The sequence below is a fragment of the Pinus tabuliformis genome, chromosome 2_2 (assembly GCF_031772625.1).
Source record: "Pinus tabuliformis cultivar Carrire ecotype Pingquan chromosome 2_2, CPIR1, whole genome shotgun sequence".
In the NCBI taxonomy this organism is placed as follows: Eukaryota; Viridiplantae; Streptophyta; class Pinopsida; order Pinales; family Pinaceae; genus Pinus; species Pinus tabuliformis.
In genome coordinates, this window is record NC_142300.1 from 377,758,249 (window position 1) to 377,830,337 (window position 72,089).

At 35.4% G+C, this 72,089-nt stretch overlaps 2 protein-coding genes across 2 annotated transcripts; both read right to left on the reverse strand.

The window, feature by feature from the left end:
* Positions 1 to 19,807: 19,807 nt before the first annotated feature.
* Positions 19,808 to 20,293, reverse strand: LOC149192818 (uncharacterized). The gene has a single exon (XM_089407127.1). The coding sequence runs from the start codon at positions 20,291 to 20,293 to the stop codon at positions 19,808 to 19,810; it is 486 nt and encodes a 161-aa protein (XP_089263253.1).
* Positions 20,294 to 25,047: 4,754 nt separating this feature from the next.
* On the reverse strand, positions 25,048 to 25,533 carry LOC149192819 (uncharacterized). The gene has a single exon (XM_089407128.1). It carries the CDS (start codon positions 25,531 to 25,533, stop codon positions 25,048 to 25,050), a length of 486 nt encoding a protein of 161 aa, XP_089263254.1.
* Positions 25,534 to 72,089: the final 46,556 nt, after the last annotated feature.

Below are 72,089 nucleotides of genomic sequence, written 5' to 3' on the forward strand. Positions count from 1 at the left end.
GGACAATATTATCCCACATATCATAGATTCCAAGTCGGTCGCTGATATATGGACAACGATCAATAACTTGTACGAGACTCAGAATGCAAATCGTGTTCTGGCACTCAAGGGAAAGTTGTTTGCATTGAAGATGGACGTGAATGAGTCCGTTGTTGGATTCTTGGCCATAGTCAAGGATCTGAGTGACAAACTGGGAGCTATTGGAGAAAAGGTGTCCAACTCACATCTAGTCACACTCACATTGAACAGAATGACTGATGAATATCAGACGTTTATCTCAGGCTTGTCAGTGAGGGAGAAAACCCCTTCATTTGATGAGCTGACAGCGATTCTGCTCCAGGAGGAGGAGCGACGACAAAATCTAAAAACTCAGAGCAATGACCTAGCTCTGATGGCGATGAGGCGACAGTACAGAGGAAAGCAGCACCAGCACCAACATCAGCACCAGCAACCACAACAGTAACAGAAGGGAGCCAACTCTTTTCAAAACAAATCATTCAGAGATATGACTGATAATTATGTTAAGAGATGTTTTTATTGTGGGAAACCTGGTCATTAGATTAAAGAATGCTATAAGAGGCAGGCGGATGAAAGAAGAGGCAAACTGAGGAAACATCAGGGCTGTTTTGTTGGAGAAGAGGAGGACCACAACCATGATCTTTGACTATTCACAGTCGATTGTGCTCTTTCAGCATCAAAGGGAGATGAGGACGACATATGGTATGTCGACTCTGGCGCATCCTCACATATGACCGGTAAGAAGGACTGTTTTGAATTTCCTGAAGAATCTGCATGTGGATCAAAAATTTATCTAGGAGATGACAATGGGTATGAGATCAAAGGATATGGAGATATTCCTGTGAAGCTACCTAGTGGCGGCATTAAACATCTTAAAAATGTATTATATGTTCCAGGAATTAAGAAAAACTTGATCTCTGTCTCAATGATTATAGGCCAGGACATGCAGATGCAATTATTTAAGAATGGTTGTGTCAGTTGCAACAGGAGTACTCGTGGGGAATTTGTACAGATTAGATGCAAAGAGTATGCCACGACAAGCAATGGTTGCAGGTCGAAAAATGAACCAAAAGATAATTTAGACATTTATGCATTTGACTAATAATCATTTTGGACTAAAAAAATCCAATTATATAGGCTTATATGAAAGAAAACTTGCTCTTGGTTTTGATCAGTGATATATCACTCAAATTATATCTACCTATATGTGGTTATTAGGTCTTAAGTACTTATGGTCTAGCTTTTAGTAGTAGCCTGGTCTACTTTCTTAGTGGTATAACTAGCTATATGTCGAAACTAGCCTCTTTGCTCTTATATTCCACTAGTTTTTTCATAGTCTGTATATCCACAAAGAAATGTTATATCACCTGAGAAGCAAATTCTGGAATGTAATTTTTGGAACAGCTATAAACTTTTTTTTAGCCCCCACCCCGCAAAATTAAGTTATAACGTAAAATGCAATACGTCTTATGAAATGGTATAGGAATTCTACGCAGGAGTTTTTTATATTTTGATATTAAATTTGATCCAACTTGTTTGTCAGCATAACTAGGATATTATCACAGATGTTCTGATAGTTACTGCAAAATTTCAAGAGATTTCGTTAAGAATACGGTCCAATTCGCTAAAATGCAGCAGCGAAAGGAACCCTAAATCATATAAGATTTTCAGGAAATCAATGCCCGGATGTTAAAGTGAGATGATGATCAAAGTACAATCATATTATTCTTCTATCAAAAGTTAGATATTATAGCCTGAAAGTGTTCGGGGCCTTTTGTATACACTTGTTATTGACCTTTTAGTGTTGAAGCTACAGAACTAGCCCAGAGTTTGAGATGTTCTTTCATATCCACTCCTCCTGCATTTGAGTTTGGTAGCTCCCAGTTTTGCAAGGGCGATTCTTGAAACTCCAAAATCTTGGCGCTATTTTCATGATCGATTAATCGCTTCAACCCAGGAAGAAGAAGCAGCAATCGCGGGGTCAACTGGTCCTTCCTGAACTCAAAGCCAAGATCCATAAAACCTTTTAACTCTTCCAATTCTGTATCCATTCTGCTCTTGGAACCTCTCTTGTTCTCCTCGTGTGCCAATTCCTTCCCAGCTGAAATGGTCTCCAACTTTGGCAGCGCGTTTGGATAGCAAAGGGGTCGAGTGTTGGGTTGAGCCACGTCCAGGGACATATGATGAGGTGAGGATTTGCGCTGCCTTGTCTCAATAAGCGGAGCATGGGGGGACTGCCCTCCTTTCATTGCAGCTGCTGAAAAATCGGTCATGGTATTGGGATATTGAAACCAGACGAGCCTGTGACACGTGATTGTGTTATTACTGAACTGAGGAATCGTTGTAATGAGCCTTGTGCCACTGTCGGACTATAATACGAATTAATATGGTAAAAAGATGACATCACCGCACGTGTCAGAAATGTAAAACGTGTTTAAACGTGGATTTATGAGTTAGACCTAAAGTTCGTTTTCGTGAGTCGATTCGAACAGCCTTTGACGTTGAGCGACGGATGAAAACCAGAGAGGAATTCGTGATATTTTAAAGTCGATGATAACGTAAAAAAAATGAGCGGTCTTAGAGATGGGCTTAAATATACAATCATGTTTTGTGCGTGCAAAATTAAAGCCTAAAGCTTGGATATGGATGGAGATGTGCGAGGTCGTATAACCTCCACGACGGCTTAATGAGTAATTGAAAGGCATGTCAGTCTTCGTAGAGCGACGTCGCCATTGTTGCGCCTTGTCCTCCAAATCTCTGTGGTCATTCGATCCCAGAGGAGTAGCCTTCTAACCTTACATTCAACATCAATCAGTCAATGAAAAGTACTCATTGAGCCGTTTCAGGTTTTTCCAATTCAACGTGGAGACGTCTCAATAAAGACTGGGGTCAAGTCCACTCGGTAAACCGACCAATCTCAATCACTGTGTAAATTTTAAGAATGGTCTGGTCGTGTTTCGTGGTAACCCAAGCAATTTCAAATACTGTATATGAACTTTATGAATTGTGTGGATGGATAGTTACTATGAAACATATGTGAATTTTGTTTGAAATAGTAGATGTGTAAACTACAGGTTTGGATTTCAAAAAATATATATTATTTTAGTATATTAAACTTGAATAGTTGTAACTCTGGAAAAGCAAAAATATTTAAGATTTCATATGCATGTAAGAGATTTGTGAGTATAAATTTAAACAAAATGCAAGATTATATATATATATATATATATTTGAAAATTTAGAAATTTAATAGATTTAATAAATACTTAAAATTATTGAAAACTATGATTATTATTATTTTTAGTTGTTTATCAATGTGTGGAAAAGGGATAGGTTTGTTTTCTGTAGTTTATTAATTTTTTTTGTTTTTGATAATGGGTGGAGTGGCACTTGAAACAGTGGACAAGTTAAACTTTTGTGTTACATATGTTTGTTTCTGACGTTTTTAACAACTGAAAGTCTAATGGGTGGAGTGTGCAGCCGAAACATTGGAGAGGCTAAATTTCTTACCCGTGTCTCCCAAAAATTTCAACAATATTAACTGCTAAAGTCTACATTCTCTTACATTTAATTACAGTGTCTATATTCTCTAGTATTTGCTACATAGTATCATTTTCTTACATCATTTTATTGACATTTTCTGATTTGGGGTTGTTGATTCACAATTTCAAGTGAGATTAGTGACCAAATCCAACATTTTGTACCTATTACTTTAAATGTTTTTCTTAAATGAGAAAATTCATGATGATAATAGTTTAAGATGTGAATTGATATTCATTATATTGGACTTTAAAAATCACAAAAAAATATTAATATACCCAATTCTTGATTAATTTTAAAGATTTTTCTAAATTCTCAAAACCAGAATAATTCATAATGACAATTAATTAATGATTTGCCCAAAACCAAATAATAAGAGAATTACAACTCAAAGCACAAAATAAAACATAAAAAGTTGAAATATAGAAAAAGACACACACATATATAAATTAAATAATATATTAGGAAAAAAACACTTAGAGAAAAATACAAATAATCTTTAAAAAAAAGCAAAACAAAACAAAACTATTACCAAAGACATAATTAAAAACCAAAACATGAACATCAAATATTTTACTATATTAATAAATACATAAATTAAAAAAAACCAAAAATTTAAATGGGAAACCAAAAATCAAATGTGAAACCAAAGGTTTGGAAAAAAACTCATCCAAAATCCAAATGTAAAACCAAAAGTTCGAGAAAGAATTTACGAAAATAGGTACAATTAACCTAATTTCCTTATATGCTCATTCACAATCATAAAGTAGTTGTGAATGACATATCCACGCAACTCCACATCCCATCCATTATTATTGGGGAAGTGCATATAGTTTTTAATTGAAATCAGATCCATTAGAGTATTATTAATAGTGAATTCCATATAGTTTTTAATTGAAAATCAAGATGGTTGAAATTTTATTTTTAAATTATTTTATTTTTATAAAATTTTGTTTATAATTTTTTTTGTTTGTTAAATTGCTTGTGATTTTTTAAGCTTGACATGTGGTTTTTCAGGGTGTCTATTCTATCAAAGTTATTTGGAGATCGCACTTTACTTGGGCTACATCAGGGTTCACCTCACTAGATTTTTTAGCACATCTCTTCCCCCTAGCACAGGGCACAACTACCCAGGTGAGGTTCGATTCTGAATCACCTTGGTGATGAGGCTCACCCTCAACTATTTGTGCTAGTGTGGCTCACTAAAATTTCGTTTACTAATTTTAAAAGTTAAATTAATTAAAATATCTAAAATTGTTTTTTTTTTAAATTATTGTGAAGGATATTAATTAATTAAATATTTTTATTTAGTGGAAAATTTTAATAATAAATTTTAAAAATAAAGGAAAAGATTTGTTTAAAAAATGTTATTTGATAATTTTTAAAATTTTAAATTTTAAGTGTGATTTGTATTGTAGTTTATATGTTTTAGTTTTTTTTGTTAATTTTTTTATTAAATTTATATATTGATTGTTTCAAGGCTTTTTAGAGCTCCAAATCTATTTATACATTTAAAAATGCATTTCAAGTAATAAAATATAATGATATCGCCAAGAAATGTATCATTCGTTACTAACCAAAAAACTTAAAATGTAGAAAACTTGCATTTGGGTATAAGTTTTGAATTAAATCACTAAATAGCTCATTATTCTCCCCATCCATAATACAAATCCAAAATACACACAAATGAAGATGTTCACACACACAAAAGAATCTCACAGAAAACCAAAATCCTAACAATAACCAATAAAGTCTAAATGTTCTACCTAATGAGCTTTTTCACGAAAATCTAATGATTAAATTCCCCATGAGATCAAAATTTTTTGTTACTCAAATTGTGTTTTTGAATGTATAATTATGTTACATTGCATGTTTTAATGTAAAAATAAATTCATAGCCTTGAAAAACTCATAAAGAACTAGATTACACATATTTAACAACTCAAATATGCAATACATTATAATTTTCTCATCAAGTAGAGTACATGGAAGCTAAGTAACTAAAGAAGGAATTTAGTTATTGCATGTCCTCACGAAGCTTGGATTGGTTCATAAATTAGCTACAAAGTCAAAATGTGGCAATCAAATTGTAATTTACTTGCATATAATTTAGTGTATCACTCCAAAATCACCCCAAAACCAAATACATTGATCTTGATACTCACTATATTTGAGATCTTGTTGTGGATGTTGTTATTTCTTTAGAGTATTGTCCCATTGAGCAATAGTTCATAGGTATCTTCATCAAACCTGTGACAAACGTAAAGTTTGTGAATCTTTGAAAGTTGTTGAGAATGTAGAAAGTTGTCATCAAGGGGGTGTGTTGATGTAATATCATATTCCTCCATAAATGTTCTCTCTTGTTAGTCATCATTAAAGGGGGTGTTGAAATGAGTTACTTTAGAATGTAATAATGTCTAATGTTATGTGAGAATAAGTAGTAATCTTATGTAAAATAGTTAGCCCACATTAATAATGGAGTAAAATACCTTTATTATCATTCAATATATAAATATGTGAAATTAAATTTATCCCACATGTATTAATGAGATGTAATTACTTCCAATTTCTTATTATATAATAGAGTTAGGAGAGACCCATGAAAGAAGCGAACATGAAAATATTATATTTGTAAATGGTAAAGAATTTGTGGAGGTACTCTCAAGTGTAAGCTTGGAGATATTTATATAATTGGATTTTTTTAGTACAATTGTATAGGCTTATATGAAAGAAAACTTGCTTTGGTTTTGATCAGTGATATATCGCTCAAATTATATCTACCTATATATGGTTATTAGTCTTAAGTACTTATCGTATATCACTCAAATTATATCTACCTATATATGGTTATTAGTCTTAAGTACTTATGGTCTAGCTTTTAGTAGTAGCCTGGTCTACTTTCTTAGTGGTATAACTAGCTATATGTCGAAACTAGCCTCTTTGCTCTTATATTCCACTAGCCTCTTTGCTCTTATATTCCACTAGTTTTTTCATAGTCTGTATATCCACAAAGAAATGTTATATCACCTGAGAAGCAAATTCTGGAATGTAATTTTTGGAACAGCTATAAACTTTTTTTTAGCCCCCACCCCCCAAAATTAAATTATAACGTAAAATGCAATACGTCTTATGAAATGGTATAGGAATTCTACGCAGGAGTTTTTTATATTTTGATATTAAATTTGATCCAACTTGTTTGTCAGCATAACTAGGATATTATCACAGATGTTCTGATAATTACTGCAAAATTTCAAGAGATTTCGTAAGAATACGGTCCAAGATTTTCAGGAAATCAATGCCCGGATGTTAAAGTGAGATGATGATCAAAGTACAATCATATTATTCTTCTATCAAAAGTTAGATATCATCGCCTGAAAGTGTTCGGGGCCTTTTGTATACACTTGTTATTGACCTTTTAGTGTTGAAGCTACAGAACGAGCCCAGAGTTTGAGATGTTCTTTCATATCCACTCCTCCTGCATTTGAGTTTGGTAGCTCCCAGTTTTGCAAGGGCGATTCTTGAAACTCCAAAATCTTGGCGCTATTTTCATGATTAATTAATCGCTTCAACCCAGGAAGAAGAAGCAGCAATCGCGGGGTCAACTGGTCCTTCCTGAACTCAAAGCCAAGATCCATAAAACCTTTTAACTCTTCCAATTCTGTATCCATTCTGCTCTTGGAACCTCTCTTGTTCTCCTCGTGTGCCAATTCCTTCCCAGCTGAAATGGTCTCCAACTTTGGCAGCGCGTTTGGATAGCAAAGGGGTCGAGTGTTGGGTTGAGCCACGTCCAGGGACATATGATGAGTTGAAGATTTGCGCTGCCTTCTCTCAGTAAGCGGAGCATGGGGGGACTGCCCTCCTTTCATTGCAACTGCTGAAAAATCGGTCATGGTATTGGGATATTGAAACCAGACGAGCCTGTGACACGTGATTGTGTTATTACTGAACTGAGGAATCGTTGTAATGAGCCTTGTGCCACTGTCGGACTATAATACGAATTATTATGGTAAAAAGATGACATCACCGCACGTGTTAGAAACGTAAAACGTGTTTAAACGTGGATTTATGAGTTAGACCTAAAGTTCGTTTTCGTGAGTCGATTCGAACAGCGTTTGACGTTGAGCGACGGATGAAAACCAGAGAGGAATTTCGTGATATTTTAAAGTCGATGATAACGTAAAAAAAAAGAGTGGTCTTAGAGATGGACTTAAATATACAATCATGTTTTGTGTGTGCAAAATTAAAGCCTAAAGCTTGGATATGGATGGAGATGTGCGAGGTCGTATAACCTCCACGACGGCTTAATGAGTGCTTGAAAGGCATGTCAGTCTTCGTAGAGCGACGTCGCCATTGTTGCGCCTTGTCCTCGAAATCTCTGTGGTCATTCGATCCGGAGGAGTAGCCTTCTAACCTTACATTCAACATCAATCAGTCAATGAAAAATACTCATTGAGCCGTTTCAGGTTTTTCCAGTTCAACGTGGAGACGTCTCAATAAAGACTGGGGTCAAGTCCACTCGGTAAACCGACCAATCTCAATCACTGTAAATTTTAAGAATGGTCTGGTCGTGTGTCGTGGTAAGCCAAGCAATTTCAAATACTGTATGAACTTTATGGATTGTGTGGATGGATAGTTACTATGAAACATATGTGAATTTTGTTTGAAATAGTAGATGGGTAAACTACATGTTTGTATTTCAAAAAATATATATTATTTTAGTATATTAAAATTGAATAGTTGTAACTCTGGAAAAGCAAAAATATTTAAGATTTCATATGCATGTAAGAGATTTGAGAGTATAAATTTAAATAAAATGCAAAATATTATATTATGATAATATATATATATATATATAGATATTTTTGAAAATTTAGAAAATTTAATTGATTTAATAAATATTTAAAATTTTTGAAAACTATGATTATTATTATTTTTAGTTGTTTATCAATGTGTGGAAAAGGGATATGTTTGTTTTCTGTAGTTTATTAACCTTTTTTGTTTTTGATAATTGGTGGAGTGGCACTTGAAATAGTGGACAAGTTAAACTTTTGTTTTACATATGTTTTAACAACTGAAAGTCTAATGGGTGGAGTGTGCAGCGGAAACATTGGAGAGGCTAAACTTCTTACACGTGTCTCCCAAAAATTTCAACAATATTAACTGCTAAAGTCTACATTCTCTTACATTTAATTACAATTTCTATATTCTCTAGTATTTTCTACATAGTATCATTTTCTTACATCATTTTATTGACATTCTCTGATTTGGGGTTGTTGATTGACAATTTTAAGTGAGATTAGTGACCAAATCCAACATTTTGTACCTACTACTTTAAATGTTTTTCTTAAATGAGAAAAATCATGATGATAATAGTTTAAGATGTGCATTGATATTCATTCTATTGGACTTTAAAAATCACAAAAAATATTAATATACCCAATTCTTGATTAATTTTAAAGATTTTTCTAAATTCTCAAAACCCGAATAATTCATAATGACAATTAATTAATGATTTTCCCAAAACAAAGTAATAAGAGAATTACAACTCAAAACACAAAATAAAACATAAAAAGTTGAAGGCAACTCGGAGAGTGGAGCCGAAGCGCGGGAGAGAGCGGCGAATCAGGGAGTTTCCAGTACTCATAGGAGTCATCCACCTGCCAGTTTCTAACCTTCGCTATCACATGAGCTTACCACTTGTGAGGATTAGCTTTATCTAGTCAACCAGCTGATTGGATGCCGTTTCGGTGGGAACCAATCTCTTTCTTGGGATTCCCTTCGCCACCTTTCAGCCTTCGATACCGTGCCAGCTTCAAATGCATGGTTTCCTTCCCCTGTTTCCGGCCACGTATCACCTTCGTGCATGATAGTGCTGGAGTGGCACTTTCGGAACCTTAGCGGCTCTCCTTGAGGACGCCTGGCAAGTCATTTTGTTCTATCAAAAATCCTATATATAGCCTGCAAAGTGATTGTCCTCCGTTTTTTCCAGACTCGGGCCTTGTGGTCACAGCGTCTCTCTGTCTTTAACTCTCAACGAGAGATTGTCTTCCGTGTCTTTCAGACCTGGGCCTTGTGGCCGCGACGTCTCTCTGTTTTTAACTGTCAACGAGAGAACTCCTGTTTTTTTCTTCTCCCTTCGTTCTATCTGATGGAGTTATCGCTTCTGCGCATGGACGCTCTCTCTCGCTGCTTTCGGTGAAGCTCTACAGGTCAGCTCTTATCTCTCCTCTCTGCTGTTTGTTTTTGTTATCAGATGGTAGTTTTTGTCATTTCAGTAAAAGCTGAAGCATATCAATCTAGTCCCATGATAGGAACCTAATAATAGCTCTGATAAATGATAATGGTCTGTATCTCCTAGCTTTCTTAAACATGCTGAAGTCACTATTGGTTAAGATTAAGAATTCTATAGTTATTTATAGTCCATGCACAGACTTTCGTATCAGAATTGGTAAATGGTGGTGCATTTTCCAGCTATATTGTTGCTGTATTGACTGTCAGGACCATTCTACTGCTTAGATTAGTATTTGTCTTACTCTGGTTTTTGGATGATTCAAAGCTTTCCTGTTCTGGGATGGTTGCCGGAATTGTTAATTTGCGTTGCTGCCTCTTTTTTTTCCCAACGAACTGTAGGGGGGTTTTTTTCAAATTTCTCTGGAGAGTAATTTGGCTCTATTCAAACCCGTTCTGTCCCCTGTACCCATCTGTACCCTATTTCCATCCGTTACAGCTTCTACAATCCTCTTCATTCAATTCTAGTCTTCGAATGGCGGCGGAGAACTGCCCTCTCCTGTCTTCTCAATAGGAGTTTCAAGAATGATGGTCTTATCGTTTTAAATTTTCCTCTTCTGGAGTCTTCTATCCTCCGGATCCCGAGAGCCTCTTTCTGCAGAATTCATAAATATTCTTATCTTGTTGCGTCCTTATGTCAGGATAGAATCTACGGATTGGATCCTTCCTGAGCTGTCCTCTCTCATCTTTTTCTCTAGGAGTTTCTTCATCTGGGGATTTTGTTCTGAAAAGGATCTACGGATCGGTTCTCTCCAGTACTTGTCGCTTTCTTTTTATAGTCTCTAGGCATCCGCAGGCTTTATTGGGTCCTATCTCCCTCCAAAATGGCGGATGGATCTGACTCATTCGCCACACGGGCTCTCATTCAGGCCTCTATCCAAGTTGAGGAGGCTCGGATAAAATCATCAAATTGTACAGGCTGGCAAGCCACGGTGGAAGATATGATAATCAATCCTGCCTGGCAAGATTCAAATCCTCCTTGTCCTACGGAGCACACTTCGGGAGTTTTGAAAAAAGGAAAGGTATATGCCAGAGAGGATGGGCTTCCCAACCTCTCCTTCAACAAGACAAAAAACCCTGTCAAAACAGTACCTCCTCCGAAGGCCATTTCTTTGGATTGTGCCATTCTTGCTGAACGTATTAATAGTTTGAAAACTCTAGCTCTGGTTGGGAAATGGCATTTCCCTGAAATGGGTGATGTGGACATGAGGAAGTGGCTGACTGATAAATGGTCCCCCCTGATTGGATATACTCCTGTCATCTCCCGTCTGATGAAGGAATGGTACTCTTTCCATTTTTTAAAAGCTTCTGATTTAGAAACTATTCTTCATAATCCCTGGGTTTTTGGTAGAAGCTTTTTATCCCTCTCCCGATGGTATATTGGTTTTGACCCTTTAAAGAATACTCCATCGAACAGCCTGATCTGGGTAAAACTTCCGAACTTGCCTCTGGAACTGTGGTCGGAAGAATCTCTCTCTCAGATTGGGAATTCGATTGGCAAGTTTGTTTATGTAGACCCCTGGTGCAGAGGTGAGAAAGATAAGCGTATTGCGTGGGTCCTCATAGAGAAGCCGTACAAAGGAGGTTATCCTGACCATATCGAGATAGCATGGGGCGGCTTCAAAATCCATCAAAGGTTAGATTTTTGGGGAATACCTTTTAGGTGTTCCTTGTGTCATAAAACGGGACACCTGATTAAAAACTGCAGTCATCGTCTCTCCCGAAGGAACAAGAGATTTTCTATGAAGCAAGATAGGAGGTCTGAACCCGAGCGCTCCTCGGATTCGTTTGGTTTTCTGGAGATCTCGCAAAAGAATAATCAGAAGCATTTGGCCCCCGGCCAATTATTGTCTCAGAATCCGCCTAATCACGGCCCTCATATCGAACCGGATCCTTGCTGCTCTCTTCAAGATTCTCTAGGCCGACCTGATACTTTCACTTCGCCTCCTTTTGTATGCTCTCCTATTCCTGAGCCCCAGGAGGAATTTCCGGTTCCCTCTCCTCCTGCTATGAATCAAAGGGATCTCGTGGTCGGTTCTCTTCCTATTCAGATCTCCTCCTCATCCCCGACTCCAGTCAAATCTCTTTCTTCTGATCCAAAAGGAAAAGATCCTATTCTCATGTCTACTCCGGTTAACTCGCCTTCTGAGTCCCCGGTCAATAGATTCGACAGCGATATTGACTTTTTCCTTCATCAAAAATCTCTGGGACTTGAGCCTCTGACCATTCATAAACCTTCCAGTCCGTCCTATCCTGTCATTAGTCCCAAATCTGCAAAGAATATTACTGTCAGGAAGAAACATAAGGGTGGTAGCCGCCATTTTAGAGGGCGATCAATGGTCTCTGAGCATGGTGTGAGGAATTTATCTTTAGTGGAAGTTCCAGTACTGGATTCATCAGAGTTTCAGCCTCTTAGAGCATGTGTGGCTGGCGAGTCATCCAAATGACATTCCTCGCCTCAATGAATATCAGGGGACTGGGCGCATCTCCAAAATTCAATGCGCTCAAAGAAATTTTCTTTTCAGCTCATCCTAAAATCATTTTTATACAGGAAACCATGCACCCCAGCTATGTGTCTATAGCTTTCTTTAGGAGAATGTTCCCTTCGTGGTTTATGGTTGCCACTGAAGCAAATGGTCAGTCGGGTGGTCTTGTGGTCCTATGGGACCCTGTTTGGATTAAGGCAAAAGCTTTCAAATGTTGTGCAGGAATATTAATTTCGGCTTCTATTAGGGGCCAGGCCATAGTTCTCAATATGCTAAATGTCTATGCTCCATATAAGAACAGACTCTCTTTTTGGGAAAGGCTCTTTGCCTCGCATATTCTTGAGATCGAATCGTTGATGATAGCAGGTGACTTAAATCTGACTCTCAGTTCTGATGAATGCTGGGGAAATTGCAGGAAAATAGACCCTCTGGCTGACAGGCTCAGGAAGGAACTACTGAATAGGAATCTGGTGGACATACTGCCCAATAAAATGAAGCCTACTTGGGATAACAGCAGGACTGGGGAGGCCTATATTGCAAAGAGAATCGATAGATTCATCATCCACTCAAGCATCATTGGGAAATTGGGAATGCCAGTATCGTCCATTGGGAATGACTACACTTCTGATCACAGACCCATCTTCCTTGAATGGCGGGGTATAGATGTTAGACTCGGCTACTCATTTAAATTCAACAGGATCCATTTAGATGACCCATCTTTTAATGAAATCATCACAAGCAAATGGAAGGAACTCTTGGAATCAGAGATGGCTCCATTCATGACATTTCGTGAAAAGATGGGAGATCTGAGGAGGGTGGCAAAGGATTGGCAAATCCAAAAGAAAAAGGACAAACAAGAGTTAAATAATATCCAAAAGGAACTGGATTCCCTTGTAGATACAGCAGATCCGAATAGCCTGTCTCTAGATATAAAATGCAGAATAAGAAATCTAGAAAAAAGGAAACAATCGATTCTGTTAAAGGAGGAGGCTACATGGAGACTTAAGAGTAGAGCCACCTGGCTCAAAGAGGGGGACAGGAATACGAGGTTTTTTCACAAATATGCAAATGCTAGAAGAGAGAAAAATTCTATATGGAGGATCAGAGATGACATGGGAAATGTTCTCCAATCTCAGAATGAAATCTCGGCGGAGGCATCGAGATTTTTCCAGAATCAATACAGACGAAGGGAAGTAACCTTTCAAGATGCTCTATGGGGCATTGAACTGGTTCCGCAAATGTTTGATGACCCGGCAAATGACAATTTCATCAAGCCGATCTCTGAAGAAGAACTCCTGAGAGCCATCAAAGCTTTCAAAAAGGATAAAAGCCCTGGGCCAGATGGATGGCCAATCGAATTCTTCTCTCACTTCTTCGACCTTTTCAAAGCGGACCTGCTGCGGATGGTGGATGCATCACGGATGGCGGGAAGCATCCATAGTGCTATCTCTTCCACCTTTATTGCTTTAATTCCTAAAAAGGAAAGCTCTGATTCCTTCCATGATTTCAGGCCTATCTCGCTCTGCAATATCATGTTCAAAATTATCTCAAAAATTATTGCGGAAAGGATGAAGCCCATTCTAAATTCTTTCATCTCCAGAGACCAACATGCGTTCTTAAAGGGCTGCATCATCTTGGATGTTGTTGCCATGACCCAGGAAACTCTGTTCACAATGCTGTCAAAAAATTTGGATGCGGCCATTCTCAAGATTGATCTGCAAAAAGCCTATGATTGTGTAGACTGGGGCTTCTTAAGAATTCTGCTGGCCAAAATAGGATTGAAATCTCAGAGCATCAATTGGGTGATGTCTTGCGTTGAAAATGTCAGTTACTCAGTCATTGTAAATGGAATTCCTACACCATTCTTTCAAGCGGAGAGAGGTCTTCGACAGGGATGCCCCCTCTCTCCTCTGCTCTTCATCCTGGTAATGAACTCTCTTAGCCTGCAGATAAATAAAGCGATTGAGGACAAGAAATGCCGCCCGGTTAAGATATGCAAGGACATTTCCCTCTCTCACAATCTCTTTGTAGATGATGTCCTCATCTTTGCTATGCTTTGTAGGGCTTCTTGGGCATGCCTAAATGATATCCTTGTAAAATTTCAGAAAGCAACTGGTCTGTTTATCAACAAGGAAAAATCATCTTTGTTTCATAATGACTCTAACATGGAAATTGTTCATTGGATCTCTGAGATGATGGGCATTGCTCACTTTTCGATCAAGGATGGGATTAAATATTTGGGGTTCAACCTAAAGGCAAAAGGAAATTTCAAGAAGGATTGGCTATGGTTATTGGACCGTTTTTATAAAAAGATCTCAGGCTGGGAGTTCAAATTTCTTTCTTTAGCTGGCAGATTCATTTTAGTACAGGCTGTTCTATCTCAACTAGCAGTTTATTGGGCTCACATCTTCTTTCTCCCTGCTAGTATTATTAACCGAATGAACAATTTGGCAGCCAATTTCCTCTGGGGTGGTCAAGTTTTTCAGAGCAAATTCCACTTAGTCAAGATGGCCTCAATATCAAAACCAAGGAAGCTGGGGGGTTGGGGTCTTTTAGACATGCGCTCTTTCGGGAAAGCTCTTCTCTGCAAATCTCTCTATAGAGGTATTTTTGGCGAGGGGCCATGGAGCAAGGTCATAAGGGCGAAATATTTAAAAGGCAGAAGCTTAGAGTTCTGGTACAGAAGGCGCTCCATTGGCATTAGAAAGGGATCGACTATCTGGCAAAGCCTCAGGAAAGTCCATCCTTTCTTCATGAAAAATCTTCGATGGACTTTATGCTCGGGATCTAGTATGCTTATCGGTTTTGACTCTATTTCAAATGGTCTGGACTTCTCTTTCCCTTCTCCGCTGATATGCTTTCTTCATAGACAGGGATGCTTCACATGGGATAAACTGATCAAATCCTGGTCAGGCCCAATCCCTGTCTGGAAGGATGGGGAGGATCTGCTTTTGCCTCAATCGCTGATCCCTCTCTAGTTCTCTGTAAAAGAGAGACTAAATAGCTTGGGGATTTTTCGAACAGGTACAATGGATGCCTTGGTATGGTCTCTTCCTAAAGCAAAACTGCCAGTTCGCGTAAAGGATATATATGCTGCGATGATCTCGGTTCGTGCTGGGAGTCCTGATCTGCTCTTCCCTCCATGCCTTTGGGAGGCGGCATGCCCGCTAAAAATGATTTTATTTTCTTGGCTAGTTTATGGGAACAAGAATCTCACATGGGAGGTTCTTCAAAGAAAAAGCTGGCAGGGTCCCAGCAGATGTGCAATGTGCCACAATGCAAAGGAAACAAACATGCATATGTTTTTTCAATGCGCCTCGTCCCTCCATATCTGGTATGAACTTTCATTAGTTTTTGGTTTTCCTTACCTTATCTTTCCTTCTGTACAGGATGGTTATAAGTGGTGGAGTGGGCAATGTCTATCCTGGAGATCATTGTTCATCATTGCTGTTTGGTTCTTATGGAAATGGAGAAATGCTCAAATTTTTCAAGAATCAAAGGAACCCCTTCATGCAACTCTTCAGCGTATTATGGCATGCCATGACTCTTTTCATCAGGTCGACTCTCAGCCAAAAAAAGCTTGCAAAAAGGAGCTGGGAATCTTTTCCTATCAGACCCCTGCCGCGTTTTTTGATGGAGCTGAACGCAACCATTGTTGTGGCTGTGGGGTTGTCATTGTTATAAATGACAGCCTTCACTATTCTTTATCTTGGCAGGGTGGTTTTGGCTCGAATTCTATGGCGGAGGCTAGGGCTCTCTCGGGGCTGCTTGCTTTCTGTGTCTTCTTGGGTATACAGTCTATATCGATCTTTGGAGACTCAAAGTCGCTCATTGATCATGTTAATGGTTTGGGTCTTATTAACTGTCCACATCTCCTTGGATGGTTAAGTCGCATCAGTTTCTATAGCAACTTAATTAACCGGATATCGTTTCAGCATATTCCTCGTTCTTGGAATGCCCAGGCTGATATCCTCTCAAAGGATGGTCTCAGCATGCAACCTGGTCTGTGCTCATTATCAGTCATGATGGATGGTTGCTCTTTCCACATCCAGGATTTCAGCTTAAACGGAATATGACTCTCATCCATGCAAGGGTTGTTGATTCTCTATGAGTGGTGTATCATCAGCCAATCTTTTTCTGTTTTTGCTTCTATTATGATAGAATGGTTATCGTATCATCTTGGGTTAATACAGATGTATATGTTCCTGTCATAAGTTTTGGTAGATCCTCGATATCTTGCCTTTATTTAGTTGCATCTGGGCTCCTCTTGCCCCCAAATCTTGTTATGTAATGCAGACCATTATATTTTCTTAATATAAATCTATGATGGTTTTTTCTCTAAAAAAAATAAATTAAATAATATATTACGAAAAGAACACTTACAGAAAAATACGAAAAATCTTAAAAAAAAAACAAAAAAACAAAAACAAAACAAAACTATTACCCAAGACATAATTAAAAACCAAAACATGAACATCAAATATTTTACTATATTAGTAAATAAATAAATTTAAAAAAACCAAAAATTTAAATGGGAAACCAAAAATCAAATGTGAAACCAAATGTTTGAAAAAAAACTCACCCAAAATCCAAATGTAAAACCAAAAGTTCGAGAAAGAATTTACGAAAATAGATACAATTAACCTAATTTCCTTATATGATCATTCACAATCATAAAGTAGTTGTGAATGACATATCCACGCAACTTCACATCCCATCCATTATTGGTGGGGAAGTGCATATACTTTTTAATTGAAATCAGATCCATTAGAGTATTAATCATAAAGTAGTTGTGAATGACATATCCACGCAACTTCACATCCCATCCATTATTGGTGGGGAAGTGCATATAGTTTTTAATTGAAATCAGATCCATTAGAGTATTATTAATAGTGAAGTCCATATAGTTTTTAATTGAAAATCAAGATGGTTGAAATTTTATTTTTAAATTATTTTATTTTTATAAAATTTTGTTTATAATTTTTTTTGTTTGTCAAATTGTTTGTGATTTTTTAAGATTGACATGTGGTTTTTCAGGGTGTCTATTCCATCAAAGTTATTTGGAGATCGTGCTTTACCTGGGCAACATCAGGGTTCACCTCACTAGATTTTTTAGCGCATCTCTTCCCCCTAGCACAGGGCACAACTACCCGGGTGAGGTTCGATTCTAAATCACCTTGGTGATGAGGCTCACCCTCAACTGTTTGTGCTAGTGTGGCTCACTAAAATTTCGTTTATAAATTTTAAAAGTTAAATTAATTAAAATATCTAAAATTGGTTTTTTTTTTTTTAAATTATTGTGAAGGATATTAATTAAATAAATATTTTTATTTAGTGGAAAATTTTAATAATAAATTTTAAAAATAAAGGAAAAGTTTTGTTTAAAAAATGTTATTTGATAATTTTTAAAATTTTAAATTCTAAGTGTGAGTTGTATTGTAGTTTATATGTTTTAGTTTTTTTTGTTAATTTTTTATTAAATTTATATATTGATTGTTTCAAGGCTTTTTAGAGCTCCAAATCTATTTAGACATTTAAAAATGCATTTCAAGTAATAAAATATAATGATATCGCCAAGAAATATATCATTAGTTACTAACCAAAAAACTTAAAATGTAGAAAACTTGCATTTGGGTATAAGTTTTGAATTAAATCACTAAATAGCTCATTATTCTCCCCATCCATAATACAAATCCAAAATACACACAAATGAAGATGTTCACACACACAAAAGAATCTGACAGAAAACCAAAATCCTAACAATAACCAATAAAGTCTAAATGTTCTACCTTATGAGATTTTTCACGAAAATCTAATAATTAAATTCCCGATGAGATCACAATTTTTTGTTACTGAAATTGTGTTTTTGAATGTATAATTATGTTACATTGCATATTTTAATGTAAAAATAAATTCATAGCCTTGAAAAACTCATAAAGAACTAGATTACACATATTTAACAGCTCAAATATGCAATACATTATAATTTTCTCATAAGTAGAGTACATGGAAGCTAAGTAACTAAAGAAGGAATTTAGTTATTGCATGTTCTTACCAAGCTTGGATTGGTTCATAAATTAGCTACAAAGTCAAAATGTGGCAATCAAATTGTAATTTACTTGCATATAATTTAGTGTATCACTCCAAAACCAAATACATTGATCTTGATACTCACTATATTTGAGATCTTGTTGTGGATGTTGTTATTTCATTAGATTATTGTCCCATTGAGCAATAGTTCATAGGTATCTTCATCAAACCCGTGACAAACGTAAAGTTTGTGAATCTTTGAAAGTTGTTGAGAATGTGGAAAGTTTTCATCAAGGGGGTGTGTTGATGTAGTATCATATTCCTCCATAAATGTTCTCTCTTTTTAGTCATCATTAAAGGGGGTGTTGAAATGAGTTACTTTAGAAGGTAATAATGTCTAATGTTACGTGAGAATAAGTAGTAATCTTATGTAAAATAGTTAGCCCACATTAATAATGGAGTAAAATACCTTTGTTATCATTCAATATATATATGTGAAATTACATTTATCCCACATGTATTAATGAGATGTAATTACTTCAAATTTCTTGTTATATAATAGAGTTAGGAGAGACCCATGAAAGAAGCGAACATGAAAATATTATATTTGTAAATGGTAAAGAATTTGTGGAGGTACTCGCAAGTGTAAGCTTGGAGATTTTTATATAATTGGATTTTTTTAGTCCAATTATATAGGCTTATATGAAAGAAAACTTGCTCTTGGTTTTGATCAGTGATATATCGCTCAAATTATATCTACCTATATATGGTTATTAGTCTTAAATACTTATGGTCTAGCTTTTAGTAGTAGCCTGGTCTACTTTCTTAGTGGTATAACTAGCTACCTATATATGGTTATTAGTCTTAAATACTTATGGTCTAGCTTTTAGTAGTAGCCTGGTCTACTTTCTTAGTGGTATAACTAGCTATATGTCGAAACTAGCCTCTTTGCTCTTATATTCCACTAGTTTTTTCATAGTCTGTATATCCACAAAGTCTGTATATCCACAAAGAAATGTTATATCACCTGAGAAGCAAATTCTGGAATGTAATTTTTGGAACAGCTATAAACTTTTTTTAGCCCCCACCCCCCAAAATTAAATTATAACGTAAAATGCAATACGTCTTATGAAATGGTATAGGAATTCTACGCAGGAGTTTTTTATATTTTGATATTAAATTTGATCCAACTTGTTTGTCAGCATAACTAGGATATTATCACAGATGTTCTGATAATTACTGCAAAATTTCAAGAGATTTCGTTAAGAATACGTTCCAATTCGCTAAAATGCAGCAGCGAAAGGAACCCTAAAACATATAAGATTTTCAGGAAATCAATGCCCGGATGTTAAAGTGAGATGATGATCAAAGTACAATCATATTATTCTTCTATCAAAATTTAGATATCATCGCCTCAAAGTGTTCGGGGCCTTTTGTATACACTTGTTATTGACCTTTTAGTGTTGAAGCTACAGAACGAGCCCAGAGTTTGAGATGTTCTTTCATATCCACTCCTCCTGCATTTGAGTTTGGTAGCTCCCAGTTTTGCAAGGGCGATTCTTGAAACTCCAAAATCTTGGCGCTATTTTCATGATTGATTAATCGGTTCAACCCAGGAAGAAGAAGCTGCAATCGCGGGGTCAACTGGTCCTTCCTGAACTCAAAGCCAAGATCCATAAAACCTTTTAACTCTTCGAATTCTGTATCCATTCTGCTCTTGGAACCTCTCTTGTTCTCCTCGTGTGCCAATTCCTTCCCAGCTGAAATGGTCTCCAACTTTGGCAGCGCGTTTGGATAGCAAAGGGGTCGAGTGTTGGGTTGAGCCACGTCCAGGGACATATGATGAGGTGAGGATTTGCGCTGCCTTCTCTCAATAAGCGGAGCATGGGGGGACTGCCCTCCTTTCATTGCAGCTGCTGAAAAATCGGTCATGGTATTGGGATATTGAAACCAGACGAGCCTGTGACACGTGATTGTGTTATTACTGAACTGAGGAATCGTTGTAATGAGCCTTATGCCACTGTCGGACTATAATACGAATTAATATGGTAAAAAGATGACATCACCGCACGTGTTAGAAACGTAAAACGTGTTTAAACGTGGATTTATGAGTTAGACCTAAAGTTCGTTTTCCTGAGTCGATTCGAACAGCGTATGACGTTGAGCGACGGATGAAAACCAGAGAGGAATTTCGTGATATTTTAAAGTCGATGATAACGTAAAAAAAATGAGTGGTCTTAGAGATGGACTTAAATATACAATCATGTTTTGTGTGTGCAAAATTAAAGCCTAAAGCTTGGATATGGATGGAGATGTGCGAGGTCGTATAACCTCCACGACGGCTTAATGAGTAATTGAAAGGCATGTCAGTCTTCGTAGAGCGACGTCGCCATTGTTGCGCCTTGTCCTCGAAATCTCTGTGGTCATTCGATCCCGGAGGAGTAGCCTTCTAACCTTACATTCAACATCAATCGGTCAATGAAAAATACTCATTGAGCCGTTTCAGGTTTTTCCAATTCAACGTCGAGACGTCTCAATAAAGACTCGGGTCAAGTCCACTCGGTAAACCGACCAATCTCAATAACTGCGTAAATTTTAAGAATGGTCTGGTCGTGTGTCTTGGTAATCCAAGCAATTTCGAATACTGTATGAACTTTATGAATTGTGTGGATGGATAGTTACTATGAAACATATGTGAATTTTGTTTGAAATAGTAGATGTGTAAACTACAGGTTTGGATTTAAAAAAATATATATTATTTTAGTATATTAAAATTGAATAGTTGTAACTCTGGAAAAAGCAAAAATATTTAAGATTTCATATGCATGTAAGTTTTGTGAGTATAAATTTAAATAAAATGCAAGATAATTTATTTATATATATATATATATATATATATATTTTTGAAAATTTGGAAAATTTAATAGATTTAATAAATATTTAAAATTATTGAAAATTATGATTATTACTAATTTTAGATGTTTATCAATGTGTGGAAAAGGGATATGTTTGTTTTCTGTAGTTTATTAATTTTTTTTGTTTTTGATAATGGGTGGAGTGGCACTTGAAACAGTGGACAAGTTAAACTTTTGTGTTACATATGTTTGTTTCTGACGTTTTTAACAACTGAAAGTCTAATGGGTGGAGTGTGCAGCCGAAACATTGTAGAGGCTAAACTTCTTACACGTGTCTCCCAAAAATTTCAACAATATTAACTGCTAAAGTCTACATTCTCTTACATTTAATTACAATGTCTATATTCTCTAGTATTTGCTACATAGTATCATTTTCTTACATCATTTTATTGACATTTTCTGATTTTGGGTTGTTGATTGACAATTTTAAGTGAGATTAGTGACCAAATCCAACATTTTGTACCTACTACTTTAAATGTTTTTCTTAAATGAGAAAATTCATGATGATAATAGTTTAAGATGTGCAGTGATATTCATTCTATTGGACTTTAGAAATCACAAAAAATATTAATATACCCAATTCTTGATTAATTTTAAAGATTTTTCTAAATTCTCAAAATCCGAATAATTCATAATGACAATTAATTAATGATTTGCCCAAAACCAAGTAATAAGAGAATTACAACTCAAAACACAAAATAAAAGATTAAAAGTTGAAATGTAGAAAAAACACACACATATATAAATTAAATAATATATTACAAAAAAACAATTACAAAAAAATACAAAAAATCTTAAAAAAAAAACAAAACAAAACAAAATTATTACCCAAGACATAATTAAAAACCAAAACATGAACATCAAATATTTTATTATATTAATAAATAAATAAATTTAAAAAAACCAAAAATTTAAATAGGAAACCAAAAATCAAATTTGAAACCAAATGTTTGAAAAAAAACTCACCCAAAATCCAAATGTAAAACCAAAAGTTAGAGAAAGAATTTACGAAAAAAGATACAATTAACCTAATTTCCTTATATGCTCATTCACAATCATAAAGTAGTTGTGAATGACATATCCACGCAACTTCACATCCCATCCATTATTAGTGGGGAAGTGCATATAGTTTTTAATTGAAATCGCATCCATTAGAGTATTATTAATAGTGAAGTCCATATAGTTTTTAATTGAAAATCAAGATGGTTGAAATTTTATTTTTATAAAATTTTATTTATAATTTTTTTGTTTGTCAAATTGTTTGTGATTTTTTAAGATTGACATGTGGTTTTTTTAGGGTGTTTATTTCATCAAAGTTATTTGGAGATCGCACTTTATCTGGGCTACATCAGGGTTCACCTGACTAGATTTTTTAGCGCATCTCTTCCCCCTAGCACAGGGCACAACTACCCGGGTGAGGTTCGATTCTGAATCACCTTAGTGATGAGGCTCACCCTCAACTGTTTGTGCTAGTGTGGCTCACTAAAATTTCGTTTATTAATTTTAAAAGTTAAATTAATTAAAATATCTAAAATTGGTTTTTTTTTTAAATTATTGTGAAGGATATTAATTAGTTAAATATTTTTATTTAGTGGAAAATTTTAATAATAAATTTTAAAAATAAAAGAAAAGTTTTGTTTAAAAAATGTTATTTGATAATTTTTAAAATTTTAAGTGTGAGTTGTATTGTAGTTTATATGTTTTAGTTTTTTTGTTAATTTTTTATTAAATTTATATATTGATTGTTTCAAGGCTTTTTAGAGCTCCAAATCTATTTATACATTTAAAAATGCATTTCTAAGTAATAAAATATAATGATATCGCCAAGAAATGTATCATTCGTTACTAACCAAAAAACTTAAAATGTAGAAAACTTGCATTTGGGTATAAGTTTTGAATTAAATCACTAAATAGCTCGTTATTCTCCCCATCCATAATACAAATCCAAAATACACACAAATGAAGATGTTCACACACACACAAAAGAATCTGACAGAAAACCAAAATCCTAACGATAACCAATAAAGTCTAAATGTTCTACCTTATGAGCTTTTTCACGAAAATCTAATGATTAAATTCCCGATGAGATCACAAATTTTTGTTACTCAAATTGTGTTTTTGAATGTATAATTATGTTAGATTGCATGTTTTAATGTAAAAATAAATTCATAGCCTTGAAAAACTCATAAAGAACTAGATTACACATATTTAACAGCTCAAATATGCAATACATTATAATTTTCTCATCAAGTAGAGTACATGGAAGCTAAGTAACTAAAGAAGAAATTTAATTATTACCTGTTCTTACCAAGCTTGGATTGGTTCATAAATTAGCTACAAAGTCAAAATGTGGCAATCAAATTGTAATTTACTTGCATATAATTTAGTGTATCACTCCAAAACCAAATACATTGATCTTGATACTCACTATATTTGAGATCTTGTTGTGGATGTTGTTATTTCTTTAGAGTATTGTTCCATTGAGCAATAGTTCATAGGTATCTTCACCAAACATGTGACAAACGTAAAGTTTGTGAATCTTTAAAAGTTGTTGAGAATGTGGAAACTTGTCATCAAGGGGATGTGTTGATGTAATATCATATTCGTCCATAAATCTTCTCTCTTGTTAGTCATCATTAAAGGGGTGTTGAAATGAGTTACTTTAGAAGGTAATAATGTCTAATGTTATGTGAGAATAAGTTGTAATCTTATGTAAAATAGTTAACGCACATTAATAATGGAGTAAAATACCTTTGTTATCATTCAATATATAAATATGTGAAACTACATTTATCCCACATGTATTAATGAGATGTAATTACTTCAAATTTCTTGTTGTAAATGGTAAAGAATTTGTGGAGGTACTCTCAAGTGTAAGCTTGGAGATTTTTATATAATTGGATTTTTTTAGTCCAATTATATAGGCTTATATGAAAGAAAACTTGCTCTTGGTTTTGATAGTGATATATCGCTCAAATTATATCTACCTATATATACCTATATATGGTTATTAATCTTGGTTTTGATCAGTGATATATCGCTCAAATTATATCTACCTATATATACCTATATATGGTATATATGGTTATTAGTCTTAAGTACTTATGTTCTAGCTTTTAGTAATAGCCTGGTCTACTTTCTTAGTGGTATAACTAGCTATATATATCTACCTATATATGGTTATTAGTCTTAAGTACTTATGTTCTAGCTTTTAGTAATAGCCTGGTCTACTTTCTTAGTGGTATAACTAGCTATATGTCGAAACTAGCCTCTTTGCTCTTATATTCCACTAGTTTTTTCATAGTCTGTATATCCACAAAGAAATGTTATATCACCTGAGAAGCAAATTCTGGAATGTAATCTTTGGAACAGCTATAAACTTTTTTTTAGCCCCCAGCCCCCAAAATTAAATTATAATGTAAAATTCAATACGTCTTATGAAATGGTATAAGAATTCTACGCAAGAGTTTTTTATATTTTGATATTAAATTTGATCCAACAAGTGATCCAACAAGTTTGTTTGTCAGCATAACTAGGATATTATCACAGATGTTCTGATAATTACTGCAAAATTTCAAGAGATTTCGTTAAGAATACGGTCCAATTCGATAAAATGCAGCAGCGAAAGGTACCCTAAAAGATATAAGATTTTCAGGAAATCAATGCCTGGATGTTAAAGTGAGATGATGATCAAAGTACAATCATATTATTCTTCTATCAAAAGTTAGATATCATCGCCTGAAATTGTTCGGGGCCTTTTGTATACACTTGTTATTGACCTTTTAGTGTTGAAGCTAAAGAACGAGCCCAGAGTTTGAGATGTTCTTTCATATCCACTCCTCCTGCATTTGAGTTTGGTAGCTCCCAGTTTTGCAAGGACGATTCTTGAAACTCCAAAATCTTGGAGCTATTTTCATGATCGATTAATCGCTTCAACCCAGGAAGAAGAAGCAGCAATCGCGGGGTCAACTGGTCCTTCCTGAACTCAAAGCCAAGATCCATAAAACCTTTTAACTCTTCCAATTCTGTATCCATTCTGCTCTTGGAACCTCTCTTGTTCTCCTCGTGTGCCAATTCCTTCCCAGCTGAAATGGTCTCCAACTTTGGCAGCGCGTTTGGATAGCAAAGGGGTCGAGTGTTGGGTTGAGCCACGTCCAGGGACATATGATGTGGTGAGGATTTGCGCTGCCTTCTCTCAATAAGCGGAGCATGGGGGGACTGCCCTCCTTTCATTGCAGCTGCTGAAAAATCGGTCATGGTATTGGGATATTGAAACCAGACGAGCCTGTGACACGTGATTGTGTTATTACTGAACTGAGGAATCGTTGTAATGAGCCTTGTGCCACTGTCGGACTATAATACGAATTAATATGGTAAAAAGATGACATCACCGCACGTGTTAGAAACGTAAAACGTGTTTAAACGTGGATTTATGAGTTAGACCTAAAGTTCGTTTTCCTGAGTCGATTCGAACAGCGTATGACGTTGAGCGACGGATGAAAACCAGAGAGGAATTTCGTGATATTTTAAAGTCGATGATAACGTAAAAAAAATGAGCGGTCTTAGAGATGGACTTAAATATACAATCATGTTTTGTGTGTGCAAAATTAAAGCCTAAAGCTTGGATATGGATGGAGATGTGCGAGGTCGTATAACCTCCACGACGGCTTAATGAGTAATTGAAAGGCATGTCAGTCTTCGTAGAGCGACTTCGCCATTGTTGCGCCTTGTCCTCGAAATCTCTGTGGTCATTCGATCCAGTGGAGTAGCCTTCTAACCTTACATTCAACATCAATCAGTCAATGAAAAATACTCATTGAGCCGTTGCAGGTTTTTCCAATTCAACGTGGAGACGTCTCAATAAAGACTGGGGTCAAGTCCACTCGGTAAACCGACCAATCTCAATCACTGTGTAAATTTTAAGAATGGTCTGGTCGTGTGTCGTGGTAAGCCAAGCAATTTCAAATACTGTATGAACTTTATGAATTGTGTGGATGGATAGTTACTATGAAACATATGTGAATTTTGTTTGAAATAGTAGATGTGTAAACTACAGGTTTGGATTTAAAAAAATATATATTATTTTAGTATATTAAAATTGAATAGTAACTCTGGAAAAGCAAAAATATTTAAGATTTCATATCCATGTAAGAGATTTGTGAGTATAAATTTAAATAAAATGGAAGATAATATATATATATATATATATATATATATTTATTTATTTGAAAATTTAGAAAATTTAATAGATTTAATAAATATTTAAAATTATTGAAAATTATGATTATTATTATTTTTAGTTGTTTATCAATGTGTGGAAAAGGGATACGTTTGTTTTCTGTAGTTTATCAACTTTTTTTGTTTTTGATAATGGGTGGAGTGACACTTGAAATAGTGGACAAGTTAAAATTTTGTGTTACATATGTTTGTTTATGACGTTTTTAACAACTGAAAGTCTAATGGGTGGAGTGTGCAGCCGAAACATTTACACGTGTCTCCCAAAAATTTCAACAATATTAACTGCTAAAGTCTACATTCTCTTACATTTAATTACAATGTCTATATTCTCTAGTATTTGCTACATAGTATCATTTTCTTACATCATTTTATTGACATTTTCTGATTTGGGGTTGTTGATTGACAATTTTAAGTAAGATTAGTGACCAAATCCAACATTTTGTACCTACTACTTTAAATGTTTTTCTTAAATGAGAAAATTCATGATGATAATAGTTTAAGATGTGCATTGATATTCATTCTATTGGACTTTAGAAATCACAAAAAATATTAATATACCCAATTCTTGATTAATTTTAAAGATTTTTCTAAATTCTCAAAACCCGAATAATTCATAATGACAATTAATTAATGATTTGCCCAAAACAAAGTAATAAGAGAATTACAACTCAAAACACAAAATAAAACATAAAAAGTTGAAATGTAGAAAAAACACACACATACATAAATTAAATAATATATTACGAAAAAAACACTTACAGAAAAATAAAAAAAATCTTAAAAAAAAAAAAAAAAAACAAAACAAAACTATTACCGAAGACATAATTAAAAACCAAAAAATGAACATCAAATATTTTACTATATTAATAAATAAATAAATTTAAAAAAACAAAAAATTTATATGGGAAACCAAAAATCAAATGTGAAACCAAATGTTTGAAAAAAAACTCACCCAAAATCCAAATGTAAAACCAAAAGTTCGAGAAAGAATTTACGAAAATAGATACAATTAACCTAATTTCCTTATATGCTCATTCACAATCATAAAGTAGTTGTGAATGACATATCCACACAACTTCACATCCCAAATTCCAAATGTAAAACCAAAAGTTCGAGAAAGAATTTACGAAAATAGATACAATTAACCTAATTTCCTTATATGCTCATTCACAATCATAAAGTAGTTGTGAATGACATATCCACACAACTTCACATCCTATCCATTATTAGTAGGGAAGTGCATATAGTTTTTAATTGAAATCACATCCATTAGAGTATTATTAATAGTGAATTCCATATAGTTTTTAATTAAAAATCAAGATGGTTGAAATTTTATTTTTAAATTATTTTATTTTTATAAAATTTTGTTTATAATTTTTTTGTTTGTCAAATTGTTTGTGATTTTTAAAGATTCACATGTGGTTTTTCAGGGTGTCTATTCCATCAAAGTTATTTGGAGATCGTACTTTATCTGGGCTACATCAGGGTTCACCTGACTAGATTTTTTAGCGCATCTCTTCCCCCTAGCACACAGCACAACTACCTGTGGGCACAACTACCTGTGTGAGGTTCGATTCTGAATCACCTTGGTGATGAGGCTCATCCTCAACTGTTTGTGCTAGTGTGGCTCACTAAAATTTCGTTTATTAATTTTAAAAGTTAAATTAATTAAAATATCTAAAATTGGTTTTTTTTTAAATTATTGTGAAGGATATTAATTAATTAAATATTTTTATTTAGTGGAAATTTTAATAATAAATTTTAAAAATAAAGGAAAAGTTTTGTTTAAAAATGTTATTTGATAATTTTTAAAATTTTAAATTTTAAGTGTGAGTTGTATTTTAGTTTATATGTTTTAGTTTTTTTGTTAATTTTTTATTAAATTTATATATTGATTGTTTCAAGGCTTTTTAGAGCTCCAAATCTATTTATACATTTAAAAATGTATTTCAAGTAATAAAATATAATGATATCGCCAAGAAATGTATCATTCGTTACTAACCAAAAAACTTAAAATGTAGAAAACTTTCATTCGGGTATAAGTTTTGAATTAAATCACTAAATAGCTCATTATTCTCCCCATCCCTAATACAAATCCAAAATACACACAAATGAAGATGTTCACATACACAAAATAATCTGACAGAAAACCAAAATCCTAACAATAACCAATAAAGTCTAAATGTTCTACCTTATGAGCTTTTTCACGAAAATCTAATGATTAAATTCCCGATGAGATCACAATTTTTTGTTACTCAAATTGTGTTTTTGAATGTATAATTATGTTACATTGCATGTTTTAATGTAAAAATAAATTCATAGCCTTGAAAAACTCATAAAGAACTAGATTACACATATTTAACAGCTCAAATATGCAATACATTATAATTTTCTCATCAAGTAGAGTACATGGAAGCTAAGTAACTAAAGAAGAAATTTAGTTATTGCATGTTCTTACCAAGCTTGGATTGGTTCATAAATTAGCTACAAAGTCAAAATGTGGCAATCAAATTGTAATTTACTTGCATATAATTTAGTGTATCACTCCAAAACCAAATACATTGATCTTGATACTCACTATATTTGAGATCTTGTTGTGGATGTTGTTATTTCTTTAGAGTATTGTTCCATTGAGAAATAGTTCATAGGTATCTTCACCAAACATATGACAAACGTAAAGTTTGTGAATCTTTCAAAGTTGTTGAGAATGTGGAAACTTGTCATCAAGGGGATGTGTTGATGTAATATCATATTCCTCCATGAATCTTCTCTCTTGTTAGTCATCATTAAAGGGGGTGTTGAAATGAGTTACTTTAGAAGGTAATAATGTCTAATGTTATGTGAGAATAAGTCGTAATCTTATGTAAAATAGTTAGCCCACATTAATAATGGAGTAAAATACCTTTGTTATCATTCAATATATAAATATGTGAAATTACATTTATCCCACATGTATTAATGAGATGTAATTACTTCAAATTTCTTGTTATATAATAGAGTTAGGAGAGACCCATGAAAGAAGCGAACATGAAAGTATTATATTTGTAAATGGTAAAGAATTTGTGGAGGTACTCTCAAGTGTAAGCTTGGAGATTTTTATATAATAATAGACATAACCTTCCCATGGATGTTTCCCCACATTAGGATTTTACCACATGTATCTGGTATACTCTTTTTTATCTTGTCTCTTTCTTACTTTGAATAAATATTGTTGTTATATGGATAAAATGATAATCTATTAAGGTTATTGTGTTTAACATTGTTGTATGTTTATTCTTGTGTATCAATATTCTACCAGAACTCATCTTGAACCCATGTTACCTCTTCTAGTAGTACATTCTTCGACTTGATGAGGTATTCAATAATTGATCAATTTATTATAGTTTCTTATTCTTCTTTTCAATGATTGTTTCTAGTTCAAATATGACTTTCTCTTCTTCATTAATCTAAATTAAATGGTTTGAAAAAGGATATCATATCTAATTACCTTCTTTAAGAAAGGAACACAAAAGACTAGATCTACATGTGAATATGAAGGCAACTCAAATTTTAAATCCTTACTTCCAATCCTATACAACACCTTACAAGGACCATAGTAATTGGAAAATAGTGTATTTTCCATCCTTTTTCCCCTGATGGACATGTGTTTATATAATTATAACATCAATAATACCCAATCCCCACTTCAAATTTCCTTTTGTTGTGATTTTTATTTACTTTTTTCAACTTTCTATTAATTTGTGATGTAATCACATTTTCCTTCGATAAATTGAGAACCTATTTTTGTCACTGTATGTGTCCCTTCATTGGATAAAACTTCACTTTCCCTCTCAAGGGTGATGTGATGGAAGGAGGATATCCATAAAGTTCCATAAATGGGAAACAAAATTATGAGATATGGAAGGACATGTTATACCACCATTATACCAATGAAAAACACTTGATCTTTGTGTTTTCTTATCATATGCAGAGCAATGAAAGTACCCTTCCAAACATTTATTCACAAGCTCAATTTGCCTATCAAATTAGGGATGATAAGAGGATATATTAGTCAATTGACTACCCAAATATGAAAATAATTTAGTCCCAAAATAGTCAGGAAAATGGTTCTCTAACACTTACAATAATCATGAGGATTCCATGTAGCTTTTGAACTATTTCCATTAAATTTGTGGCAATTATACTTTCTTTAAAAGGATGATAATGTGAGAAAAACAAGAATACCTTGTGAGTTGATCCATTACTATTGTTATGACATTAGTTCCTTTGGAAATAAGTAGACCTATAATAAAATCCATTGAAAAATCTTCCCAACAATGACTTAATATAGCTAATGGTTGCAGGATCCCTATATTTTGATTAACTCTCATATTTTATTGGCAGATCAAACCTTCAACAACAAAAAATTTGAACATCATCTTTGAGACATTCCCAAAAAACTCCTTCTTGATCATGTGGTAAGTTTATAAGAACCATGAATCTCCTCCAATAGAAGAAGTGTGCAATTCTAGAAGGACCTTTTGTTTGAGTTGAGAATTATTACTAAGTATAAGCAATCTTGATACCACAATAAATCATTATTCGACATAAATTTATCTAATGCACTTGGGTCCTATTGTACTGTTAAATGGTGTTGAATACCTTCTAATGTTTCTTCCATTATATACTTGATTCTTCCACCCATTTCAGTTATGGAAATAAAAGTGAATCCTCTATGTCTTTCTCTTTCCTTGAAAGTGCATCTGCCACAATATTTTATTTTCGTTTTTGTTAATAATTTCAAAGAAGTAAACCTAGAGTCTCTATAATCCATTTTTGTTATTTTTTGAATATAATTGTTTTTCCAAGAACTACTTAAAACTATCATGATTATATTTTACTTTAATGTTTCTTCCTATTAGGTAAGACATAAATTTCTTAATGTCATGTATTATGGCGATTTTTTTTTCATAAATGGGTTCATGTAAGTTATTTCCCATAATTTGATTGATTTAAAAGGACATGTGTCTTCCTTCTTGAATTAAAGTTTCACCAATTCCATTTCCTAAGGCATCACACTCGACGATAAAGGCTTTTATGAAGTTGAGTGGCTAGGAAAAGAGTTGTACACATAGAATCCTTAATTTTTTTTAAATACTTGGTTGCTTATTTAGTCTAAGACAATGTCAAATTATTTAAAAACACTATTAGAATTACTCCTATTTTACTATAATTCTTGACAAATTTGTGGTAATAGTTTGTCAGTATGAAAAGTCCTCTAAGATTATTCAAGTTTTTAGGAATTTCCCATTCTATCACAGGTTTAATTTTGTCAGGGTCCACTTTGAAACCTTCTTGAGATATAATATAATCAAAATATCCATCTCTTGAACTCCAAAGGCACATGTTGTACATGCCCTTCCCAATATTTGTTATAGATTAATATATCATTAAAAAAATACTAGCACAACTTTTCTAAGGATTTGAAAATAGAATTTGTCAAACTTTTAAATGTTGAAGGTGCATTAGTAAGGAAATGTGGCATCATAAAAAACTCATAATGACCTTCATATGTTATAATGGTTGTTTTGGAATGGATTCTTTCCTCATTCTAATTTAATGAAACTGAGAGAAAATTACTCCTTGTGATTCATCAATGATATGAATAGGAAACTTATCTTTGATGGGCATTTACTTGAAATGTCTATAATGTGAACACATACACCATGAACCTTTCTTCATTTGAACCATCGTTGTTGGTGCAGAGAAAGCACTTTGGTAAGCTTAAATAATTCTAACGTCTAATATTTCTTGAATCATATCCTTAATCTCATTTTTTTATGCATATGGGTTCTTGTAAGGCCCAATGTTAGGTGATACACTTACTAGTTTCAAACGAATAGCACAACCATGTCCTCAAGTGGGTGGAATACCTTTAGGCATTTCTTCAGTGCCTTTTAATTTTTTTCATAACCTTTTAGATACTCATTAGAGTAGAGGATCTAGACATTTGAACATCTAATGAGAATAAATGTGCAATTACATCATGGTTTTCCTTTTTGAGTAATTTTGTCATGGTTTTTTTTTTTCATGTAACCAAGCACCTTACCCTCAAGATCATAGCGAAGGGTAAGATATTCTTAGGTCTTAAGGCCGTATAGAAACTAGGGTTGAATAAATTACAGCAATATACTCACTATGAGATCAACATGTCACTTATAGGAACTAATTTAGGGTGGGGCGGATAATAATTGTTACTCCCAATCACACAAGATAAACTCAATTAACTAGTAATTATATCATGCTAGTACTATAGCTTATCACTTTAAATGGTTTCCCTTGGGTACCTATATGTTTAATTTTCTTTCCTTATGATGAAAATCTAATGAAAACATCCTAAAAATTAGGATCCATTGTTCCCAGTGATTGCAACCATTGGACCCCTAATACAACACCAATACAACCCATTTGGACATAAATCATGGGACTATCCAATAAATACATCCCCATAGTGAGCCTAATACTATGGTAAATCCATGAAAAATTTGTGGTACCTCCATATACAATCACTATTTGATACTTAGGTCCTATAAATATAAATCAATTAATAAGTTTTGGAATTTTTTAGTTAATGAAGTTAAGGGCCCCACTAGAATTAATCAACATTGTTACCATTTTTCTGATATATCTTTCTATATTGAGGATTTTGAATAGTACTAATGGTAGTTGATACATGACATGGTGTTGTTGGAGTAGCCTTTTCTAGCTCTAGATCTTATAATGGTTCCAATTCTTGATGTTCTTCTTTTTCATAGTGTTGGAAATAGCAACAAGAAATGCTAAAAATAGAAATCCTATAAATAGCATTGTTATAGATAGCATTTCAGGATATATTCCAATTTTAATTTGTCCTTGAGTTAAAACTGAGAATTAAAATTCGAATTTAATCTCACCAGCTGTTTGAAAAATAATTAATTAATTCATCTTGAGTTAATTAGTTGGAGAAATTCAAACATGAAGTCTTTGTGAAGACATGCAACAATTATCCCTTTGATTGAGGAAGTTATCCCTTAATTAAGGAGATAAAGATGAGTTGTATTTGAGTTGTAATTATTTACTCAGTTCGCTGAGTTAAGTCCAGTTAGATTAATTCCAAACAGTTTATGGAACTGATTGTGAGTTCAGTCAGTTGATGCATGCATGCGTGAAACTAGTGTACTCTAGATAACTAAATATTCTCTCATAAATAACTCATGCATGTCAGTTCAGACAAAGACCCAGTTGAGATTAAAGGCAGGGATAGTGTACTAATAGTTGCAAGAATTTTCCTATAAGAAAATCTCTTGCATGCAGAAGGAATTCATTCCTTGAGATTTGCATAGTTTTATAGTGTGTTGGAGCAGTGTACGAGATCAATGTCACACAAGGTTACAACTGGAGCACCCAGGGAAAACTGCACAAGGAAATAGGAGGCTTGGAGGGCAGAGGGAAAGGCATATGTGTTCTCTATTCTGTCTATGAGCGACAATGTGGGATTGTACTGAGAGTTGAGAGCTGTGAGAACTAAAGCTGTGTGTAATCCTGAGATATTTCCACTTGTATGATAATACAAATAGCGGGATTTTTAGCTAAGGCTTTCCCCAGATTATTCTTCTGTGTTTCATGTGTGATTGAATCTTCTTCTCGATTATATGTGTTCTGTTTGATCTTGCTCAAAATCGATTAAGCTTTAGCAAGTTTGATTGTAGAAGTAGATTAATTCTTTTTCTTTAGTACATTGCATAATCAGTTTAATCTAGAGTGAGAATTTCTACACATAGTATATGTAGAATAATTTCTTGTTGCCATATATATTTCCCCTACCATATTTGTTATCACATTTGAAACATAGTCCATTTTCTCTTCTTTCATCCATTTTTTGAGGTTCAAATATTTTCAATTGAGTGAGGGTAGGAGAGATAAAATGGTGCTCTTTGTGGTTGATAGTGACCACACTTTTTGTAGCCATATTTATCCTTTCCACTTTCCTTACAATACTAAAAGCATTCTCTAAGGACTTCGGTTTAAAGAGATACAGTTCATGTTGAATGTTCACATTTAAATTTCCCATAAAGGGATAAAAAATTATCCTCTAACATGTTCTTTACCCTAATACTAATATTTTGGAATTGTTGAACGTGCAATGTAAGTGGATCTCTTTGTTAAATATTTATCACTTGAATAAATAATTTTTTTCTCTTGATATCCTTGTAATGTGTTATCAATTTATTCATAAAAAAGGACCAACATATAATTAAGTCATTTTATCATTCACAAAATAGTTAGTACCGAACAAATTGATCAAGCTCTAAATACAAGGTTGCAAGAATTACCTTTTGTTAATTTGGCACTTGGTATAGATAAAAATATGCTTCATCTAGAATATCCATGTTATAGGATATTCACCATAAAATATCCTCATATCAATCCTAGGAATTAAGTATCTCATTGGTGTCAAGAGGAACCCTTAATGTTGTGGTCTAGAGGTGATGAATAATCATTGTTTTGGTACCTAATCTTTATTTCTTCCAAATTTTCATGATTTCCTTACACCCTGATATCTCAATTAGGAATTCACTTGATCTAGATTGTTAGATAAAAAAATGAAAGGAAGGAAGAAGAATGGAAATGCGCACATAAAAGTATTGCAAAAGCACAAAATACAATGAAACCCGAATTCTATTAATGAAAGAAATAGGAAAATTTTATAAAATGCATATGAATACAAACTAGCTAGAATGGTGGTAGCCTATCTATGAAGAGGTAAGTGTCGACTATGCTCATTCACAAGATGTGATTAAAAGAAAGGAAAATTTTAGGAGCTAAATTTCAGCCATGGGCTAATTTTCCATTTTTTCCAAAAAAAAAAATATAGATTCACCAATTTCCATTTTTTTCTAAAAATTATTTGCCCAAATCTATAAGATAAAATTATTTTACTTTAAAAATCACCAAAATTTTATTCAAACTATATAAAATGCTTAGAAATTTGAATACGTTTTACAAAAGAATAACCAAACATTTTATAGTTGGCATTTCAAGACTTAATTAGGTTTACCAAGGTTTCTACACTTTAAAATAAGTATGGATCCTTATATTTTTCCTTAATTAGAAGAGTTTTAAATTATCCTTTTATCATAAAGTACTAAACCACAAGAGGAAATATCCCTATCCCTGGATGAAGCACCAAAAGGATTATGAACCCTGTGGTGGTTAGTTGATATGTCAACTTCTTAGGGGTAAAAGTTTTGATCTCTATTGGGGGACACAATAGCTTTTAAATATCTAAATGATCTAAATATGATTATTTATAATCCTAGAAAATCCATAGAAACACCAAGGCACCAAATAGCCAAAAAACATTATATAAGCCTCAAAATAGCTTAGGAAATTTAGAACTTGAAAAATTACCAACATGGAGAAACATGTTGAGTTAGTGGAAGAGGTGGATGGCCACTGTTGTCCACCTAGATCAATCCTCTCCCCTGGAGAAGAAATTATCCCCATTGCATTAATTCCCCCCATGATATGGGGAATTTTTTGTTGAATTTGACTCCTAGTGAGCTACTTTCCTTAGTGAAGAATTTGTCCTACTTTGAAATCCCAATAGAGTTGTATGTTTTATTAGCAATTTCCCTTCAACTTGTTTTCCATGATAGTATTTATTATTTCCTATTTTATATATATAGGATTGATTTCTATAGGGGAAAATTCTTGTCCACCTCCAATGTTTCTAATATAGGTGGAAGATATAGTTGAAGCAAAGGCACATTAAATATTATATGCAAGCCAAAGAAAGGGGGAATACTCAATTCAACAACATTTTTATCCATGACCCTTGTAGTAGTGTGAGGAATGTTACCACCCAAATTGTCCATGTGTGAAAAAATACCCAATCCATGATGCATAATCTGATAGGAAACTTTAGGAAGGTCACCCATTATATTTCCTTAGCAACCTATCTTCTCGCTTTAGGTCAATTGTCCTTTGACTCAAGGGACATTCCCTTATACAATCACTAAGGATTGCGTTGGAGGTGTTAGACCCCCCAACATTCAAGGGATCTCCCCAGTATGAATTGCTAATTAGTCCTCACACCGTTTGGTGTAGGAGTCTCATCTAGTATGAATGTCTGATTTCCAAATCCTTAAATATTTTCCTTGGCTCTAGCTGTCAGCACAAGAGAGGGATGCAATGGTGTCTTTGAAAAGAAAAGGGTTGTGCCTTGTGAGTGTTCAGTTGCAACTGTCTCAAGGTTCTTCTACTGCAAAGGGGGTAGAAAAAGTTAGCCTCTAAGTGAGAGGTAATAGTACCACCAAAGAAGAGACATACATGAACTACAAGGATCCGTCTAACACCTAGCAGAATAGTCCATAGCGGATGTGATGATTGTTACAACTAATAAACGAAGGAAGATATGTCTAGTATCCCACAGAATAGTCCATAAGGATGGGACAAAAATAACAAGCATGAAAACACATTATGAATAAAATAAGCACTAAAATAATTGAAATAGTTCAACTATATTAGCACATGTGAAAGAAAACGTGAAATACAAACGTCCATAGAATAGTCTTTCAAACATTCATAGTCCATGCACGAATAATATGTTGGCCTTAAGGGCTTATGTTATTAAGTAAAACTTCCAAGACACGTGTTTACAATTAACATTACTAGCCCCAATAATGTGACATTGGAGTCACTACTTTCTCCTCAAAGAAATAGGTGATCTCTCTAGTGCCTTGTGGAAGGAGCCAAGGTTAAAAGTCATTTCCTCATACAATGAGGGTGTATATATAACAAAGGGTGACTCTTTGACTACCCTCATGACTATTTTAATTCTTATGAATTTTCAACTTACATGACTCTTTACATCCCATTTGTGTCCTTTGGACTTCCAATTTACAATATATTTGAATACAATATACATGGTCGACAATAGTGATGTGGCATATGACCACTCGTGACATGACATGACATGACACTGCTGATATGGTCTACTTGGTGATGTAGAAATGTCAAAGTCATTTTTGTTTTTGAGTGTTGGATGTCTTCTTGGATATGCTTTCTCTTGACCTTTTCATGGCTTGATGATGTGGAGTCTTCAATGATGTTTAGTCTTGGATGGCAGTTGAATTTTTTTTCCCTTTTCTTTCTCTTGATTGATCCACTTGTGATTTCAACTACAAGAGAGTCTTTAGGAATGCTTCCCTCCTTCTTCTCCCTATTCATCATCTCTCCATTTCATGATAGTGTACCTGTTCCTGCAATTTACTCATGACGGGACGACATCAATCTAGAAAACCCCTAGTCTAAGATGATACATTCTTATCCATCAACTGAGGCCGGGACAAGAGAAAAATTGGGGAGAGGGGCTTAGTGACTGCGTATTGTGTAGTTCCATCAGGCAGGGCGGAGATCTTATACTCCAAGACTAGGCAATTCACAGCTCAGAGAGGCTTGAAGGACAGAACTGTGCAGTTTCTAGAGGCAGTGGGGTCTAACTGAGGGAAAGGACACTTGGAGAAACATCTACGTAGTTTTGGATGTCAAGTGAAGTTTGGATTCTTCACATTGCACAGTTCCAACAAATAATGGAAAAGCTTGAGGGTTGGAGATGTGAAGTGTGCGGTTCAAGGTAGACTGGGAGATACAACTACGGAATTCTGGGGGTCAATATTGGGATCTGGGTATAGGAATTACACAGAGAAGTAAGCCCTAGGGACAGGGATTGTGCATTATGTAGATCCAAGAAGCAATTTCACATATTAGAGAATTGAGACTGCACAATGTGCAATTTAGTTGGGGCCCAGTGAAGCTAAGTTGGTTGGTGAGGAGGATTCTCTGAAAATGGCTAAGTGTGGGATGGGCAATGAACTATGATGAACCTTGACTGTGATCACACACTTAGCATATTTTCATGACATAAAAAAATAGATCTTTAGAATACATGGACAAAGCATTTCCCTCCACGTGAGTACCTCATGACAAGATACGACAAGTACGACACTTAATATAGGCTTTAGAACAACAATGATGACACTTTTGCAACAGTTCTAAATAATTTGTGTATGGATGCAACATATGTTTACATGGCTAGGAAAACTCATATACACAAATATTGACCTTCAAAACCATTAGAAGAGGCTCACCAACATTGCATGAAAACCAAACATGCGAAAATATGACAGTTAACCAAACATGCAAAAGGGACAAAAGAACTGCAAGAACACTCATGAAATGATCTCTAGTGTTTGAAACAACAATGAAAAGACCAAGTAAGGCTCAAAAATTGAGTGCAAGCCAAAAGTTTGGAGGGCGTTGCAATAGCTACAACACTTGGCGACACATTGGTTGAACTCCAACTTCTCTATCTTGGTTAATTTATTTTGTGCAGGGCCTTGGTTCTTCAGGGAGTATTGATTCATCATGCAGATTAATTTGGCATTCCCACTTACCCCACGAAAATACATGGTCCCATATATACCTTCTCAGTTAAACACAACATAAGATTCAACATGATCATAATGTTCCGAGTTGGGAAGTGTAATGTAATTCGCAAGCTTAGGATTTTCAGAGTATAATTTTTCATCTATGGTGTTACTCCACTACTAGAAGGCCTGGACAATACCCCGATGGAGTTTCTTTCTTCACCTCTCTATGTAGGAAGCATTTCTCTTCTTTCGCCTTTATTTATTTATTTAAAAATAATTGTGCATTGGCACTTATTCATTTTGGGGAAGAAGAGGGATCTCAACTTATTGAGAGCAGAAGAGGTTGTTCCTTCAGATAAGCATATAGAGACCTGTGATTTAGGTTTGCTCCTTTATATATTTCTGCTTCTTTGTTTCTACTAGTTAGATAAGCTTGAAGACACCAAATCATAAAAACCTTGTATTAGGATGAGGTTTCTGGACTAGACATGGGTTCATGGTTGGACCAAAACTCTCCTTACGGATGGATTGTATTTTCCATTGAAACTTCATTAGCCAAAATATGTAACCAACATAAGGAAGATGGAAAAAAGGCTATCTAAATGTTGAAGTGTCATAAGAATATTTATAGTTTGGCCACACACATACTTAGAAGTGGTGATATATACATGCACAACACTTATTCACATAATGAAAACCAAAATAAAATTCAAACAAACAAACAAGCAACAAAAGAAAATATTATGTACAGAGTGTAGGTCGCAACCCCAAATTTTCATTGAAAATATTGTTTCAAGTCTTGGCCATTGACAAGGAGATATTCAATCTTCCCGTCAAGTGATTGAAGATGATAAGTGTGATGGCCAACCTCTCTGTGCACCATGAATGTCCCAATCCATAGGGGATAAAACTTAGTGTGTTTGCCTTTGTCCTCGCGGGCTTTATCCCACTTTAAGACTAAGTCACCCACACTAAAGTTATTTTTCCTTGCATACTTCTTATCGAACCACATCTTGATACGACTCTAGTGAAGTGATATTTTTTCTTTAGCTTTCAACCTTCCTTCCTATAGCTTATGAAGAGTGTCCATCCTACGCCAAACTAACAAACATGGCTTGCCTTGGGACTCTTGTGATAGTTGGAGAGTAGGAAAGTAGATGTTTGGTGGGAGGATGGCTTCTTTTCCATACAAAAAGAAGTAAGGGGAGGTGTTTAGGGATAGTTTTGGTATGACTCAGTCAACCCATTAGGAATTCACCAAAGTAGAGTGCTAGTTTGGTTATTCAAATAATATGGTATTTTTTATAATGTGGATAAGGTTCTTGTTCATGGATTTAGCAAGACCATTTCCCTGTGGATAATAATTAGCTGAATGTTTCAATATGATACCATTTTCCAATCCAAAATCATACAATCTTAATGATGAAAATTATGTTGCGTTGTCAAAAACAAGTGAAGCAGGAACATCGAACCTGGAAATGATGTTCTTTTGGAGAAATATGATGACTTCCTAATCATTCACCTGTTTGAGTGGAATGGATTCTGTCTACCAAGTGAAGTAATTTGTAGCATTGAATATGTAGTGGTGTTGCTTCGACGAGTGCAAGAAAATATCCCCAATAATTTCCAAGCCCCACTACTGAAAATGTTCTTCCACTGCAATGGGCTGCAATAGGGCAACTAACTTCTTGTTTCTGTCGGCACACCTTTGATAGTCTGGACACTTATGGGTATAAGCATGAGCATCTTTGAATAATGTATGCTAGTAAAAGTTGACCCACATAACCTTATGCTATGTAGTGTTTCCTGCAAAGTGCCCGCTAGCTGGTCTGCCATGGAGATCACGCAATACCTTTTCTAAATGATGTGCCTCCAAAAACCTAAGCAATACTCCATTGTGGTGCTTTCTGAACAACACCCCATGCACCAACTGATACAATAATTCTTTAAGTCTGAGTGCCCTCTTATACCATAAAGAAAAGTGGGAGGGAAATGTCTCATGCTCAAAGGAATTATGCACATTTGTGTACTAAGATTTTTTGTTTGTAGTAGGGGAGGCTTGCTCAACGTTATACATCTCAATTTCTTGATCCCATCCTGAAAGCTCTTCTTATTCCTCCTTCACATTTATTACTTTTGCTGCTAGTTGGAAAAGACCATGGCCCTTGATTATGTGAACTGGCTTGATTTCTATATCATACTCTTGGAACCCTGTCATCCATTTCTCTCTCCTTTCACCCATCTATTGTTGGACAAGCAGTGATCTAACTGCTGGGTGTGAGATGAAGATAACACAATTGTTCTTCAATAGATAGGGATTAAAATTTTTTACCACCTTGTATACTTCATAAGATTGTTTTTCAATGGTGGGGTAGTTAAGCTCTATCCCTTACAGACTTGCACTCATGAAGGAGATAGACCACTCATTTTTCAATTCATCCTTTTCAGTGAGTACAACAGCAAGAGAGGTATCCGAATAAAATTTGTAGAGTAAGAAATCTTTATCGAAGTCAGGTTGTACAATGCAGGTGCTTTTGTTATAGCCTTCTTAATACATGAAAACGTGCCCTTTTCCCTTTTATCCCATTTGTAGACTACGTCTTTCTTCACCATCTCCTGTATTGGTTTGACAATTTGGGTATACTTGGAGATGAACCTGTAGAGGAAATTTATCTTCCCCAAGAAAGACTACATGGCTTTCTTATTAATTGGGAAGGGAATCTGCATGATTTTCCTGACCTTATCTGGGTCTACCTTAATCCCACTCTTAGCTATGATGTGGCCCAAGAGATTACCCTCGGACATTGTGAAGATACTTTTCTTAGGATTTAAGGATATCCTATACTTTCCACATCACTCAAAAATATTCTTTAAGTGGTGTATGTGGCCTGACCTGTATTTGGATACCACTACGCTTTGCCCAATGAGTCCATAGAAAGTGATTTCCAAAGCATGTTTAAATTTTGCACCAATGTTGATTAGCCCAAATAGCATTCGTCTGAATACAAACATGCCCCACTTAGTTTTGAACATGGTCTTAAGTCTATGAGGCTCTGCAACCCGAACCTGGTTATATCCAGAATAGCCATCTAATAGAGAAAACATTTCAGACCTTGATATTGTTTGCAATATTTGTTCCATGGATGACACAGGGTAGTTTTATTTGTCCACCATGCTGTTGAGATTTCGGAAATCTACACACAAGTGGATTTCCTTGGACTTCTTTCTTACTGAGACCAAACTTGACACCCACATTGAGTGTTGCACTATATATATGATCCGGGCATCCAATTGGACGTACTTTCCTTAGCTTCAGTTTGAATTCCTTGGCCCCTTCCTTAATCTATATCACATGCTAGATGATTCGTGTGTCATATGTCTTGAGTTCATCATACCTCCAAGTGAAGACATCACGGTACTACTTGAATAAGTGGATAAAGGGGTGTTTCTCTTGTGGTGTGTAACAAGAACCGAGATTGACATATTTTGGATCCTTATCTATTCCCAAGTTAATTTACTTGTGAGATAATGTGGAAATGTGGGTTTGGCATTAACAGGTCCCTGTAAGTGATTTTGTAGGTCATACAACTTTTCTAATGATACCAAATCCTTGGGGATGAGGTTTCCTTTACTTACACTAGTTGCATGCTACAATTCTTTTCTGTGCTCATCCTCATTGATTGTTGTGTTGTTAAATACGTTAGTGTTTACCATGAAGCACAATATCCATTGGTCATCACAAAAAAAGTGGAAATTAGTGATATTATCAACGATGGAAGGCTTATAAATAATTTCAATAGAAAAACAGTCCCTCAATGGTGATATCCTAACAACAGCATTTGCTAATGTATCTGAAACTTTGCTATGCATTCTTGGGCCATAAATGATATTAAAATCTCGAAAATGTGAAATGAGATGCCATACCTCTTGTTGATAACGTTTAAGGTGAGGTGACACACAATGTATAGTGTTACATACTTATCGCACCATAATTTTTGAGTCACCTACCACTTTTAGGATGGCAACATTAAGTTTAATGGCATTTTGTAAGGCCAAGAGGAGTGCCTCGTACTCTACAATGTTGTTCATGCACTCAAATTCCAAGCGACTAGAGATCAAATGCTTTCTCTACAGTGGGTCCACTAAAATGCAATAAGGGATTGGTAACTACATTAGTACTACTACAACTAGTACTAACTGTACATAGTTCATTATCGCCAGTTAGACAAGGAAGGAGACCCAACTGTGTATCTAGTGAAGCTTGGGATGGTTGTATAAGATAACACCCCAGTTGAGTTTCAAGGAAGCAATTGTCAAAAATTAATTCTATGAAAGCCATTGCTTCATTATGCTCATTCAAGGGAGTGAAAATGTGTTTCATATATCTCTATGATTTTACCCAGGTCTGATTATTTCTATCCTAGTACGAAAGCCATAAGTGTGAACAATCTATGAAAAAATACCCTTATAGCTTGCTAGACCAAAGTATTCTCAACAACACTTTGTATGCTTCCGGAATGTCCACAATCACTATGTTAATACATTGGTGGAATCGTCCATCAGATGACACGCAAATGATGACATCTTTGAGTTCACCAATTTCCTGGACATGTGTCCTATCCAGCTAAATAATCTGTGCATATTTTTTGTCCCATTTAAAATTGATTTTCTTGGCAACAGATAATGGAATTACATTCAGCAATGGACCATAATCAAGCAAGAAATTGTGTACATTGAAATTGAGGATTTCTAAATTTAGCAAGGAAGGTGGGCAAAGTGTATTCACATCCATCATAAGTACATTGAGTACAAATTTGAGAGAACCATGAGACTTACAAGATCCATTTTCTGAATAGGTAGTGTTACCTATAGAGGTCTGCCTACGTGCTCATAGAAGGATGTCACACTGGCTCGTGATCTTTGTTAATTTAAACATTGAGATATTTGCATGAACCTTCTTTGTATCATCAATTATGTTATAGTCTACTATGGGAAGACTAGCCAAGGTGCTCGGGGATGTAACTTGGTTCGTGGTTTCCGGAGTCATGGTTTTGTCCTTACTACTAATGAAAACACTTTTCGTTGAGACGACTTTCCCATACTTGCTCTGAGTGTCTTGTGTTGAGATGGTCGGTGGGTTGATTTTCCTTAACATATTTTCTTTGAATTTGTTCTTCGGAAACATAATTGTTGTGTCCATCCCTTGGCTTCTCAGGTTGTAACGTTGTTCTTCTTATGAGCTGAACCGTCACTTGGAGGTTGCTTATTGGCAGTACTCTTTTGGGCTGTGAGTATACAGTTAAACATGTTGAATGCATGGCCAACACTTGGAGTTTCATCAACTATAGTAGCTTCTTCCTTTTATTCTGTAGGCTCAATATGCTCTTTAGTCATTATCGAATCAACCAGTTGCATAGAAACCATGCTCATGGTTTGATTCCATTGTGGGCACGTTTTCTCTAAATGTTGTTCTTGTTGAAATGCACAATATTGATTTATACCCAACTTCTCAATGTTCAATACAACATTAGAGCTCTGTGAAGACTTTGCTAGTTGGTTTCTGCTACTGTTATAAGCTATAGTCCTTCTAAACATGTTCAATCTAGGAGGCCTACTGCTCACTGTCATCTTGCTTCAACTCTATTGGAGCTTTTCCATTTCATTGGATAGAGATTTGACAAGACAAGTCAAGCTTTCAAGATATTATGGTTCTTTCTCTTTAGCCCTGCTCATAGAGCCCTAAGACCTCTTACCAATGGAGTCTTTTGTTGGTTCGTCATATGAGATGACTCTTATAGCACACAATTCCTTCTCAACAGTGATAGCCTCTTCATAATTCTTTTCAATGTTTATTTCATTATTCTCTTTACAAATTGTGCAATTCTTGTTGGCAAGGGATAGGTGTAATAATATTTATTGATGGAGTCATGAGGTTTCATGTTTTCGGAAATTTTTTTAGGATGTGATTAAACCTCTGGTTGAAATCTTTCACTTTCTCCTTTTGTTCCATCTTAATATTACCAGACTCTTTCAATAACATGGAGGGGGTCTTATCATTGGAAAATATTTCAAGGAAGATCTTCTTAGACCCCCTCTAATTGTGAATGGAGTTTGGAGGAAGGTTGTGAACCATAGAACTACTCTACCATCAAAGGTACATGGGAAAAGTCTACATGCAACATCATCATAATGTACCTCAAGTGTTTTCAGATGCAGGTAAAAGTTGTCGAGATGGTCTTCATCCTTCACTGCCTTATCAGGGTCATACTTCGTTAAGAGCTTCTTTGAATTCCTTGGCATCTTGTGTAGAACACCCGAGAGTGTGAGTGGTGTTGGGTTGTGTTATATTCTTTCCACGACTAGCCCACGTAGTTAACCGAGGGGTTAGTGGGGGGGAGGGGGGGTAGAGCCCGCCCCCCCTTCGTTGTGCCAATTTGGTAGCAGGGGGGTCACAGGGGGTTTGAGGGTTGCAAGTAACCTCCCTCTATGGCGTCCGGGGCAACACCCCAGAAAATTTTGTTTTTTGGACCCCATATTAGCTTGGGCAGACCTACCTATGGTTCTGTGCATGTTTTTTGCACATGGTTTTGGACGCGATGGTTTTTAGTCAATGGTATTGGATGCTTCGGCATGTATAAATATGTAATGTAACATTGAAAGGAACATAATGAAAAATCAAGCTGGTAGTCCCAGTTTTGGGATCCAGGGGAAAATCTCTATGTATATGTGTTTTATGTGTTATGCTCTCGCAATGTTTATTTTCTGTGTTTTAGAATTTGTATGCAGGTAATTTATGTATAGGGTTAAAACCTACATTTGGTTTTCAGAGCTATTTTGGCTTCAAGGGGACACCTTTGTTACTGAGGGGTTTCACTCGGGCTTGTTGTAGACCCTTTTTAGTGGGAGATCTACAAGATCGATTATGGTGGTGAAAGAAGATAGCGAGCAGTGGAAAGATAGAGATCGAAAAATTTAATGGTCAAAGTTTTGAGTTGTGGAAACTCAAGATGGAGGATCTGTTGGTGGATAAAGATAAGTGGATCAGGGTAGATCCAGGTACTAAACCAATGGGAGTGTCCGATGAAGAATGGAAGAAGTTGGATCGAAAGGCAAAGAGCACAATACGATTATGTGTCTCAGATTCAGTATTGTTGAATGTATCAGGGGAACCTATAGTGAAGGATTTGTGGGACAAGTTAGGGACTTTGTACCAATCTAAGTCTTTGGTGAATAAACTGTTCCTGTGGAAAAAGTTGTATAACCTGAGGATGAAATATAGAGACTTGGTGACAGAGCATCTGAACACATTTAATACTGTGGTAATTTAGTTACTATCTGTTGATATTAAAATTTCAAATGAAGATAAGTGCATCAGCTTGTTGTGTTCTCTATCAGATTCGTGAGATAGTCTGGTTATTGCAATAAGTAGCAATACAACTGCCTTGCAGTTTGATGAAATAGTCTCATCCTTGCTGATAGAGGAGATGAGATGGAAAAATGTCGAGAGCCAGAATGGTGATGCCTTGTCTATACGAGGACGGTCCCAGAACAGAAACAAAAATAATTCATCAAGTGGGAGATCTAAATCTCCATGAAAACTTGTAAAGGTGGTGTGCTGGAAATACGGAAAGGAAGGGCACTACTGTTATGAAACCAGCTCACAAAAAGATAGAAAAGATAGATCAACGCCTTAGAAATAAGCCTCTTCGAGGGGGAAACCTCCTTTATATTACACAAATGATCAATTCTTGGATGATACAAATGACAAGACTTCCTTTCTGTATATAGGAGTCTAAGGGGTCATAATATGATCAGAGCCGACATAATAATAATAATGTAAGGGCACAATAATAACAATAGTGGGCTTTTATGGGGCACAATAATAACAATATGGGAACTACATGGGCACAACAATATAATAAGGGGGTTGTACTAATAACAATAAGAGGTTACAATAGTAGTATAAGGACCTAACATGCCCCTCTCCTTCAAAAAGTGTTGTCCTCAACTCTTGAGTAGTTCTTGATTCTTCTATATAAAATTCTTGTCCTCCCATGTGGAATTTTCAGCGGGTAAGTTCTTCCACTTGATGAGATACTCTAAAATTGATCGATTTCGTAGCTATCAGGTTCTTGTTTTTGTGACTGCTCCAGGTTCCAATATGATTTTTCCTTCCTCGTCAAGTTCTGGCAATATTGGTTGAACTCTTATCTTCTGCAACTTTTGAATGAGTGGCCACACTTCTTCATCCTTCTTCCATTCATCCTTGCCTCGTTTACCCAATCTTGTTGGATAATAGAAATAGTACAAAACAATGCTTCCACATCCTCATCCTTTCTTAAGAGTGCATCTGCAACAACATTTTGCTTCCCCTTTTTGTAAATGATTTCAAAGTCATAACCCAACATATTTGTGACCCATTTTTTCTATTCTTCTAAAGGTAATATTTGTTCTAAAAAGTATTTCAGACTATCATGATCCATTTTTACCTTGAAGTGTCTTCCCATTAGGTAAGGTCGCTATTTCTTAAGTGCGTGTAGTATTGTCAGCATTTCCTTCTCATAAATAGCTTTCTTGAGGGACATTAGTTTGTATGGATGTAACCATAAAAATACCCAATCACCTACATCAAAACTTCTTTCATTGTGATTTTGATCTGCCTGTTGTTTCATTCGATTCTGCACCAAAGTGGCGTCATCCTTTAAAAGTTTGAGAACTTGTTGTTGATGCTCGATGTGATCTTTCACTGCTTGAATCTTTTTCTTCTTGATATGTCCTTCTATCTTGAGAGTTTGAGGAGTGGTAATTTCTTCTAGTGCATTGCAAGATATGGTCAGATTCATTTCTTGATGCTCTATGTGATCTTTCACTTCTTGAACATTTTTCTTCTTGATATGTCCTTCTATCTTGATAGTTTGAGGAGTGGCAATTCCGGCCATTGCATTACAACATATGGTCAGATTCATTTCTTCTTTCTTGATGTGGTCTTTCACTTCTTGAACTTTTTTCTTCTTGATATGTCCTTCTATCTTAAGAGTTTGAGGAGTAGTAATTCATTCCAATGCTTTACAAGATATGGTCGGATTCATTTCTTCTTTCTCTGGGGTTGGTTCCTTGTGTATATACTCTTCTTTTGATGTTTCTTGATCCTTTTCTTCCTCCTCTCTACAATCAATATAAAATAATTTCTTCTCACCACACTTATGACCTTTAATGTATTTCTTATCACAATTGTAACAAAGTCCTTTTTCTCTTTTTCTTCCAATTGTTATGGTGTAACCCTTATAGGTTGTGGAAGGGTAGGAGAAACAACACTTCCATCTTTATAGTTGTGAGGGGTAGACTTCCTTGTTACCATAATTTTGCTTTCCACTTTGTAACAAAGCCCTTTTTCTCTTTTTTCTTCCAATTGTTGTGGTGTTGCTCTAAAGAAGGTGTTGCTCTCTATATCCTCATAATGTGCTATCATTTCCTCCGTGAAAACTGACCACATAACAAGTTGTTTACAAGAACAAAGCCCTTTATACCATAAAAATTAATCTGGTTATAAATATGAAGATGCAATACATACCCTTTGTAACAGTGGTACACCATGTAGATCAAAATATTTCTCCATCTGTAGTATCCAATTTACCGGATCCTTGCCATCAAAGTTCCTCATATTTCCTTTCCTTGATTTAGGAGCTTGATCTTGAAACGACTGTACCTCTGTAATTTCAAATCTCCAACTTCTGAAATTTCTTCTTGCTATAGCTCTCTGTGTCATCTTTCCAATGCCACAAGTTTGATCAAGATTGGATTCTCCAAGGAAGAGCTATGCCAAATCTCCCACGGTTATCTACTTATAGACTTGTTCAGTAGAGCTAACCTGTATGATGTGCCGCAGGTCACTCTTTCAACCTTACGTTCTAAAAAGGGTACCGAAACAACTACAGTCCATCCTATTTCTGCAACTTCTTATGAAATTTCAATCTAATGCTCAAAACAAAAGTTATGACGATTTTCCCTAGGTCACCTATTTGGAATGTAATTCAGGAGTCTGTAAAAATGCCAACTTCCTCAGATCATATCTCAGCAAATATATAAAGACAAGCTCTGAAATACAGACCCAAAGTTTAGAACGATTTTGGACCAAATGGGTTTTTTTTAGCTTTTGAAACATTGCAGAAAAAATGTTATAGCAAAACTGCCACGCTGACCTATTTGGAGCATCGAAACCCTAGAATCCAAAGCTCTGACACCAAATGTTATGAAACCAACTCACAAAAAGATAGAAAAGATAGATCAATGCCTTAGAAATAAACCTCTTCGAGGGGGCAACCTCCTTTACATTACACAAATGAACAATTCTGTGATGATACAAATGAAAAGACTTCCTTTCTATATATAGGAGTCTAAGGGGTCATAATATAATCAAAGCCGACATAACAATAATAATGTAAGGGAATAATAATAACAACAATGGGCTTCTATGGGGCACAATAATAACAATATGGGGACTACATGGGCACAACAATATAATAAGGGGGTTGTACTAATAACAATAAGGGGTTACACTAGTAGTATAGGGACCTAACAACTACAAAAGGGACTGTAAATCTAAATCTCCTGATAAAGGAAAGGGATCCGATGATGCTCCTTTTGAAGAGGCGAAAACCACCTCAGATGAAGGTCGGGACTTGGCTTCTTCAAGTACACATGTAGATCACGAGGCATGGTTGATTGACTCAGGTGCATCCTTTCACTTCACTACCCATAGAGAGTGGTTCTGCGAGTATGAGAAATACGATGATGGTGTGTCTTCTTAGGGGATGATAGGAAGGCTAGAATCGTTGGTCGCGGAAAAGAAAAGTTGAAGTTGCAACGTGGAAGGGTTAGAACACTTCTCGGCGTTTTGCATATTCCTACATTGACCAGAAATCTCATTTCTGTAAGCAAGCTGGATGATGTAGGTGTAAAAAAAGTGTTTGAGAAGGATAACTGCAAGATCGTTCGGGGGGGCACTGGTATTTATGCCGGGAGTTCGGATTGGAACTCTGTACAAGCTACAAGGTAGCACTGTTATTGATGGGTGCAACAGTTCTATGGTTCCTAAAAGTGGAGCAGAAAATCTAGTGATCTCTGGAGAGGAGACCATGCTGTGGCATCAAAGGCTTGGACATATTGGAGAGAAGGTCCTTCAAACACTTCATGGTAAAGGTATGGTAGATGGTATGAGTAATAGCTCTCTCAATTTTTATTTCTGTGAAAATTGTGTATATGGGAAGTAGAATCGGGTGAGTTTCCCCTCTGGTTGTAAGAGGGTAAAACATATATTAGAACTTGTGCACAGTGATGTGTTTGGAACTGTGAAAGTTCCATCACTGGGTAAGTATACATACTATGTATCATTTATAGATGACTTCTCAAGGAATACATGGATATATTTTCTTAAGAAGAAATCTGAAGTCTTTGACAGGTTTAAATAATTTAAGGCTCTAGTGGAAAACCAGACCGAGAAGAAGATAAAGGTGTTGAGGACAGATAACGGTGGAGAGTTTTGCAACAAGGAATTTGAAGAATTCTGTAAGAAGTGTGGTATAGCACAACAGAAGACTACTCCATACATGCCTGAGAAAAATGGATTTGCAGAAAGAATGAACAAGATATTGATGGAAAGGGAAAGAAGTATGCTCAGTGGTGCCAAGTTAGGATAGGAATTCTGGGCAGAGGCAATGGAGACAGCATGTTACCTGGTCAACAGATCACCTTCATCAGCGTTGGAGGATAAGACTCCACAAGAGGTATGGAATGGTAAGAAACCCTCTCTTTCACATCTGAAGTTATTTGGATGGGATGCAAATGTACATGTTCCAAAGGAGAAAAGAACCAAGTTGGATAGTAAATCTAAAAAGTGCATCTTTATTGGGCATAAGGATGGTTTAAAGGGTTATAAGTTTTGGAACCCAGTAACAAGGAAGGTTGTGTACAGCTGAGATGTGGTGTTTAGAGAGGTGAAATATGTTATTAAACATGAAGTCCAATGAAAGGAACCTGATAAGATAGACATTGAGCTGAAGGAGGAAGAATCAGACTCTACAGCAGAGGAGGAATCAGAAGATGAAGAGCCACAAACTGTAGGTGTGAGAAGATCAGTTCGAGAAAGAAGGTAGCCGGAAAGGTATAGTCCACAGGGAAAATTTTAGGGGCTAATATTTACAAGTGGGCTAGTTTTCTATGTTTTTTACAAAAAATGATTAGCCAATTTCCATTTTTCCTAAAAATGATTCGCCCTAATTTTATATCATGAAATTATTTTACTGTAAAAATAGCCAAAGTTTTATAGAGACTATATAAAATCATTAGAAATTTGAATATTTTTACAAACGTATCGCTAAACATTTTATAGTTTACATGTTAGGGACTAGTAAGATTCACCAAGGTTTCTAAACTTTAAGATAAATCTCAATCCTCAAAATTTTCCCCGATAGTCCATCCGCTTTCTGTTCGAATTTTTCTTTATCTGTTACTGATAATGATCCCAGAACTATGAAGGAAGTAGTATATTCAGAGGATGGAAAACTCTAGAAAGAGGCCATGGTTGATGAAATGGCATCTTTGCACAAAAATGAGACTTGGGATCTGGTGGAGTTGTTGGCTGGAGGGAATCCCATTGTCAGAAAATGGGTGTTCAAAAAAAATATATATGCAGAAGGAAAGGTGGAGAAATACAAAGCTCAGTTGGTAGCAAAAGGTTATTCTCAGGTGTTGGGAGTTGATTTTGGTGATATTTTTTCTCCTGTTGCCAAGGTAGCTTCTATTATATTACTTTTATCTGTTGTTGCTGCTTTTGATTTTGAGGTAGAACAGATGGATGTGAAGAAAACATTTCTTCATGGGAATCTGGAAGAGGAGATCTACATGAAGCAACTTGAAGGTTTTGTGGTGAAGGATAAGAAAGAAATGGTATGAAAGTTAAAGAAGTCTCTGCATGGGTTAAAACAGTCACCAAGGATGTGGTATCATAAATTTGATACATTTATAGGGGGACTTGGCTTCACCACAAGCAAAGCAGATCACTGTGTGTATTTTAAATTAATTGGTGACCGTGTTATTTATCTGGTCTTGTATGTGGATGATATGTTGCTGGTTGGAAATCAAAAAGAAATTATCCACGATTTGAAGATCCAATTGTCCTCCAAATTCTACGTGAAAGGTCTTGGTGCCGCAAACTATATTTTGGGCATGGAAATTAAAAGAGAGCAGGCAAAGGGGCAGCTCTGGTTAAACCAGAGGAAGTATGTCGAGACAATACTGCAGAGGTTTAATATGTAGGATAGTAAATCGGTGAAGGTTCCTATTCCTGTAGGTGTGAGGTTATCTACTGAACAATGCCCCAAGACACAAGAAGAGGAAGAGGACATATCCCGTGTTCCATATGCAAGTGCAGTCACTAGCCTGATGTATGCAATGGTTTGTATTAGACCAGACATTGCACATACAGTGGGAGTATTGAGCAGGTTTATGTCAAAACTAGGAAAGGAGCATTGGACAACAGTGAAGCGAGTTTTCAAGTATTTGCGTGGCACTAGTGATTATGGTTTGTGCTACCAAGGAAGACCAGGATTGGACAGGGTGTTGGATATTCATGGCTTTGTTGATGTAGCCTAGGCTGGAGATCTAGATCAGAAAAGATCTACAAGTGGGTATGTGTTTAACCTATTTGGATGTGCAGTCAGTTGGATGAGTAAGAAACAATTTGTAGTGGCACTATCAACTACAAAGGTAGAATACATGGTAGCCACTCATGTAAGAAAGGAAGCAGTTTGGTTGCAGAGATTGTGTTCAAGTATGGGGTTAGTAAAGAGAGCTATAAGGATAGACTGTGACAGCCAAAGTGAAATTTTCTTGGCAAAGAACCTTGCATTTCATTCAAAGACAAAGCACATTGATGTTCAGTATCACTTTTTGAGTGATATGATAGAAGACAAAAATGTGTTGCTGTTTAAGGTGGACACTTTGAAGAATACTGTAGATGCATTGAAAAAATCTGTGAGCTCTGAGAAGTTCGCTTGGTGTAGAGAAACAATGGGTGTTGTAGGGCTGGATAAATGACTAAGCTCTCTTGTGGCCCCCTATGGAAAGAAAACAACAAGTGGGAGAATGTTGGGTTGTGTTATATTCTTTCTGTGACTAGCCCACGTAGTTAACCATGGGTTTTAGAGGGGGGGGGGGGCAGAGCCCCCCCTTCATTGTGCCGATTGCTTAGCGAGGGGGACATAGGGGGTTTGAGGGGTGCAGGTGTTACACAGTAATTTGTCACTATCCTCATCTCAGTCCTTCTGTTGTGTCATGTATCAAGTAAACATGTTAATATCTTCCCACTCATGTAACAAGATTAAACAAATGCTCTCTGATGCTGAAATTTGACCCTTATTCCCTAAGTTTTTGCCTTGTCATGAGTAAGCCATTAATATATGCGATGATCCCTTATTATAAATAGTCTCATCGCGACACCGTCATAGGTGTACACCTGTTTCCCGCGCCGGTCAAATTTTAGGGCCTGATGAGAGGCTCCCAACTATTTATCGTGACGATTAGTCTGCATGCATTGCCTCCTTGTGATGTCGTCATTGAGACTTAGTTCATACCTAGAGATGATCTAGATTTGGCAAATTTGTTCAAACAGTCAGCCTTTTGGATGTCTCTAGAGCTGGTTGTTGGGTCAGTTTGGGTCACTTTTCCTCCTCTGGGATGGTGGTTCCACCTCTGGTGCAACCTCCCTTTAGGATAAGTTCCCTCTCCCTCATTTCATGGAGACTGCTTCTCCTATAAAACCACTCACCTTTCCTATGATCTGCTAGTTCTTTTAGTTGGATAGTGTTGCTAGTTCTTTTGAGTTTTGTAGATAGCTTTGGTGTGAGTGTGACAAGTGTGGGATTGCTAGTAGTTTGATAAGAGGTTTTGGAATGCCTTAACCTTGTATTAGAGCTTTTGAGTGAGAGAGAGATATAGTCCATTTGGGAGACCCATTCTTGAGAGTGAATGCTTGAAGAAACATACTGGTTGGACCCTCCAAGAAGGCTTGCGACGTCAAGACTTGGTTGTAAGATTTTCTCTTGATTCATTTGAATACAGTCAATGATGATTTCCTATATCTTGTGTGCAATTTACTTGATAGCTTATGATTTCTTGAATTTATAAGTAAATAGATCATTATTGTTCTCAGTTACGTGCTCTGTTGTTTTCTTGTGGTGTTTCAGGTTGATTTCTCATTGAGGAGAAAGAAGGGGAAGCTAGAGTAGCGCAACGGAACTTCATCAACCACCAATCTGAGGTAGGCCTCCAACGATGACTATTTAATGGAATCAATTGTTTTTTTGTCTTTGTTGTGACTAGACACACTCTAGGGCTAGAGGGGTTGCCTTTGTCCGCAGAGGGAACACTTTCCTACTTCACAGTAGGTAACCCCCCTCTATGGGGTCAGGGGCAATGCCCCAGTAAATTTTGTTTTTTGGACCCTATATTAGGTTGGGCGGACCTACCTATGGTTTTGTGCATGTTTTTTGCACATGGTTTTGGACTCGATGGTTTTCGGTCCATGGTTTTGGATGCGATGGTTTTCAATCCATAGTATTGGATGCTTTGGCATGTATAAATATATATTCTAACATTGGAAGGAACATAATGAAAAATCAGGCTGGTAGTCCCGGTTTTGGGATCCAGGGGAAAATCTCTGTGTATATGTGTTTTATGTATTATGCTCTTGCATTGTTTATTTTCTGTGTTTTAGAATTCATATGCAAGTAATTTCTGTACGGGGTTAAAACCTAGAAGTAGACCCTAAGTTATCTAGTCTAGATTTTGGTCTTCTATGTCTTATTCTTCACTGTCCCCCTCTTCCTTACTAGAATCTGATGACTCTTCTTCCTCTTCTTCTTCTCCTCCAGTCCCATCGAAAGTTGTGTCTGAAGTAGAATATTGTTTCCGTCACCACCGTGAAAGAGTGGAGGCTCTTATTTTTTTTCATAGAGTCTACTAATTCTTAAAGAGTGGAAAAAAACAAGCCTTCAAGAGTCTGAACTACTATCCCCATGGAAATGGATCATGTTCTTCTTTTGAGAATATTGAAGATTGATTACTCATGGGATCAATCAAACAACATTTGTAAATTGATGGTGTTGGACCCGCCAACATTCAGAGGATCTACCAGATATGAAGGCTTGGTTACCAAATCCTTAAATATTTGCCTTGGCTCTAGCTGTTAGCAAGAGAGGGGGATGCAATGGTGTCTTTGAAAAGCAAGGGGGTGTTCCTAGTGAATGTTCAGTTTCAATTGTGTCAAGGTTATTCTACTGCAAATGGGGGAGAAAAAGTGAGCCTCTAAATGAGAGGTAATAGTGCCACCCAAGAAGAGGCGCACATGAACCAAAAGGATCCATCTAACATCCAGTGGAATAGTCCACAACAGATGCGATGGTTGTTACAACCAATATCTAGTATCCTACAGAATAGTCCACAAGGATGGGAAAATAATAAAAACCATTACAACACATTCTCAATAAGATAAGCACTAAAATAACTGAAATATTTCAACTATCTTAGTACATGTGAAAGAAAACACGAAATAAAAACGTCCACAGAATATTCCTACAAACATTCATAGTTGATGCATGAAGAACATGATGGCCTTAAAGGCATCTATTATTAAGTAAAAGTTCCAAGACACATGTTTACAATGTACGTCACTAGCCCCAATAGTGGGACATTGGAGCCACTCCTTGTTCCTCAAATAACTAATTGATCTCTCTAATGCCTTGCGGGAGGAGCCAAGGTGAAAATTCCTTTGCTTATACAATGAGGGAGTATATATAAGCAAGGGAGACCCTTTAACTACCCTCATGAATTTGTGACTTCCTATGAATTTTCAACTTACATGACTCTTTACATCCCATGTGTGTCCTTTTGACTTCCACTTTACAATACGTTTGAATACAATATACATGTTCCACAATAGTGATGTGGAATATAATCACTCATGACATGACATGGCATGACACTACTGACATGGATTCCTTGGTGATGTGGCAATGCCAAGTCACTGTTGCTACTGAGTGCTAGATGTCTTCTTGGATATTCTTTCTCTTCACCTCTACATGGCTTGGTTATGAGGAGTCTTCAATGATCTTTAGTCTTGGATAGAAGTTGCAAAATTGTGTCACATTTCTTTCTTTTGATTGATCCACTTGTTAGTTAAGCTACAAGAGATTATTTAGGGATGCGTCCCTCCTTCTTATCCTTCTTCATCATCTCACCATGACATGATAGTGTACTTTTCCTTGCAATTCATTCATGACAGGACGACATCAATCTAAAAATCCCCTAGGCTAAGATGATACATTATTATCCATCAACTTAGGCCAAGACAATTGACATACTACGGATAGGGGCTCAGTGACTGCACATTGTGTAGTTCCAACTATCAGGGGGAGAGCTTAGGCTCTGGGACTACATAATTTGCACCTCAGAGAGGCTTGAAGGATAGAATTGCATAGTTTTTGGAGGTAGTGGGGTTTGGCTGAGGGGTATGACACTAAGAGAACCATCTGCATAGTTTTGGATGCGAAGGGAGGTTGAGCTTCTATGCATTGAGTAGTTCCAACAGACAAGGGAAAATCTTGAGGGTTGAATATGTGAAGTGCGTAGTTCAAAGCAGACTAGGAGATACAACTACACAGTTATGGGCGTCAAGATGGGGAGCTGGGCACAAGAATTTCACATAGAAACAACCCCTGGGAATAGAGATTGCGCATTACGTATTTCCAAGTAACAAGGTCACAACTTGGAGGGATGATATTACACAGTGCATAGTTTAGTTGGGGCCTAGTGAAGCTAAGTTTCACTGTTGAGAGGTTTCTCTGAAAATGGCTAAGTGTGGGGTGGGTGATGAAGTCTGATGAACCTTGACTGTGATCACACACTTAGCATACTTTACTGAAACGACAACATAGATCATCATAACACATGAATAAATTATTTCCCTCTGTGTGACTCCCTCAAGACAAGATACAACAAGTGCGACACTTAAGATAAGCTTTAGGATGATCGTGATGCAACTTGTGTGACAGTGCTGAAGACATTATGTACATATGTGACAGATGCTTACATTGCTGGGAAAACTCATATACACAAATATCGACCTTCAAAACCATCATAATAGGCTCAGTAACATTGCATGACAGCCAAACATGCCAAAAGACAACAACTAACCAAACATGAAAAACGGACGAAAGAACTGCAAGAACACTCATGAAATGAGCTCTAACATTTGCAACACCAATGAAAATTACAAGGAAGGATCCGAAATTGAGTGCAAGGCAAAATTTTGGAGGGTGTTGCAGCAACTACAACAGATTTATCAAAAGAGCACAAGGTGAAGTTAATGGTAGCCTTAGTGACACCGTTTTTGGGATATTTTTTTAAAAATAGGGAAAAAGGGTGACAAAGGGATATGAATATTAGTACCAATATCCTTCCATGGCTATGTAGTCCAGATGAATCAAGTGGAAGATGAGATCAAGAAGAAAACTCTCTTAAGTTAATTATCTGGTGTTTATGGAATAGGGGAAGAGGTTAGAACCGAATAGATAAATTATGCCACCACTTGATCAAGGATAAATCATGAGATCATGGCCCCACTAGGAAAAATACCTCCAAGGGGAAATCCTTTAACAAAAAAATAAAATATGGCATGAAATAGGATCAAAACCATTATAAAGGAAATTTGGAGTATGGCCTATAAAGAAGGATTAAATTTACACAAACCAGCAAAGAAGAGCATGTGAGGAGAGCCTTTATATGTCCTCCTTCCAAATGGAAAAGTTCCTTCTCAAATAGATCAACCATGGTAGCCTTGCACTAGTCTTGAGTAATCAAAATAATTTCTTTAATGATGTATAAGAAATAACTAAGAATGAATAGCTTCCAATTCAAAAACATTCACCACATAGATAAGCCCTTGACACAAAAATTACTCTCATCAATATATTTACATTAATCTCCAAGGAGAGGAGTGCTTTCACAATCCCAACATGAGTATAAATGATGGATATATCCTCTATTTAATTGAATTAATTACTTGAATTAATTCCTTATATCAAGCCTAAGAAAACTAAATCTAACTAAGACCTAAAATCAAGTAATCTAACACAACATAAAATAAAGTGGTCAAGCTACATGTAAAATGATTTGATGATCCAAAGTCCCATAAGGGGTTTCAATCCTCCAAAGGGAATCAAAATTGATGAAACAAGCCTCCAATGATGTATATGGTCAACGTCCTCATGGAATATAGAAGTCCAAATGTTAAAAAGTTTCCTCACAATTCAAAATGTTCCAACATCCTCCCTCTTCTAGTGCACCAACTTCATGGAAATGTGACAATACTCTATCAAAAAGGGTGGCATCGTGAGAAAAAAATCCATAAAGCAAGTGATATAGTGATCAAAATCCCTCTAAATAATTCTCCAAATAAACTCACATGGTCATGACTTGAGGTCAAGTTTCTTAATGAAGCATGGAAGGTGCTTCTACAAGTTAAATTTTGGGTCATAAAACCCTATCCATCCAAATGATCTCAATTTATAATGAAATAAATACTCATTCTAGCTCATTTTTTATTCAATTTATTTTGTTCAATCCATACCCACATAATCCAAATGATATGAAGTGTGTTTCATGTCATCATAAATCATACAAAATATCCTCCTCGTCACCCCAAGACCACCATGGTCATCATAAGTGAAAATGAACCTCAAATAATGTGAAAGTGAGCTCTAAATAGACCCATGAGGAGAGTGTTAGATTCCTTTCCATGTGGCGTGTTAAGGAGATGTCCAATCATCCATAAATATCCCTAACATTTTCTCAAGAGGTGTGGCTAATTCCTTGATTTAGTGAATTTCCTTGAACAAAGTGAGTTGCCTTGGGAAACATGAAAGTACCCAAAAATCAAAATTCAACTAGATCATAGTGGAGAGATATTTCATGCCACAAATTACTATATTCACCAAAAAATTAATAAGGTTACCCTTACTGAAAGGAGGGGTAATAAGGCTCATATTATAGTGGTTTAAGTTTCTCATGGGTGATTATGAGGTGCTCTTTCAGCAAATGTGACCAAAACTTATCCCCAACTTGTGGAACATTATGTTGGTCATGTTTCTACTTGTACTTGGCATGGAATATGTCATTAACCTATTTTTTTAGGTGATATATTTTCTCAAAAATTTTAGCTACTATATCTGCCTCGACTTGAGCATGAGAGGATTTTATCTTTGAAGATCTAGTGGCTAGAGCTACATTAAGGGTTGCGTCCAATCAAGTTTTGGATGGATTAGAGCTATGTTGAACATATGGGAGGGTCTCATCCCATGTACATGGACTCTTGGAGTTGTACATGTGAAGGATATGCATAATCATCTTATTGAGCACTTCTATTTGTCCATCTATTTGCGGGTTGAAGGTAGCCAATTTCATTAACTTGGTATCCATCGAGGACCACATAATAGACAAGAAGTTGTTGAGGTACCCTCTGTCCCTATCATGGTATATAGTATCCAAAACTGAACTCAAACATGCCCAAAGAATAGAATACACTACAAAAAACTATTTCATTGGTGAGGGTCAAATAATGTCACTATAAGCTCATTAGTGACAGTCAAAATGACGTTCGTCACCAAAAATTAAATGTCAACAAAGGTGGCATTGCCAAAAGTATAGGTGTCGTGGTCACATTCAAGGTTCATCATGAATAATGATTATATTGATGGATAGTGACTATCAACATTTCATATGAATAATAGTGCTTTATGGTGATGGACCTTTCATGGCCCTCACTACTTTTCATATTTTGGTGAGGGTTGAAAAATGTCACCATACGCTCATTGGTGATGGTCAAAATAGCTTCCATCATAAAATATTGAACATCAGCAAAGGTCGTATCACTAAAAGTATAGGTGTTGTGGTGACATTCAAGTTCCATCACAAATAATGATTATAATGATAGATATTGACCATCATTTCATATGAACAATAATGATTTATGGTGATGGACCTTTCATGACCCTCACTATTGATGCATATATATGGTGACATTCAATAACCATCACCATTTCATATATATAAAATGAATTTTGACGATGGCCCTTTAATGACCTTCATTATTGATACATATATAGGGATGTCTAGTTATTGTCTCCATTCCCTATGAATATTAGGCCACGATGGAATTTAACCACCAACCATCTTCTTTGTAAAGTAGGTGCTCTTCCATTGAGCTAGCACCCTTCAAATAATTAGACCTTGAAACTTTATAAATTCCAAATTCTAAAAATTTAATTAAATTATAAAGCTTTGTAAAGTCTTCTAGGCTTCATTGGCTCAGTTGGCACAAACAACCGTCCAATAGATGTAGAACATAATGGTTTTAAAACAAAAAAGCAACTTTCACATGGTTAATATGCTCACCCACCTAAAAAATAACATAAAAGTCTATTGTTATACTTGAGACTAACGAAGGTACAAACCCAAAGTCCCCATGTTCTATGGTTCCTCTAATACAAGTTTGTAGATGAAAGAAATCATTGAAGAACTTAAAAATTGTAATGACAACTATAGTTGAAATTGATGAAAATAGGCATTATAGAATGATATGATGATTAAAGATAAAATCATGTAGAGTAGCAAAAAGAGACTGAACATGATGGAGCCAACATGAAATTCAGTGCATAGTTCTCACATGCTCCATGAACACACATACCTATGGAATGCAACTCTTCTAAATCTGCCAAAAATTAATATAAAACTCCATTGATATATAGATGAAGAAAATGGGCATTATAACTTAACTATAAGGATTCAAAATATTGCATGGCAACTAAATTTAGTATAAAAAATGAACATATGGAGTAGACATGAGATATTATGCATGGGACTAGCATGGCCTTCCCAAATATACATACCTCCAAAAATTGACTCTTCCGAAGCGCTAAAAATTAAAATAAAATTTCAATTATATCACTGGTAAAATGGGAGCTTCAAGTATTGAGACCATAGTTAAATTCCTTAATCTTCAATAAGGAGGACAATATTTGATTATCATGTCATCAAGAATCACTTCATGAGCTACCATACTATGGATGAATAGGTGAAGTTGTGGTACCTATTGTAGGCAATCTAGTTTGGCTAGAGTGTGGAGGTTGAAAGGTTGTACATTAGTTATAGTGAAGGTTGCGTTGCGTTGTTGCTACAACTCCATGAGAAACAAATAGTCCTGTATATGTATGTTGTCCTATAAATGTAGGTCCATTTAAAGGATGTATAACATAAGAAGATTGTGGAACATATGAAGGTAGCCCTATAGGATATGTTTGTGGAGTATAAGGAGGTAGTTGTGACCTTGTATATGATGGAAATTTTTGGTTCATTGTTGCATAACCTAGTTGTATCAATGGTCCCAAATGTACTTGAGAGGATGGTATAGGTTGTGAAGAAACCTTCTCCTTCTAGCCCTCAACTGCAAGTTTCACTATAAATGAGCTTCCCTACATTTCAAAAAATAAGTAAATATTCCAAACTATATTTTTCCAAATAATTATATGAAATGGCTTACTAGTTGAGATGAAATATGCTTGAGAAATTCATGTGGTTCATTTTTAGAATGTTTCCTGGCCTCATCAATATTAGATGGAATTTAAAGTAGACAAAGAAAAAAAATAGATTTTGCACATATAAAAATAAATTATTTCTTTATTGTAAAACATATAAGATTGAAGCTATATAAATACAAAGAAAAAAAAATCAAGATACCTTACTCGGAATGCTTCCTCCATGCAAACACCAAATGTTATATTTTTCTATTATACCATTGTGAATCAAGTGCTCTAATACTTTATCAAATATTTGTACTTTCACTATGCCACATTGTTTGGCCAATTTAATGTCCTTAAATTGTCAATCATAAATTATCAACCAGGGCAGGTATACTGATGAAGCACATGTGCACTATATGTGCTAGAAGTTATTTTATGTTGTTATGTTCCTATTAGAGTATAAACTTAAAATTAGTCTGGAGATCGTATTTTTTATTATATTAGTGTACTGATCCCTAAAGTGGTTATCTAGTTCTCTCAGGAATTATTCTCTATTGAATCGGTTTATGGATGCCATGAGAGTGATTCTAGACTTTACTTTTGTTAAATTGTTTTGGATTTTTATCTTGAATTTTTATGCTGCAGCCAAATCTAAATTACTATGTGCAGGAGAGTTCTATTCTATCAATTTATAAATGAATAATGTTTGAACTTGATTGCCAGGGAAAAGACTCTCACTCTTTTAATTATTCAAATTCATCCAAACAAAACATTATGGAATGCAGCTATGCTATGAAATAAAACAGTTGAACCACACTAAGTAAAAAGAAAAAGGAAATGAACACAATATACGAGATAAAAATAAAATAAAATGACAGATTTAAGCTAGTTATAAAGCAAAGGAGATTGCTTATGCATACAATGATTCAATGGTGAATTCATCATATTGCATTTCAACGCACAAAAAAAAGCATCTACGATTAAGTAATTAAAGAAATCTATGTGTGATTGGTTAAAGACTTATACTGGTCATAGGGGCCCTCTAGAAGTCAGTCAACAATCTCCAATCAATGTAGCATAAAGAAAACATAAAACCAAATCTATTACTTGCAACCAAGTCTTAACAAACTGTTCTCAGAAATTACATTAATCGGCGCGCACCCAAAACACAGAACATCCATAGCTTTTATAATACTTCTCCGCATAAAGTACGAGCGTTTCAAGCCTACATATGTTTATTTCGATCAAACTATATCTCTAAATAATTGATTTGCTATTCGGAAAATAAAATCGATAAGACTTCGTGAAAATTCAGACTCTGTCCCAACGATAATCTTGCAGTTGAATTTGTGGTTAACAGTATTATCATGCGACCTTCTTGATGAATTGGTTCGAAGGAATGGGAAAGAATTCATGAGGGGATTATTCCTCATCCATCTATATCTTTCTTCGCTGATTTGGAGCTTCTAAACCCTGTCAACAATGGATGCAGCTGCGGAAATGCAGATTAGCTACAGAAATAGGCCAATTGCGTAGCCAAATGCATACTTTAACAGAACAATAAGGTATATAGAAAAGTATGAAGAAGAAGACATATAAGTGCTTACCTTTAACAAAAATTGGTTTTTATTGCATTATTTAGGTGATAAGTATAGGCAAAAATGGTGTCAAGGTAAGACAATCCTTGGACTCTACATTCCCCCATGATGGAGGTTTTGTATGTCCTCATACAATTCATCATTGTTATTCACTTGTTCCTTCTGATCATTGCCTCCTAGATTCCTTTTCTTCTTCTTTCTGGTAACCACTTGCATCCTTAGTTTTCTCATGAGGATTTTATATTTTAGGTTGATAATTTCTCTTTGCATTGCCATGTTTTCCTTCTTCAGATTTTTGTTCTTTTTGTACCACAAACTAAAATGAATGAAGAGGTTGTCACTGTTTTCAATTTGAATCTCACTCTGTGCTTTCAATGTCTGATTTTTATTCTTAAGATATATGTTCAATGTTTCGAGCTCAAAAATCTCTTGCTTTAAAACATTTGATGTTGAAGGTTCTTGTGGTTCATTAAACTGATTGCTCCCTTCTCCAGGGCTTTGGATTGACTCTTTAGTTATTGTTTCTTTTCTTTCTAATGACTATATTGTTAGGATATTCCGACACATAGGAAATAGTTAAGTACAACTTGGTCTAGTATAGAGTTAGGTAAAGTGTGTTTCTTTACTATGTACATTTTGTAACTTACAATCCGACGGTCACGATATGTAGTGATCCGACGGTTCATTCTCTCCTCGGTATTACCGACACTTGATCCGTGGCTTAACACCCGATTGGTCCATGATCTCTATTTAAAGAGCATGGAGGGTCATTTGTAGGTTAACCGTGCATGAGAGAAGCTTATGTAAATTTTCATTCTTTTATTAATAAATTGCCTGAAGTGGCCGCGTTGGCTCAGGCCGTGGACTGTTTCCCTCTTTGAGGGTTTTAACCACGTCAAAAGTACTGGTGTATTGATCTGTGATCTGTTTGTGAGCGGTGTCCTTTGGTGTGCAGTTCAATGGATGATCAAGTTGCAGACATCTTTACAAAGGCTCTCATAGAGGCGAAGTTCACTAAACTTCGATTTATGGTTGGAGTTCAGGAAGTTGTCACTAAGGGGGGATAGGCTCTAGTGCCTCCTTCCTTCTATTGTGTCATATTTGTAAATCCTTCAATCCTATCCCAAGTTGTTCTTAAGGGGGGATGTTAGGATATTCCGACACATAGGAAATAGTTAAGTACAACTTGGTCTAGTATAGAGTTAGGTAAAGTGTGTTTCTTTACTATGTACATTTTGTAACTTACAATCCGACGGTCACGATATGTAGTGATCCGACGGTTCATTCTCTCCTCGGTATTACCGACACTTGATCCGTGGCTTAACACCCGATTGGTCCATGATCTCTATTTAAAGAGCATGGAGGGTCATTTGTAGGTTAACCGTGCATGAGAGAAGCTTATGTAAATTTTCATTCTTTTATTAATAAATTGCCTGAAGTGGCCGCGTTGGCTCAGGCCATGGACTGTTTCCCTCTTTGAGGGTTTTAACCACGTCAAAAGTACTGGTGTATTGATCTGTGATCTGTTTGTGAGCGGTGTCCTTTGGTGTTCTGTCTGAGGAACTTACCCTGTAAATTCCTACATATATGTAGTCATAAATCTCTTTTTGAAAAGGATCAACACCTAGACTGTGCACTGGGCTCCCTGGAGGCGAACTGCAAGGTGGTGATCACACTCTCGGTGATAGTTTTGGTGATTCTCTTGGGGAAACCTTAGGATTTTCAGTTGGCTCATCTTCCTCAAGATGAATGTATTCCATAGCTTCTGAGACTGCTTTTTATGTTGTGTTCAACCTGGTACTTCTCCTTAGTCTTGGGGTTTGTAATCTCTGTGCTCCCCTTATTTTAGCTTTTGGATTTTCTGCTTGAGGAAGGGTCCTATTTTGTTGTAACTCTTCTATTCTTTTGCTAGATTTCTTTCTTCTAAAATTTCCCTTTTTCATTTTCTGTAAAATATCCACTATGGGAAGATCATCTTCTGATAATTTCAGTTGAGTCTGGGGTTCCTGTTCTTTTATTACTTCCATTGTTCTCTTTCTTCCCCTGAGGGTTCTACTATTGCTGGCTTGTTCAGGAGATATTTCTTCAAAATGGTTCCTTATCAAAAAAATTTCCCAGTTGTCCCCTACACTGTGAAGGTGGAACTCAACCAAGATCTTTATCAATCCATGATGATACATAGTATTATCTATGCATTGAATTTTCTTTTGAACGTTCATGGACATTTTCTTAAGACTATGCAAGAGGTAATAAGGAAGATTCATTTGGTGTTCTTCAAGAAAATGCATCATTATCCTAACATGGTAGAAATACATGTATCCAAACCGACCCTCACAAGTGATGAATTTTTGAAGTACAAGTAGTAAATTCCTCCATTTACTCTTAAGGGTTGTACTAGGAATACCTTTCTTGAAGACGATGGTGTCCATATTTGGATTTTTCAGGAAGACCTTCCAATCTTCTCCATTGATTCCCCTATTTTTGAACCATTTCTCTCTGCTTCTAGGCAATTCAGTTGCTTCTGCGATCATGGACTCCGTTATGGTGATTTTAATGTCTCCTATTTCAGTCTCCATTCCATCAAACAAGCATGTGAAAGTCTTCGTCACTTCCCTGTGAAAACCGTTGAATTTTTCTATGAATTGCAACCATTGTTTTTTTTGCAACAACTCCCTGGTCTGAGGATATCCTTTTAAGAATTTCTTCCCTGCTGGTTCGATTCAGACAATAACATCCATTATGGAATATGCTTCGTCCAAGGACTGGTTAATTTGACGAGAGAATGGTGTGGTAGGGTTTCGTTTAGTGGTGAAGAGATAGAAAGGCTATGTGAGATTGGAGAAATGAAAGAACAGGTGGATTATAATGAAGGATGTGGAAATGAATTTGACTGTTGGGGCACATTTAAAATAATTATTTAGAGATTACTCCAGTAGATTGGGAATGAGGACGTGATAGGGTGTTTAAGTGGTCGATTATGATGTTTTTAATAAGTGACCATCACCTTTAAATTGCAATGATTTCGTTTAATTTTTAGCTTTACTATGTCCTCTTAGTCGTATATGCAATATATTAATCCCTATTGCTAAATTAGTAGTACATACCTTTGATTCTAACCTTATTTGTTGTTCTGAGATCTCCTGCAGGTACTTTGATATGTCATTGAATCATCGAGTGTTCCTGTCAAGTAGGATTCAAAAGTCTTATTAGGTTGCAGAAATTTGTCCTAGCTGCATAAACTTGTCCAAGCTACGGAAAGTTACTAATTTTGTAGCTGAGAAAAAAAACTTTATTAAAGGAACTTATATATATATATATATATATATATATATATATATATATATATTAAAGGAAAATTTAAAGTGCCAACAGAAATTTGTTTTCACTTCAAATTTTTTGTATAAACATGCCAGCAACATGTTGGTTTTCATGCTTATACCTTTATTTATTTATTACTATTTTTTTTATTTTATTTTAGATATCTCTCTCTCTCTCTCTCTCTCTCTCTCTATATATATATATATATATATATATATATATATATATATATAGATATATACATATAATTTATTTATATTATTATTATTATTATTTAGCATAAAACTGAGTAAAGTTTCTAAGGTGGAAAAGAGGAAGAACTCTTCTTGACCATCTTCAGTTCTGAATTTTCTTGGAATATTTGACAAATTCTTCTTTTTTCAATGGATTCTGGTAAAGTCTGAGTCGACGTCCATTTACTAAAAGAGGGATTTTCTCTTCATCAATAGTCCTGATTCTATCTGCACCATTGTCAAAGACACTTTCAACTTCAAAAGGTCCAAGCCAGTGGGTTTAGAATTTTCCTTGAAAATTTCTAAACTTCGAATCAAAGAGTAATGTCCAATCTCTTGGATGAAATTTTATTTATTTAATGTATTTATCATGCCATCTGGATCTCTGTTATTGAACTAGGCTAGTTCTTTAGAGGGCTTCTTGTCTTATTTCATCAAGCTCATTAAGTTTTCTCATCCTTTGCTTTTGTGCTTCTGATAAGTCAATATCTCACTGGACTATTGTTTTATAAGTCTGGATCTAGAACTCTATCGGAAGTAAGACCTGCTTCACATAAACAAGTTCATAGGGAGTATGTCATGTAGTATTTCTCCATGTAGTTCTATAGGTCGATAAATTTTCTCGAAGCCTCTCTACCCAGTCCTTTGTGTGTAAGTGTACAGTCTTGGTAAGGATTGCTTCAATCACCTTATTTTTAGACTCAATTTGTCCATTGGCTTGTGGATGGTATGGAGTGGACTTCTGATGTTTGATTTTGTACTGCTCCACAAGCTTCTGCACTAATCTGGATGTAAACTTTGTTCCTTGATCTCTTACAGTTTCTCTTGGAACACCAAAATGAGTGAAATTATCCTAAAAAAGATATGAAACTACAACATTTTTAGTAGCAAAAGGAAGTGCTTTAAATTCTACCCATTTAGTGACATAATCAGTACATACCATAATATACCTCTTTTGCTTTGAAAGTGGGCTGATTGGTCCAACAAAATCTAGTGCCCACTTTTCAAATGGTTCAATGAGTACTTGTGGTTGTAATAAAATTCCATTCGAAAGAGTGGGTTTGCCCATTCTCTAAAAACTATCACATATTTTAACATATTCCTTGGTGTCCCTGAAAATGGAAGGCTAATAATTATCCTAAAAGCAAGATTTTATAAGCAGTTCTCCTATCAGAAAAATGTCCTCCACATGGATCATCATGGTAGGATTTAAGTATTTCTAGTATTTCATCCTCTCGAATGCATCTTCTGATGATAAGATCTCGTCCTATTTTGTATAACTCTTCATTTATCCATGAATAAGATGTGCTATTGTGGACTATTCTTCTCTTTTATCTGGGGGACAAATGAAATGGCATTTTTCCTGTAGCTAAATAGTTAGCAATATCTGCATACCAAGGTGATTTAGTAGATACCACAAAAAGATATTCATTAGGAAATTCATCCTCTGCAGGCTAATCATTATTATCATTTTGAATTCTAGATAAAAAGTCGGTGATTGTGTTTTGTTTTCCGGGCCTATCTAGAATGGTGATGTTGAACTCTTGTAACAATAAAAACCATATGGTTATTCTTCCATTAGTGACTGGTTTATTCATTAGCTATCTAATCGCAAAATGGTCTGTGTGAACAAAAGTTTCATAGTGAGTTATGTGATGTACGAAATTGTTAATGGCATGAACTACAACTAAAAGCTTCTTCTCAGTTACAGTGTAATTTAACTCTGCAGGAGTTAAATTTTTACTGTATAATAGATTGCATAAGGAGTAAGATCTTTTTGTCCTAACACAGCTCCTAAGGTTGAATCTGAAGCATGCATTGAGATATGGAAAGGAAATTTCCAATTAGATCCTTTTAAGATAGGTGCTTCAGAAATTATTGTTTTCAAAGTTTCAAAGCCAGCTTGACATTCAGAATCCTAATTGAATTCACAGTCCTTGGTAAGTAATTTAAAAAGTAGAGATGAAATTTTTGTGAAGATTTCTATAAATCTTCTATAATATCCAGTAAAACCAAGAAAACTTCTAACATCTCATTGGCAATTTGGCACTAATAATTTCGAAATGACCTCAACTTTAAATGAGTCCAACTTAATTCCATCTCCTGAAATATGGTGACCCAAAATAATTCAATCCTTAAACATCATGAAAAAAAATTCATGGCTTAACGAGAGATTTGTTTCTTTAAATCTTATTAATACTTTTTCTAAATTTTCTAGTGCTTCATTAAAATAATTCCCATAAACTGTGAAATCATCCATGTACACTTCCACATAATTGTGAATAAGATCAAAGAAAATTCCAAGGACTGCTCTTTCGAATGTTGTTAGAGCATTGCATAATCCAAAGGGAAGTACTCGGTAACCGTGAGTCCCCCATGGACAAGTGAATGTGGTTTTATCTTGATCTTTAGGGGCTACCTAAATCTGGTTATATCCACTGAACCCGTCCAAAAAGGAAAAATACTTTTTCCCTGCTAATGTGTCTAAAACCTGATCTATGAAAGGTAGTGGAAAGTGGTATTTTAATGTTTCTTTATTCAATTCCCTATAATCAATGCATACTCTCCATTTTCCATTTTTCTTTGGAATGATTACTAGGGGTGAAACCCACTGAGTGTGGGATACATTTAACAACTTTTGCAATTCCTCCTTAACAATTTCTTTTAAATTTGGGTTCATTCTTCGTTGAGGTTGTCTAACTGGTCTTGCACTCTGTTCAATGCAGATATGGTGTATTCAAGTTTTAGGATCAATCCCTCTCATATCAGTGTATTCCCATGCAAAAGAAGAAGAATGTTTCTATAAAAATTCTACCAATTGGTTCTTTTGTGATTCTTCCAAGTTTTCATTAACATTAAAAGTTTGACCTGGAAAGATTTCTATCAAAGAATTCCCAAAAATTTCCATGGAGAGCAATGATACTTGTTTAGATGAGAGATACACATTTCGACTACGATCATAATGCGAGGAATATTCATTATTTTCTAGTAGGTTTAAAATTTGGTCTTCCTCTATTACTTGTTCAGTAGTAAAAATAGGTTGTATATCATCTTCATCATCTATCCATTCTTCTTTCTTTGTTCCTATTTTTGTTCTTGAGGGAGGGAATAATCTAGATTTTTTTGTAGAATTTCCATTTGAGATAAACATGTCACTTGATCTACACCCAATGAAAGCATCAGCTCTGGCTAAGCAAGGTCTTCCTAAGATTAATGGGTGTCCTCCTAAATTATTCTTGGGTGTTAGGACCATGAAATCAACAGGATATTCCCAAGAGTCTAAGGATACACAAACATCTTCCAACACAAAATCAGGTTTAATCACAGACCTATCAGTTAATTGTAATAAGGTTGGTTTGTATTGAAGGTTAGGAATCCTAAGTGTGCCCATAAATTGTTTACTCATTATATTTATGGCTACACCTAGATCAATCAATGTGTTTGGGATTTCGGTTCCATTGATGTGAATTTTTACAATGGGTCTTCTTGGATCTAAATATTTTTGAATTATCATCTTCCCCATCATAATGTCTGTAATTTTTCCGACTAACTGAATCCTTTTGATGTCTTTTCTTTTCCTTCCTGATCTTTGAGTACTTAGTTCCTTAATTGTTTTTACAAATATTGGTACTTATTTTATGGCTTGTAATAAAGGAATCTTAATACAAACATTTCTTGATTCATCCATCATATTATAATCAGGTAAGATAATTTTTTTTTCTACTCCTTCATCGATTTTCAACCGTTCAGGAAAAGGTGGTCTAATTGATACTGAGGGTTGTTCTATGATAGGAGTATTTATTGGAACATTTTTTGTTTGTTCATTCTCTTTTTGAGGGAGAGAGGTCTCTCCTTCTTCTAATTGATTTTTGTGTTTTTGAAGATTTGGTCTTGTTTCTTGAATGACAACAGGGGGCTTTCTTTGTAACACTCTTCCAGACCTTAATTGGACATTATTTAGATCTAGTGGAGTTATTACATAAGTTTGAGGATTCTTCCCTTCCATGTTGTACATAGGTTGTTGTGGTATTTTATTGTTAGGATTCGGAAGTGGTTGAGTAGGTAGTTGATTTGGTTTTTGTGGAAATGGTAGGGAGAGTTGTGGATTTTGATTTTGAACTTGGATTTGAGGTAATTGATTAGCTTGGGGAATTTGATTAGATTGGGGTAGAAATTGTGGTGGAAGATAGGATGGTGAATATTGTTGATATTGAGCATAGGCCCCATAAGGATTTTTCCATCCTTGATTCTAGGATTGTGACTGTGGCTGAGCCCAAGGCTACCAAGATGGATTCCAATTATTTTGTGATGACTGAGAAAATTGTTGTGGTCTAAACCCTTGTGGTTGATTTGGTTGGGGGTTTTGCCATGGTCTCTTGGCTATAAAGTAATAAGGGTCAACTTGTTCTGGTATTTCTTCATCATTAAGTACAGCCTTGAGACTTGGTAAAGAAGGACATTCCTTAGTATCATGATTATCTGCACATATGACACAAATTTGTATGGCTTTTGAACCTAAGGGACACTCTATGAGAGCATGTTTCTTTCGACATCTAGGACAGAGAATAGTTAACGCAATATTTTTAAACTTTCTTGTTTTTTATTTTAATGGTGTCTATCTACTCACTTAGACTCCCTAAAATATGTCTTAAAGTTATGAAGAAAACCTCCTAATTTTTCCCTGCTGACTGTCCCAACTACAAATTTATTAATTCTTGATAAGAGAGGGTCTTTAGGACTTCTTCCAACTCATTATTTACCCCTTGAGATATGTACACATAAATCAAAAATATCAGCAAATGGTAATTGAGAAATATCTCCTTTCCTGTTTAGGTTAAGGAGATCGATTCATTCATCTTTAAGAGCATTGAGCAAGAGGGCTTTTAAAGTTTCCTCATCCAATTTTTCCATTTTTTCTCTTTTAACATTGGAGACAAATATTTCTACTAATCTTCAATATTTTCATCTTCCTTTTGTGTCATTTTGAAGACTTCATCTTTAAGGTTGATAGGAATATAATAATCTCTATATTTGCCTAAGAAAGCCTCATTCCTTTGTCCCCATGTTGTTATAGAATGCACTCCTAGACTCATGAACCATTTTAATGTTGAATCCTTTAAAGTAGCAGGGAACAATTTCAGTTTTTGAGCATCATGTAGATAATCATATGATCTGCATAATAACTCAAATTCAAAGAGAAATGCCTCTGGGTCTTCATTTCTTTATCTGTGAAAATTAGGAAGAATTGAGGGTGATATATTTTTCATTGTGAGGGTTGTATCTTCATCAAGAATAGGAAATATAAAAGGATCTTGGTTTCCTCTACCTCTACCCCCTCATTTT

Coding starts and splice junctions, on each gene's coding strand:
- LOC149192818 (XM_089407127.1), bottom strand. CDS start 20,293: ATGACCGATTTTTCAGCAGCTGCAATGAAAGGAGGGCAGTCCCCCCAT.
- LOC149192819 (XM_089407128.1), bottom strand. CDS start 25,533: ATGACCGATTTTTCAGCAGCTGCAATGAAAGGAGGGCAGTCCCCCCAT.